Raw genomic sequence first — 72,089 nt, forward strand, 5'->3', positions numbered from 1 at the left:
TGCCTGATGAGGAAGTCTTGAGCATTGAAGCTGATGCCATTGAAGATATAGAAGACCAAAGTCTTCATTGCTCCTACAAGCTTCGCTGCAGATGAATGTCCTTTGACGGGCCATAGAGTTTTTCTGATGATATGATAAATGGTGCGAGGCAGATACTCTAGGTCTTCAACAAAGAATTCAGATGGGTAGTCAGCGTCATGAGGCAAAGGCTTCATCATGCTCAACATTTGGCTCATGTTGGGTTCTGGCTTCTGAAAGATGCTCTCCAAAGCATTCTGGTGTTGTTGACAACCTGGTTCATAGTATTCACCAGGAGTGGGCAGGCCTGTGAGCTCAATGATACCAAGAGCTTTGGCTTCATGATGGACATTGCCTGTCATCCACTCAAGGACCCAAGTCTTTGGATCCCTGTTGTAGCCTTGAATGTGAAGAGTTGCATAGAACTATAGCAGAAGCTCTTCATTCCAGTGTTCCTTATCTGTGACAAACTGCAGCAGTCTAGCGTCTCTGAAGTAATCCAACGCTTCTTCAAGGCAGGGCAGGCCAGCTATAGCTTCAGTGTCGATACGCATATGTGGAAATATGCGCCCTTGATTGTATAAGATGCAGGAATAGTAGCTGCGTTGCTGATAGCTCCAGAACCGATCTGATGAAATGCGAGGTTTGGTGTAAGGCTTCTTGGCGTTGTTGAAGAAGGTGTTGTGTGCCACGAAGCCATTCACATTGAAGACCCCAGGTGAAGTTGCAGTGCCTGGGAATCGTGGAAGTCTTGGCTTGGGGTTCTGGATGAGAGGTCTGTGCTCGACATGATAGTCAAATTGTGGACCCGCAGCAGGTGGAGGAACCATAATGGGCCATCTGACCATAAGAGGCTGACCACAATCAAATGCCAGCTCAATTGTATGAGGTCTTGGAGGGGGTACAAGAGTATTGACATTGTCGTTGATCTGGGCTTCAGGGGCCACATTGGCTTCAGGTGCTTCAGTATTGGCTTCGGGCGCTGCAGTGGCTTCAGGTGCTTGTACTTCTGGCACCGCAGTAGCTTCAGGCGCCACATTAGCTTCAGCCATGATAATGTCATTGGCTTCAGTGTTGATGTTGGTGGCCACCTCAGGATTGTTAACCTCCACTTCAGAAGCTGGAGGGTCGGACACGTTCTCCTCGAGAACAACATCTTGGTGGGACGGGGGTGTAACAACTCTTTCTACTTCAACTCTTGGTTCTTCTCTTTCATCGGCTGATGCAGCCGGAATATCTTCAGCGGTTTTGGCTTTAGACTCTGACACGTGCACAGTGGGAGTGACTTGGGGCCTCGGTCCTTTGCGAAGCCTGTGTAATGCTTGCGACGGTTGCGGAGATGGAGTTTGCTAGGCCTCAAAGTCATCGTCATCTTGCATGGGTGAGGTGACTTGTGGTTGGGGAGAACTTGGGGTGTCTTGTCGTTGTGGGTGATCAGCCCATGATGCATCCTGAGCAGTTGGCGTCAGAGGACGACCAATGCTGATGAGTTTGCTGTGCGTGAGAACAGGCGATGATACCAACTGGTGCTTGATCTGAGGAAGGACTTCATCATCTTCAATATTGTTGTAAGGAGCAATGTCTTCAGCTGCGGTGGGGTCAACAGCTGGATTGTCTTCAGCTTCATGAGCCTCTGTGGAAGCAGGCTCATGAACTACCACTTGGCGTTCTTAATTTTCAGATGCAGGACGAGCCACTAAGATTGGCTCGATCTCAAGGGGCTCAGTGGGAGCAGCCCGATATCTCTTCTTGGTTTTGCGTTTCTTAGTTGGAGGAGCATCATCAGTGGTGGCCTTGGTTTTGCGCTTTCTGGCTTCAACTTCAGCTGCCCTTGTTGTCTTCAGTTCTGAAGCCACTGTGAGGACCTTAGGCTTCGAGTCTATCATACTGGCTGGGAAGACAATTGGATGTACTTCCTGCCTTGGTGCTTCGGGTTCTGCCACAGCTGGCTTCTTCTTCTTCTTGGCCGCCATTCTGGGCTCGATGCCTGGTCGCCCCAAAGCCTTGCGCTTTTCAGCTTCATTATATCCCTGAACACATTTAGCAGCAAGATCCTTCATGCACTCACGAGAACCGTTGGCTTCTTCGCGTTTTGTTTGGAATGCTTCCTTGAGCTCATGCATCATGACCTGGAAGTTCTGAATGTCTTCAACATTGAGCTTGGCCATATGCTTCTTGAACTGAGCCTTTTCATAATCTATCTTATGCTTCAGCTCAACAATTTTCTGAGCTAGAGCCAGCTCAGCATCAATGGCTCCATGGAAGGCGACACTGAGGCCAATGGGAAGCTGAAGATCATCAAAGCTAACATTTGGGCTGTCGAACCACTCATCATTGAACTTGTTGATGATTTCAACATCAAAGAGAGGAAGGTCATTGAAGATTTCTGCCTCTTGCTTGCTCTTGATCAACTGCTCAAGAGCGTCATCGCCAAGGTCGTCATCGCTGGATAGATCAATGGCGTCATTCTTGTTGCACAGAACAGCAGCAGGGGTCAGTGCTTGGCTGGTGGGTTGCATGGGCATCTTCACTTTGGAGTGCTTGGAGATGCGTGACAGATCTTCAGACTGCACACTGTGTTTAGGAGGTGCAGTGGCCAGAGGCTTTGCCCGTGAAACCTTTGGTGCAGGGGCAGGCTTCAAAGCCTTAGGTTTCTTCAGCTTCTTTGGCTTCGGTGGTGCAGGCGCTTTGTCAGATTCAACGTCGTCTGCAGGTTGATCCACGACTTCCCCTTGAACCTGTATGTGAGTAATGAAAACTTCTAAGTTATAGAAGGGCCCAACCAGATTGGGTTCAGCTTTGCGTGTGCCATCAGCAAGAGGAGCAGAGGGGCCTGGATTGAAGTCTAGTCCCCATGACTTCTTGTTTGCTTTGGCCAAGTTCTTGGCAAACTGGAAGTTGCGCTTGAACAGATTGTCGTCACGGCACCATAGCAGCGAAGATGGGTCGTCATCGGCAGGCTGTGGTCCATGGGCCATGCAAGGATAGAAGCCTTGTTCAATGGCTTCAACTTTGGGTCTGGGTTGAAGATTTCTGTACAAGATGTCTCCCCACTGTCGCTTGATGGCGTTTTTCTCAGCATACTCCTGGGTCACAAACCTGTACTTGAACCATTGTTCTGCCCAATATCTTCGAATCCATCGGATTCGGGTTTTCCGCTGATTGTAGTCCTCCTCTGGATCTGTCCTGTACAACTCATAGAGGTCAGGAGGCAAAACTCTTGAGGTGTTGCCACGACGCTGTCTGCCACCCTTCCTTGCAGATTTCTCTGTGGCCATGAAGTTTAGACTGAAAGGCTTCAAAACTGTCAAAGTCTTCCGTCTACTGGTCAGACAAGAACTGGCTTCAGGAGAATTTATATGATGCTGTAAGAACTCTACAAATGAATGCAGACTATGAGAACCAAGGGATTCTCCCACAGACATGTACCTGTGACAGCATTAAAGGTGCGAGGGAAGGGGAAGAGATCATATGCATTCTCAGAAGATTTTTGAAGATAAATCAGTTTAGAAGACATTGACCTCATAGTGCGAAGACATTCACTCATAGGTAGAGAGTTGGTTCCAGATTTGTACGAATCCACGAATAAGTACAAGTGAGGAATCTAACTATTTTGTGAAGCATAAGTGAATATACTAGGCATGTTATGAGATGCAGTATGAGATAGATCCAACTTGTGTGAACAGAATCTACTTGTGGTTGAAAAGGATGAATCTATCGGATCAAAAGGACTGTAAAAAGAGTTTTTATTTACCACTTGAGGAATTTCTAGACGGAGTGGGAGAGGAGCCGAGCAGTTCGATCTTCCGTGCCCTAACTTGGCGATGGAGGACACCTACAGCGACGGTGGAGGAGACGATGTCTGCGGGCGGCGTGATGATGGCGTCGGTGAGGTCGCGGCAGCTAAGCGCTTCGTCGCCGGCGTCGTCGAGGGCTAGCGGTGGCGCTAGGGTTTGTGCGAGAGAGAGAGAAGTGGAAGAAGAGATAATGACTGGGGTGAGGCATGTATTTATAGGGACAGGGACGGCACAACGTTATTACGCTGGTGCCCCTGGCGGTTCACATCTGAAGGACACGTGGCGATCATGCAACACATTGGAGGTTGTTCCACGTTCCCACGCATGCCCGGATTGTCGGGTGGTCGTTCCCGCTTCTCCGGGTTTCAGGCAAAAAGGATTGAGCATTTAAAACAGATTTAATGTTTGTCTTTGTATCTTCTGCTGACAAGGACGCAACGAAGACATTCGACAGTTTCAATAGAATGCATATGATTTGGATAGATAGACTTAAGACAGGAGCATAGAAAGGTCAGGGTCCGATCACATTCACTTAGTTCAAAAGATTCAACTAGAAGACATAGCTATAAGTGAATGTTGTAGAGGACAGAAACCAAATCAGTATATTGAAGATAAACATGAAGCCATGTTAATAATGAAGACAAACCAAATGCGAAGACTTTGCAAATGTAACGCCAACAGAAAGTATTCAAAACAAAAGTTTGGTGGTGGCGTTACCCACCGTATAGGAAGTATTAGACCCAGACACGGTGCACAATTATCGTGGCGCTCTGAAGTCAAATTCCGCGTTAATATATTCACACTTAGAGTGTAAGTCTTCATTAGTTGAAGATATACGTTACTTCATGTGTTTGCACATCTAAGTCATCAACATGCATAAGTGTTAGGATGTGTGCATGATCACATGACATTTGAGGATTCCAAGATATTTAGCTCACACCGCAACTTGCAAAACCTTTTCTCATCCAAGGGCTTTGAGAAGATATCTGCCAGCTGCTCTTCAGTGTTGACGTGAATGATATCAATATCTTCCTTCATGACATGATCTCTGAGAAAGTGATGACGGATCTGAATGTGCTTTGTCTTCGAGTGCTAAACTGGGTTTTTGGCAATTTTCATGGCGCTTACATTGTCGCAGTAGGAAGCTGAGCGCAGCAAGATCCAGCAGCAATGTATTCAGATTCAGCAGTGGAGAGAGAGACACAGTTCTGCTTCTTTGAAGACCAACACACAAGTGATCATCCCTGAAAGTGACATGTGCCTGATGTAGACTTGCGATCCACCTTGTCACCAGCATAATCAGCATCCGAGAATCCAACTAGATCAAACTCTGAGCCCCTTGGATACCATAATCCAAGTGTTGGGGTGTAAGCCAAATATCGAAGAATTCGCTTCACAGCTAAGTGATGTGATTCCTTTGGTGCCGCTTGGAATCGGGCACACATGCAATCACTAAGCATGATATCTGGCCTAGATTCACATAAGAAAAGCAAAGAACCAATCAAGGAGCGGTATACCTTTTGATCGAACTCTTTACCATTGGCGTCAGAATCTAGATGACTCTTGGTAGGCATTGGCGTCGTATAACCGTTGTAGTCTTGCATTCCAGACTTCTTCAGGCAATCTTTGAGGTATTTCTCTTGAGATATGAAGATGTGATTGCGTTGCTGTCGTATTTGAAGACCAAGAAAGAACTTCAGCTCACCCATCATGGACATCTGATATTGCTCTTGCATCATGTATCCAAACTCATCACTGTATTTCTGGTTGGTGTAGCCGAAGATAATGTCATCCACATATATTTGGCACACAAACAGTTCACCATCATATGTCTTCGTGAAGAGTGTGAGATCCAAGGAACCAGGTTTGAAGCCTTTGCTCTTCAGGAAGTCTTTGAGCGTGTCATACCAAGCACGAGGGGCTTGTTTGAGGCCATACAGAGCCTTGTTGAGCTTGTAAACCATGTCAGGATGTTTTGGATCTTCAAAGCCATGCGGTTGTGCAACATACACTTCTTCTTCAATCTTACCATTGAGAAATGAACTCTTCACATCCATTTGATACAGCGGGATGTTGTGATGGTTTTCATAGGCTATCAATATGCGAATGGCTTCAAGCCTAGCCACAGGAGCAAATGTTTCATCGAAGTCAATCCCTTCAATTTGAGTGTATTCTTGAGCAACGAGACGAGCTTTGTTTCTGACAACTTGACCATGCTCATCTTGTTTGTTGCGATATATCCATTTAGTGCCTATGATATTGTGTTTACAAGGATCAGGACGCTTGACCAGTTCCCATACATTATTCAGCTCAAACTGTTGAAGCTCTTCTAGCATAGCTTGAATCCATTCAGGTTCCATGAAGGCTTCAGCAACGTTCTTGAGTTCAGATATTGAGACGAAAGCAAAGTGCCCACAAAAATTTGCTAGCTGTGTTGCTCTTGAATGAGTGAGTGGACTAGGCGCATTGATGCTATCAATTATCTTCTCAATCTGTACTTCATTTGCAACACGTGGATGAACTGGATGAATATTTTTCTCTTGCTGATAATTTTCATCGTTTAAAGGATTGTCTTCAGGCTGAGCATTGTCTTCAGGTTGATTGGGTGCAGAGATGATAAGTTCCTCTTCTGGCTATACTTCAGACGGTATGATTTCTCCTGTTCCCATAAGCTTGATGGATTCACTGGGTGGATTTCATCTAGCACATTTGGAAGGTGCTCTCCTTGCGAGCCATTAGTCTCATCGAACTGCACATCCACAGTTTGAACCACTTTATAGTGAAAGAGGTTGAAGACTCTATAGGAGTGCGAATCCTTTCCGTAACCAAGCATAAAAACTTCATGTGCTTTCGGTGCAAATTTTGAAGTGTGATGTGGATCCTTGATCCAGCACCTGGCACCAAATACTCTGAAGTAACTGACGTTTGGCTTCTTACCAGTGAGGAGGTCATAGGATGTTTTGTTCAGAAGCTTGTGATGATAAACACGGTTGATGACATGGCATGCAGTATCAATTGCTTCAGGACAGAACTTCCTTGGAGTCTTATATTCATCGAGCATCGTCCGAGCCATCTCATGAGTGATGCCATTCTGCTGCAGCGTGTATGGAGCTGAGAACTCATGAGTGATGCCCAAAGTATCAAGATAAGTGTCGAGGCCGGTGTTCTTAAATTCAGTGCCATTGTCACTTCTGATGTGCTTCATCTTGACGCCATAGTTGTTCATGGCTCGATTGGCGAAGCGTTTGAAGACAATCCTGCACTTCAGTCTTGTAGAGGATTATATGCACCCATGTGTATGTTGAATAATCATCAATAATGACGAAGCCATAGAGACAAGCAGTAGTAGTAAGAGTTGAGTAGTGAGTAGGACCAAAGAGGTCCATGTGTAGCAGTTCGAAGGGTTGAGTCGTTGTCATGATTGTCTTCGAGGGATGCTTGGCCCTCGTCATCTTTCCAGCTCCGCAGTCACCGCATAAGTGATCCTTCTTGAACTTGGCACCCTCGATGCCTATGACGTGCTTCTTCTTTGCAAGATTATGCAAGTTCCTCATACCAGCATGCCCTAGCCTCCGATGCCAGAGCCAGCATTCTGAAGCTTTTGCAAGAAGACATACGGCGAGTTGTGGTCCTGCTGAGAAATCTACCATGTACAAATCATCTTTCCGATACCCTTCAAAGACTAGAGACTTGTCAGATTCCATTAGAACTAGGCAGCGATATTTTCCAAATATCACAATCATGTTCAAAATGCAAAGCATTGAGACAGACATTAAGTTGAAACCAAGGGATTCAACAAGCATCACTTTATCCATGTGTTGATCCTTTGAGATTGCAACTCTACCTAGACCCAATACCTTGCTTTTACCAGTATCAGCAAATGTGATGTGACGTTTGTCAGATGGACGTAGAGTTGAGTCCATGAGAAGACTTCGCTTGCCAGTCATGTGATTAGTACATCCATTATCAATAATCCATTTTGAAGCAGCTGGTGTCATACCCTATAGTGCAGTTAGGGGGATAGGCTTCACGAAGAGAATTGTGAAGCATAAACATTTGACGAGCAAGTGGATTATGAAAGCTTAGATCGAGGTTAGGACTGATAGGGCAAGTAGCAAGCGACTTAGGAAAAAAATACATAATAAGACCATTTGGGAATTTGATCTTGCGCCCTACAAGATGTTTAAGGTCCCTAGCAATAGCTTCAGACGCATTTGATTTTCGGCTGGAGACCTTTCCTTGCAAAAGAGAGTTAAGCTTTCTTAGCCACCCATATCTTCAAGGGTGGCTTCGAAGCAATGAGTCTAAGTGCAGCATCTGAGAACTTTGGCTTTGGAGCCCTAGCAAATAGTCTTGTAGATGGACAATAGTACTCATAAGAATAAGCAGAGTAGTTCTTGGTCTTATGAACATGGCGGTTTGATGAAACACACTCATATTCATAGGCCTGAGTATGGTTTCCCAGCAAAACATTTGCGTTAGTGCGACTAAGGTGTGTCCTCTGTCTGTATGAAGCCTTTGGACCATATGAAGCCTATGGTCTGGGGTTTGTCTTCTTCACTTGTGGTGTCATGATGACATTCACAAGAAGATTCTCTAGACACTTTCAGCACCCAGACTTTCTTCATAGGTGGCCCATTCCTGCAGTTAGTACCAATATACCTGGCAAGCACTTCGCCATTATGATTCTTAAACAGTTTATAGTTTGCATCAAAGGATTCATCAATGACAATAGGATTAGTGCAAGTGAAGCTAGATAGGGTGGATGGATCCACTGAAGGTTCCTTTGCAGCAATTGTAAGTGCATCTAGTGCCACCCCTAGTTGGTTTTGGAGTATTGACGACAAACCTGGTTGAGGGACTAATGTGTTTGTGAGAATTGCAGGATAACACAGGTAGAAGTCCCTCATTGATTCAGTTTTCCAACCAGATATGACCCCTAAAAATGTATGAAGACATTGAAGTCAAAGGTGGTATGTGAAGACATTCACATTGAAGACTATGACAAGAGAAGACATCGCGTGAAGACTATGGAGCGCGAAGACTTAGTTGTTTCGTCATTGTTTTTCTTCTTTGTTGAGTCATAGGAACCACCGTACTGTTAAGTGGGGTCCAAGAGAACCAGTCAAAATGACTGAAGTGATGCTTAACCAAAATCCTATGTCTTCGAGCGAAGACAATGAGAACAAATCTTATCCAGAGCTGGATAAGTTAGCTTTGCTTGTAGCCCAAGTAAAGTTGTCGTGTGTGTTTGAAATCTGACCGTTGGAACACGTGTTAGTTCCTTAGTGACCCAGGGTCATTTCGGACAAATCATGTTGGGTTTCCTAGTGGATATAAATAGCCCACCCCCTACAACCATAAACGGTTGGCTGCTCAGAGTTAGTGTACGGCTTTTGTCGTTTGAGAGCAACCCATCTCGATGCCTTTGAGAGAGAATTCCTTGCGAGGATAAAGCCCTAAACACCCAGAGCCAAAGAGTGTTAGGCATCACTTAAGTCTTCTTGTCTGTGTGACCTGAAGACTTATTACACTTGAGGACTGTGAATCCTCCAGCCGGTTAGGCGTCGCGTTCTGAGCATCCAAGAGTCATTATGGATTGCCGGTGAACAAAGTCTGTGAAGGTTTGGAAGTCTGCCTTGAAGACTTACCAGAGTGATTGGGTGAAGACTGGGTGTCCTTAGCTCAAGGGGAATAAGGTGAATACACGGTCTTCTGAGTTGAATCTCAGCCTCCCTAACCAGACATACAGTTGTCACAGCAACTGGAACTGGTCCAACAAATCATTGTCTTCAACGAGTCACTGGTTCTATCCTTCCCATCTCTTTATTTACAGTTGGTCCTTGTGAAGTTATTGTCTGTTTGCATTATCTTTTGTCTTCACTGAGTGACTACTTGTTTTGAGTGGCTTCTTACTGTCTTCCTACATGATCTATACTACCTAGCTGCTATTAGTCGTTGTGCTTTCACTTCATTGAATACTTGACTATGGCTTGCTTAGTGTAGTCTACCTTCCGCTGCATGGTAATAGGTTTATTTCTATCGTTTGTCTTCGAAACTCCCATGTTTCGAAGACTTCCTTAAAAATCGCCTATTCACCACCCCTCTAGTCGATCACTAACACTTTCAATTGGTAACAGAGCAAGGTACTCCCTTGTTAGGTGTGATTCGGTTTAACCACCTGGAGTTTTAGCTATGTCGACTGCAGGGATAATCAAAGTCTCCGCTGCGTGCCCAGTCTTCAATGGAACTGAATATCCCTACTGGAAGAAGAAGATGCGCATGCATCTTGAAGCCATTGATGTTCACCTCTGGTATGTCGTCAAGAATGGCGTCCCCAAGGCTGGTGAAGGTGTCACCGCTGCTGATGTCAAGAAGTTCGTTCAACTGGACTCCACGGCCAATAACATCATTTGTGGTCATCTGACCAAAGGACAGTATGGCCGTGTGAGTGCTCTGGAAACATCTAAGATAGTCGGGGACTGGCTCTCCAAGGTCAACGAAGGCGTCTCAACCCAGAGAGATCAAAGAATAAGTGTCCTTCGCAACCTCTTCAACCGCTTCAAGAGAAACGACAATGAGAATGTTCAGCTCACGTTTGATCGACTCACTGACATCACAAATGAGCTTCAAGCCCTTCACGCTACTGAGATCACCAAGCATGAAGTCGTCAAGACACTCTTGAGATCACTTGACAGCTCGTTTGACACCCTAGCCTTGATGATTCAAGAATGTCCTGACTTCAGGACACTCGATCCGTCTGACATACTTGAAAGGCTCAACACACATGAGTTTCAGCTTTCTGAGAAAAGAGACATCTACGGTCCCAACTATGGGCGAACTCGTGCCCTGAAGGCAAAAGCTGTCTCCTCATCTGAAGAAGAATCTAACAGTAGTTCGGATGATCCTGAAGACATTGGAAAGGAGCTTGCTATGCTTGTGAAGAAGTTCCAAAAATTCACCAAGAATAAAGGCTTCAGAAAGTCTTCACGATCAAGCTCAAGGAATGATGAAGCTTCTGCTCATGACTACAAGAAGAGAACATGCCACAAGTGCAAGAAACCTGGCCACTACATCTCTGAGTGTCCGCAGTGGGACAATGAGAACAACAATAAGAAGAAGAGCAAGGAGTATGATTCTGACGACGAGAAGAAGAAGAAATACTCAAAGTCTTCTTCCAAGTCTTCCTCAAAGTCTTCATCACACAAGAAGAGCTCATCTGGCAAGGCTCGTGCGTTTGTTGGCAAGGAAATGGATTCAGAGGAGGAGTCCGCTCCTGAGGAGGCGGAGGTGGAGTCTGAGGAGGAGTCCGATTCTGGCGTTGCAAGTCTGGCTACAGCATACGTTGCCAAGTCCATCTTCAACACTAAAGACAATGACTTCATCACCGACGCCGATGCAAATGACAAGCACTACTCCGCTCCCACCTACTGCTTCATGGCACGCGGTGCCAAGGTAAACACACGCACGACTCACTATCAAACATCCAGTGAAGATGACTCTGATTGTGGTTCCAAACCCAGCTACAAAACACTTGCTAAAATTGCAACTGAACAACAGAAAGCTATGGAACATATTCAAAAATGGTTAGACAAAAGCGATGACCTGTTAGACGCTGAAATGACTCGATCTCAGTCCTTAATTGAAGACATAAAAAATCTTCATGTTAAGTATGAGGAACTTGAAAGTCGTCATGAAACTCTCTCAACAACTCATGAAAAGCTTTCCTATGATTATCTTCAAAGGAAGCAAGATCTTGAGAAATTGAGAGTGGCTCATGAAGATCTTCAAAAGGAAAACGAGTCACTTCGCGCCAAACAGATCAGTTCTGCTCAGGAAGGATTTGAACCACCATGTCTTAAATGCATTGAGCGTGACAACGCTACTTCTGTTGCTGGATGTTCTACTGCTGCTACTATTGCAATATCTTCAACTGTTGATGTGGTAACTAACCCCTCTGCTGAGGATACCACTGCTATTGCTGGTGAAAATGCTAGGTTGAAGACATTGCTTGAAACAGGGATGTACAAAAGTCTCAAAGGGCATCAGACACTATGTGATTTCTGTAACATCCCAAATTTTCAATTTGGAATGTTATACACTAGATCATCATTGCATATCATATTTTTTTGCATTTCGGTTGATCCTAGAAATTTCACACAACTCAAGGACCCTCGGAGAGAGTTGGGGATTTCGTTATTTTCATATTTGAGTTGTCTCAAATTTTAAAAATAGGATCATTTGATTTTATTTATTTTATCTTCAATTATTTCTATTACAAAAATTATGAGAGAGGGAATAAAATGACTTTCCCAAAATAAAGAAATATTGAGGATTTAATAAAAAAATCAAATAAGATTTTTTTTTTGGGTTTTATTTGCTATTTTATTAGAATTTAGGAAAAATGTGCGTTTTTCAAAATTGCATTTAGGCACCAAATAAATGTTCATCCTGTGCGGCTTGATTTTAGAAGCCGGGGAAAATTTGTTTCGGGATTTTTGGAGTCCGTTTAGTAAACCTTTTGTTTTTTTTCTGAGCGTAACTATTTAAAAAAACGCGCAACTGACCTACGGGCCCTGTCCGACCCGGACACTAAGGCCCATCCGTCTTTCAAAGACGGGGAGGCCCAGCCTGAAGCCCCAAAACCTAGCCCCGCGCCGCCGCCTTGCCGCGCCACCGCTACTGCTGCCGCCGCCAACCGCAAGAGCCGCCGCCGCCGCTGCCACCGCCGCCGCCGTCGCCGGAGCCGCCGGACCCGCCGCCCAAGGTTTACCTCAATCCCACCGCCAAAACAAAACCGTTCGGTTTTCCGACGGTTTTGTCATTTTTTTAGTTTCAGTTTTTTTAAATAGATCGGTTTTCCGGTTTATTTAAATAGTGAGCGTTCGTCCATTCGTTCGTTTTAACGAATGTTTGTCGTTTTTCTTTTTCTCGGATTAAATCCGCGATTTTTCTGATCGCGATTTCTGATCCGATTTTCGTTTTAGTATATGTTTTCGCTCGTTTATCCGAATCAGGCGATTCAAGTGCCTGGAGTTTCATCTCGAAACCCTCTTTCCGTTTAACCAACTTAAACAAGTTTTTGCCACTGTAAAAATTGCCTTATATCCAGAATAGTAAACAAAGCCTGTTTCTTTTGCCGTTTGCTTTTCGTTGCTTCGTTCGATTTGATTCTTTTTGCCAACTGGAGTTCTTAAGTTGAACTTTCTGGTTAGATCTATTATTTGAGTTTTACCTGTGCATTAGTCGAGTACTTAATTTATGCTTGTTTGTTTGTGATAGAGTACCCGGAGTGCGCCGCTTGTTACTTCGAATCGCTAGGTTTCCCGGATCATCAGCAAGGCAAGTAACACTTTGATCGTACCTCCTACTACCCAGTTTTATTGCATTAGATCAATCCTCACACCTTGCATGTTTTAGGATCTAATTAAATTGTGGGTTTGGGGAGTAGTTGAGGTAGAACCTATTACCTGTTCATTATCAAACCTTTGGGAGTTACTCTACGTTTGCTTATTATTTCTATGCTATGCTAGTAGACGTGGATTGGGTGAGTGTATCCATGACAAATATGAGATTGTTAATTAATGGTTTATTTAAGGTGGCAACTTAAACACACATCTGGGTGGATTGAGGCACCTGGGTATTCCAGGATTTTCCTGTTTTCTTTTGGACCGCCACCCAGGCTAAAAAGGGATCATGAGATTATTCATGCTAGAAACTTCCGTGTGCAGCCACAAGCTATTATGGGCTCTAGCATAGTTGAGTAAGTCGTGCGAACTCTTACAGTGGTAGACTAGCAGATGTAGGGGATGTAGGTGGTATGGTCTACCATTCATAAGGTGCTAGCGCTTCTGAAAGACTATGTCTCGGTCATCCGTTTCTCAAACACCGTGTAGTGCAAGAAACCAAACGGAGGCGATCGAGTCTTGTGGGGAAAAGTGCGCAAACCTCTGCAGAGTGTATAAACTAATCATGGTTAGCCGTGTCCCCGGTTATGGACATCTTGAGTATCTAGTACCTGGATTATCATGTGAATCTCAACATGTTACTCAAAAATTAATTTTGCTGGGTTTGTTTAATGATGATGTTTAATTGGGATTGAGAATGCTGTCAACCATTCTCAATGTTTAACAACCACCATGATAGTTAAATAAATTTATTCCTTTGCAGTAGGGAAAAATTGGCTTTCCGCAAAACTGTAACCATAGAGCTTTCCACCAGCCAAATATGCATATAGAATAGCTGTTTCATTCCATTACTCTCTATGTGTTACATTGCCAACATATTCCATGTGCTAACCCGTTTTCGGGCTGCAGCGTTAATGTTGCAGACTTTTCAAACGATGATTAAGGAGTTTTAGGTCGTGGTTCTATACTCAGTGATGCCGTTGGAGTTGATGGACTCACTTAGCTTCCAAGCCTTCCGCTGTTATCATTATTAGATGGCCTTAAGCCATATTTATTGTAATAAGTTCTCTTTTGAGACACTCGATGTAATAAGTGTGTGATTGCTACTCTGCTATAAATCCTTCAAGTACTATGTGGTGTCAGCATTACTGATCCAGGGATGGCACCGGAGCACAGAGATTGGACCGTTTGAGGTCTGGTCGCTACAAAGATGGTATCAGAGCACATGCTGACTGTAGGACACGACCACTAAGCTAAAGACCTAGATCACTACTCACTCTCTTCTCTTCTGACCTCTCATCTTTTCTACTCTTTTAGGATGGCGGATGCAAGGAACAAGTTCACTCAACCAGATGAAGATACACCATTTGGACGTCACTTGAAGGAAGTCACTAGATACCTGAACATAGGAGTACCAAGCTTCACCGGAACCTACAACGCCACTCTACCTGAAGAAGAGCGCTGGATTATTCAAGTTCAAGTTCCAGGAAGGACGTCCATGCCAGTCACTGAGCCCATAGAGTTTTCTTTCGATGCACCAAGTTGGAATCTAGGAAAGAGCATGGCAGCTCACATCGCCATGGGACGCATTAGAGAAGTCTACCACAATGATCTCAAGGATACTATCTACCAGATTTGTGGGCGCCGAGATGAGCACTGGGAGATGATCAGCACCAGAAAGGATAGATCCATTGCAGCTTTTATCCAGGAATTAAACCAGCACATTCGATGTTAGGAGAACCAGATGTGCGCCGACATGATAGACCTGAAGAAGGCAAAGACAAGAATCAAGGAACTGGAGGAAGAACTCAAGGCTACACGTGAAGGTTTTGAAGAAGAAATTGAAGTATTAGTGGAAAAGAATGACGATCTAATCAAGAAGATTGGAATATTTATGGGAGGCCCTACACCAGTAGAAGAAGATGAAGAACCCAAGGAGATTTGCCCGGAAGACTACATCATCATCGACGACACCGACTCGGATCCAGACGATAGCGATGATGACTATGTCGATGAAGCTGGAGCAGATATCATGGAGTCTGCAACCGAAGAATATTTCTAGTAGACCACCCCAACAGTAGTAGTAGTACACCATGTAAATATAGTAGTCCGAGCACTTTTGCGATAGTTAGATCGATTGTATGCCCTTGTTTGATTGATTGAATGAAGTGAATTGTTTGCTTTTGCCTCATGTGCATATGGGTAGTGTTTTCTCTTTAGACCCCCCCCCCCCGCTATTCTTAAATCTCATCTTTTCTAAACCCTCAGATCCCTCCGAGAGGAGACCCCGGATTTACCTTTCCACCGGAGCTCACTCAGCTGATCCGGCAGCAGAACACATTGATGCAGTTACTAGTCCAGAATCAGAACCATGGGAACAACAACAACAACCCACCACCACCACCACCACCCGTTGATCACTTAGCCCGTTTTCTTAGGTTGAATCCGTCGGTGTTTTCCAGTAGCACCGAGCCGATAGTAGCAGATGATTGGCTCCGCAAGATAGCTAGAGAGTTGACCACAGCAGGATGCACGGATGCGGAGAAGGTGAAGTTTGCCGCACATCAGCTTAAAGGACCCGCAGCCTCATGGTGGGAAAATTTCACAGCCACTTTCCCTGTCAATACTATCACATGGGACCAGTTTCAGCAGGCTTTTCGTACTGCCCATGTCTCAGCAGGAGCTATGGCCATGAAGAAGCGAGAGTTTCGTAACTTGCGCCAAGGAGGACGGACAGTTGGCTAGTATGCGGAGGACTTTAGTAAATTAGCATGTTATTCCCCAGATGACGTTGCTATGGATGCAGCAAAGCAGGAGAAGTTTCTAGGAGGACTGAATGATGAGTTGAGCATGCAGTTGATGGTAGCAACCTTCAACAACTACCAGGAGTTGGTAGATCATGCTCTTATGATTGAAGGGAAACATCAGCAAATTGAGAATCGCAAGAGGAAGTATGCACAAGGAAAGTACAACACAGGAGCTCAGCAGAAGCCATGATTTACCCCTAGGCCGGGAGGACATTTTCAGCATACCCATGGAGGAGGAAGCTCGCACAATCACAATGGCCCTAGGAATGGTAATGGGTATGGAGGAAGCAACGGCCAGAACCGCACCAACCCATCAACCCCAGCCAAGAAAGACCTGAGCCAAGTCACTTGTTTTAAGTGCCAGAAGACCGGACATTATGCCAATGAATGTCCTGAATCCCATAATGGAAATGGCAATGGAAGCTCTGGGAAGAAGCCGAACCCTTTCAACAGGGGACAGGTGAACCACGTTAACGTGGAGGAGGTTGAAGAGCAGCCGGATGCAGTAATCGGTAAGTTTTTGGTTTAGTCATTTACTGCGCTCGTTCTTTTCGATACTGGTGCATCGCATTCATACATATCAAGGGGATTTGTGGATAAGTATAAACTGCCAACCCAAGCCCTTAGGTCACCCATGTTGGTAACTTCGCCCGGAGCAGAATATATGGCTAGTCTATGGTGTGATCAGTTACCATTAAGAATTGGTAACTACGTTTTTCCCTCAGACCTAATAGTGTTGGAATCCCAAGGATTGGATGTGATATTAGGCATGGATTGGTTGTCAACGTATGAAGGGAATATTGAATGTGCCAGTAAGTCAATTTTACTTACCACCCCAAAAGGGAGAAGGATCAAGTATGTATCCCGACATGTGCCAAAGAGGACTCAAGTAAATTGTTTAACCGGAGTTGTGCAGGAGGAAGTACCAGTAGTGAAGGATTTCCCTGAAATATTTCCAGAAGAGTTGCCAGGCATGCCATCGGATAGAGATATTGAGTTTTTGATTGAGCTTTCGCCAGGCACAGGGCCAATATCAAAGAGACCATATAGGATGCCTACAAAGGATTTGGTGGAAATTAAGAAGCAGATTAAGGAGTTACTAGATAAAGGATATATTCACCCAAGTTCATCGCCTTGGGGATCGCCAGTACTTCTAGTAGAGAAGAAGGATGGATCGTTAAGGATGGTTGTCGATTATCGAGGATTAAATGAAGTAACCATCAAGAACAAGTACCCACTGTCGATGATCAATGATCTGTTTGACCGATTGCAAGGAGCTAAGGTATTTTCCAAGATCGATCTGCGATCAGGATACCACCAGTTGAAGATTCGGGAACAGGATATACCCAAGACGGCTTTTACCACTAGGTATGGGCTGTACGAGTATATCGTTATGTCATTTGGTCTGACTAACTCACCTGCATATTTTATGAACATGATGAACAAGGTGTTTATGGAGTTCTTGGATAAGTTCGTCGTAGTGTTCATTGATGATATCCTGGTTTACTCGAAGAATGAAGAGGAGCATAAGGAACATTTGTGTTTGGTTCTTGGAAAGCTCAGAGAACATCAATTATATGCCAAGTTTAGCAAATGTGAGTTTTGGTTGAAAGAAGTTGGATTTCTCGGACACGTTATATCCGGAGAAGGTATAGCAGTAGATCCCACTAAAGTTGATACCGTTACCAAGTGGGAAGAACCAACCACAGATGGAGAGATCCGGAGTTTTCTTGGACTCGCAGGATACTACCGGAGGTTTATTGAGAACTTCTCAAAGATTGCGAAGCCTATGATGGAGTTGCTGAAGAAGGATACCAAGTTCATATGGACGGAGGAATGTGAGGCTAGTTTTCAGGAGTTGAAGAAATGTTTGGTTACCTCACCCGTGTTGATTTTACCGGATCAGACCAAGGATTATGAGGTGTATTGTGACGCTTCACGTCGAGGACTTGGAGCAGTGCTTATGCAGGAAGGCAGAGTTGTTTCATATGCCTCACGACAGCTTAAGCCTCATGAGTTGAATTATGCTACGCATGATTTGGAGTTAGCAGCCATAGTGCATGCACTGAAGACTTGGAGACATTTTCTGATTGGAAACCATTGCGAGGTGTACACAGATCACAAGAGTTTGAAGTATATTTTCACACAGAAGGAGTTGAACCTCAGACAAAGGAGATGGTTGGAGCTCATCAAGGATTATGATATGAAATTGCATTATCACGCCGGAAAGGCTAACATAGTAGCTGACGCATTAAGCCGTAAGATCCATGTCAACACCCTAATGATGGGAGATTTACCAGGGGAGTTAGCCGAAAATCTACGAGAGCTACGTTTGGAAATAGTTCCAAGAGGCTATGTAGCAACATTGGAGATTCAGTCTACTTTGATGGATAAGATCAGAAAAGCTCAAAGGACTGACAAGGAAATTGCTTCTATTAAGGAGAAAATGAGCAAAGGAAAAGCTAAGGGATTTCGTGAGGATGAGCACGATACCTTATGGTTTGAAGACCGTGTCTATGTACCAAATGATCCGGAGATTAGGAAGCTAATTCTGCAAGAGGCCCATGACTCACCATACTCGATTCACCCAGGAAATACCAAGATGTATTTGGATATGAGGGATATTTTCTGGTGGACCGGAATGAAGAAGGATATTGCGGAATATGTAGCAATTTGTGATGTATGTCAGAGAGTGAAGGCAGAGCATCAGAAGCCAGCAGGATTGCTACAACCATTGCCAATACCTGAATGGAAGTTGGATAAGCTAGGCATGGATTTTATTACAGGATTGCCCAGAACACGTTCAGGCTATGACTCGATATGGGTTATAGTCGATCGTTTGACAAAGGTAGCTCATTTAATTCCAGTGAAGACTACCTATACTAGTGCAAAGTTGGCAAAGATATACATGACCAGGATCGTATGTCTGCATGGAGTTCCAAGGAGCATTGTATCAGATAGAGGAACCCAGTTTGCCTCAAAGTTCTGGAATCAGTTGCATGAGACTTTGGGAACCAGACTGGAGTTTAGCACAGCTTTCCACCCGCAGACAGATGGACAGACCGAGAGAGTCAATCAGATTTTGGAGGATATGCTAAGAGCTTGTGCGCTAGATTATGGATCTAGTTGGGATGAGAATTTTCCATATGCAGAGTTCTCTTACAACAAGAGCTACCAAACCAGTTTGAAGATGGCCCCTTCGAAGCCTTGTACGGAAGGAGGTGCAGGACCCCATTGTCTTGGGATGAAGTTGGAGATCGCCAGTTGTTTGGACCGGATTTGATAAAGAAGTCTGAATAGAAAGTGAAATTGATTCGCGATAGGCTGAAGGTAGCTCAGTCCAGGCAGAAGAGTTATGCAGATTCTAAACGCAAGGAGATAGTTTACAAAGTAGGAGACCGAGTTTATCTTCGAGTATCCCCAGTTCGAGGAGTTAAGCGCTTTGGAGTTAAGGGAAAACTAGCGCCACGTTTTGTAGGACCATACAAAGTTTTGGAGCTTATGGGAGAAGTAGCCTACAAGTTGGAATTACCCGAAGGACTGTCAGGATTTCACGACGTGTTTCATGTATCCCAGTTGAAGAAGTGCCACGCAGAAATGGCTGACATACCGCTGAGGGATACGGTACCACTGGAAGCAATTCAGTTGGACAGTGATTTGACCTATGAGGAGAAACCAGTTAAGATTCTAGAATATGCCAGTCGAGTCACCCGCGGCAAGGTTATCAAGTTTTGCAAGGTTCAGTGGAGCCACCACACGGAGGATGAAGCCACCTGGGAACGAGAGGAAGATTTGCTGAAAGACCACCCTCACCTATTTTCTAGCCAACCCGAATCTCGAGGGCAAGATTCATCTTAAGGGGGGTAGGTTTGTAACATCCCAAATTTTCAATTTGGAATGTTATACACTAGATCATCATTGCATATCATAATTTTTGCATTTCGGTTGATCCTAGAAATTTCACACAACTCAAGGACCCTCGGAGAGAGTTGGGGATTTCGTTATTTTCATATTTGAGTTGTCTCAAATTTTGAAAATAGGGTCATTTGATTTTATTTATTTTATCTTCAATTATTTCTATTACAAAAATTATGAGAGAGGGACTAAAATGACTTTCCCAAAATAAAGAAATATTGAAGATTTAATAAAAAATCAAATAAGATTTTTTTGGGGTTTTATTTTCTATTTTATTTGAATTTAGGATAAATGTGCGTTTTTCAAAATTGCATTTAGGCCCCAAATAAATGTTCATCCTGTGCGGCTTGATTTTAGAAGTCAGGGAAAATTTATTTCGGGATTTTTGGAGTCCGTTTAGTAGTCATTTTGTTTTTTTCTAAGCGTAACTATTTAAAAAAACGCGCAACCAACCTACAGGCCGTGTCCGACCCGGACACTCAGGCCCGTCCGGCTTTAAAAGCCGGGGAGGCCCAGCCTGAAGCCCCGCGCTGCCCTAGCCCCGCGCCGCCCCGCGCCGCCGCCGCCTTGCCACGCTGCCCGCCGACCCACGCCGTCGCCGCTGCTGCCGCCTCTGACCGCCGTTGCCACCAGAGTGGCCGCCGCTGCCACCGCCGCCGCCGTCGCCGAACGCGCCGCCCGAGGTTTACCTCGATGTCGCCGCTGTTTTTTTTTAAAACAGTTCGGTTTTCCGACGGTTTTGTCATTTTTTTAGTTTCGGTTTTTTTAATAGATCAGTTTTCCGGTTTATTTAAATAGTGAGCGTTCGTCCGTTCGTTCGTTTTAACGAATGTTTGTCGTTTTTCTTTTTCTCGGATTAAATCCGCGATTTTTCTGATCGCGATTTGTGATCCGATTTTCATTTTAGTATATCTTTTCGCTCGTTTACCGGAATCAGGCGATTCAAGCGCCTGGAGTTTCGTCTCGAAACCCTCTTTCCGTCTAACCAACTTAAACAAGTTTTTGCCACAGTAAAAATTTCCTGAGATCCAGAATAGTAAATGAAGCCTGTTTCTTTTGCCGTTTGCTTTTAGTTGCTTCGTTCGATTTGATTCTTTTTGCCAACCGGAGTTCTTAAGTTGAACTTTCTGGTTAGATCTCTTATTTGAGTTTTACCTGTGCATTAGTCGAGTACTTATTGCATGCTTGTTTGTTTGCGATAGAGTACCCGGAGTGCGCCGCTTGTTACTTTGAATCGCTAGGTTTCCCGGATCATCAGCAAGGCAAGTAACACTTTGATCATACCTCCTACTACCCAGTTTTATTGCATTAGATCAATCCTCACACCTTGCATGTTTTAGGATCTAATTAAATTGTGGGTTTGGGGAGTAGTTGAGGTAGAACCTATTACCTGTTCATTATCAAACCTTTGGGAGTTACTCTACGTTTGCTTATTATTGCTATGCTATGCTAGTAGACGTGGATTGGGTGAGTGTATCCATGACATATGTGAGATTGTTAATTAATGGTTTATTTAAGGTGGCAACTTAAACACACATCTGGGTGGATTGAGGCACCTGGGTATTCCAGGATTTGCCTGTTTTCTTTTGGACCGCCACCCAGGCTCAAAGGGATCATGAGATTATTCATGCTAGAAACTTCCGTGTGCAGCCACAAGCTATTATGGGCTCTAGCATAGTTGAGTAAGTCGTGCGAACTCTTACAGTGGTAGACTAGCAGATGTAGGGGATGTAGGTGGTACGGTCTACCCGTCGTAAGGTGCTAGCGCTTCTGAAAGACTATGTCTCGGTCATCCGTTTCTCAAACACCGTGTAGTGCGAGAAACCAAACGGAGGCGATCGAGTCTTGTGGGGAAAAGTGCACAAACCTCTGCAGAGTGTATAAACTAATCATGGTTAGCCGTGTCCCCGATTATGGACATCTTGAGTATCTAGTACCTGGATTATCATGTGAATCTCAACATGTTACTCAAAAATTAATTTTGCTGGGTTTGTTTAATGATGATGTTTAATTGGGATTGAGAATGCTGTCAACCATTCTCAATGTTTAACAACCACCATGATAGTTAAATAAATTTATTCCTTTGCAGTAGGGAAAAATTGGCTTTCCGCAAAACTGTAACCATAGAGCTTTCCACCAGCCAAATATGCATATAGAATAGCTGTTTCATTCCATTACTCTCTATGTGTTACATTGCCAGCATATTCCATGTGCTGACCCGTTTTCGGGCTGCAACGTTAATGTTGCAGACTTTTCAGACGATGATTAAGGAGTTTTAGGTCGTGGTTCTATACTCAGTGATGCCGTTGGAGTTGATGGACTCACTTAGCTTCCAAGCCTTCCGCTGTTATCGTTATTAGATGGCCTTAAGCCATATTTATTGTAATAAGTTCTCTCTTTGAGACACTTGATGTAATAAGTGTGTGATTGCTACTCTGCTATAAGTCTTTCAAGTACTGTGTGGTGTCAGCATTACTGATCCAGTGATGAAACCGGAGCACAGAGATTGGACCGTTTGAGGTCTGGTCGCTACAATGTCCTCAAAAGGCAGATCCTGAACCGAAACCGTAGGAAAGAGGGTCTTGGGTTCTAAAGGAAAATTAATGTCGATGGCTCTTACTGGAAACCTGAGCAGTACCCCAAAACCACATGGGTTGCTGCAAAGGAACCTTCAGTGGATCCATCCACCCTGTTTGGCTTCACTTGTGCTAATCCATTTTTTATTGACGAATCCTTTGATGCAAACTATAAATTGTTTAAGAATCAGAATGGTGAAGTGTTTGCCAGGTATATTTTGCCAGGTATATTGGTACTAACTGCAGGAATGGGCCACCTATGAAGAAGTCTGGGTGCCGAAAAAGTGTTTGGAGAATCTTCCTGTGAATGTCGTCATGACACCACAAGTGAAGAAGACAAACCCCAGACCACAGGCTTCATATGGTCCAAAGGCTTCATACAGACAGAGGACTCACCTGAGTCGCACTAACGCAAATGTTTTGCAGGGAAACCATACTCAGGCCTATGAATATGAGCGGTTTCATCAAACCGCCATGTTCATAAGACCAAGAACTACTCTTCTTATTCTTATGAGTACTATTGTCCACCTGCAAGACTTTTTGCTAGGGCTCCAAAGCCAAAGTTCTCAGATGCTGCACTTAGACTCATTGCTTCGAAGCCACCCTTGAAGATGTGGGTGGCTAAGAAAGCTTAACTCTCTTTTGCAGGGAAGGGTCTCCAGCCGAAAATCAAATTCGTCTGAAGCTATTGCTGGGGACCTTAAACATCTTGTAGGGCGCAAGATCAAATGCCCAAATGGTCTTATTATGTATTTTGTTCGAGTCGCTTGCTACTTGCCCTATCAGTCCTAACCTCGATCTAAGCTTTCATAATCCACTTGCTCGTCAAATGTTTATGCTTCACAATTCTCTTCGTGAAGCCTATCCCCCTAACTGCACTGTAGGGTATGACACCAGCTGCTTCAGAATGGATTATTGATAGTGGGTGTACTAATCACATGACTGGCAAGCGAAGTCTTCTCATGGACTCAACTTTACGTCCATCTGAAAAGTCACATCACATTTGCTGATACTGGTAAAAGCAAGGTATTGGGTCTAGGTAGAGTTGCAATCTCAAAGGATCAACACATGGATAAAGTGATGCTTGTTGAATCCCTTGGTTTCAACTTAATGTCTGTCTCAATGCTTTGCGATTTTAAACATGATTGTGATATTTGGAAAATATCGTTGCCTTGTTCTAATGGAATCTGACAAGTCTCTAGTCTTTGAAGGGTATCGGAAAGATGATTTGTACGTGGTAGATTTCTCAGCAGGACCACACTTGCGTATGTCTTCTAGCAAAAGCTTCAGAATGCTGGCTCTGGCATCGGAGGCTAGGGCATGCTGGCATGAGGAATTGCACACTCTTGCAAAGAAGAAGCATATCATAGGCATCGAGGGCGTCAAGTTCAAGAAGGATCACTTATGCGGTGCCTGCGAAGCAGGAAAGATGACGAGGGCCAAGCATCCCTCGAAGACAATCATGACAACGACTCAACCCTTCGAACTGCTACACATGGACCTCTTCGGTCCCACTCACTACTCAACTCTTACTACTACTGCTTGTCTCTATGGCTTCGTCATTGTTGATGATTATTCAAGATATACATGGGTGCATATAATCCTCTACAAGACTGAAGTGCAGGATGTCTTCAGACGCTTCGCCAATCGAGCCATGAACAACTATGGCGTCAAGATCAAGCACATCAGAAGTGACAATGGCACTGAATTCAAGAACACTGGCTCGACACTTATCTTGATACTTTGGGCATCACTCATGAATTCTCAGCTCCGTACACGCCGCAGCAGAATGGCGTCATGGAACGCAAGAACAGAACACTTATTGAGATGGCCGGACGATGCTCGATGAATACAAGACTCCAAGAAAGTTCTGGCCTGAAGCCATTGATACTGCATGCCATATATCAACCGTGTTTATCTTCACAAGCTTCTGAAAACATCCTATGAGCCTCACTGGTAAGAAGCCAAATGTCAGCTACTTCAGAGTATTTGGTAGGTGCTGGATCAAGGATCCACATCACACTCAAAATTTGCACCGAAAGCACATGAAGGTTTTATGCTTGGATACGGAAAGGATTCACACTCCTACAGAGTCTTCAACCTCTTTCACTATAAAGTGGTTGAAACTGTGGATGTGCGGTTCGATGAGACTAACGGCTGCAAAGAGAGCACCTGCCAAATGTGCTAGATGAAGTTCCATCCAGTGAATCAATCAAACTTATGGGAACTGGAGAAATCATACCATCTGAAGCTCAGCCTGAAGAGGAACTTATCATCTCTGCACCTGATCAACCTGAAGACAATGCTCAGCCTGAAGACAATCCTTCTAACGATGACAATGATCAGCAAGAGCAAAATCTTCGTCCTGTTCATCCTCGTGTTGCAAATGAAGTACAGATTGAGAGAATAATTGATAGCATCAATGCACCAGGTCCACTCACTCGTTCAAGGGCAACACAGCTAGCAAATTTCTGTGGGCACTTCGCATTCGTCTCAATATCTGAACCCAAGAAAGTTGATGAAGCCTTCATGGAACCTGAATGGATTCAAGCTATGCAAGAAGAGCTTCAACAGTTTGAGTTGAATAATGTATGGGAACTGGTTAAGCGTCCTGATCCTCGTAAGCACAATATCATAGGCACTAAATGGATATATCGCAACAAGCAAGATGAGCATGGTCAAGTTGTCAGAAACAAAGCTCGTCTCGTTGCTCAAGGATACACTCAAGTTGAAGGAATTGACTTCGATGAAACATTTGCTCCTGTGGCTAGGCTTGAAGCTATACGCATACTGCTGGCCTATGCAAATCATCATAACATTCTTCTGTATCAAATGGATGTGAAGAGCGCTTTCTCAATGGCAAGATTGAAGAAGAAGTGTATGTTGCACAACCGCCTGGCTTTGAAGATCCAAAACATCCTGACATGGTCTACAAGCTCAACAAGGCACTATATGGCCTTAAACAAGCCCCTCGAGCTTGGTATGACACACTCAAAGACTTCCTGAAGAGCAAAGGCTTCAAACCTGGTTCCCTGGATCCACTCTCTTCACGAAGACATATGATGGTGAACTGTTTGTGTGCCAAATATATGTGGATGACATTATCTTCGGCTGCACTAATCAGAAATACAGTGATGAGTTTGGATACATGATGCAAGAGCAATATCAGATGTCCATGATGGGTGAGTGAAGTTCTTCCTTGGTCTTCAAATACGACAGCAACGCAATGGCATCTTCATATCTCAAGAGAAATACCTCAAAGATTGCCTGAAGAAGTTTGGAATGCAAGACTGCAAAGGTTACACGACGCCAATGCCAGATAAACACATCTGGGTCCCGACGACAATGGTAAAGAGTTCGATCAAAAGGTATACCGCTCCATGATTGGTTCTTTGCTTTATTTATGTGCATCTAGGCCAGATATCATGCTTAGTGTTTGCATGTGTGCTCGATTCCAAGCGGCACCAAAGGAATCGCATCACTTAGCTGTGAAGCGAATTCTTCGATATTTGGCTCACACCCCAACACTAGGATTATGGTATCCAAAGGGCTCAGAGTTTGATCTACGTTGGATTCTCGGATGCTGATTATGCTGGTGACAAAGTGGATCGCAAGTCTACATCAGGCACATGTCACTTTCTGGGACGATCACTTGTATGTTGGTCTTCAAAGAAGCAGAACTGTGTATCTCTCTCCACTGCTGAATCTGAAATACATTGCTGCTGGATCTTGCTGCGCTCAGCTTCTATGGATGAAGCAAACACTCAAGGACTATGGCATTCATCTGAAGCAAGTGCCACTCTACTGCGACAATGAAAGCGCCATCAAGATTGCCAACAACCCAGTTCAGCACTCGAAGACAAAGCACATTGAAATTCGTCATCACTTCTCAGAGATCATGTCATGAAGGAAGATATTGATATCATACACGTCAACACTGAAGAGCAACTGGCAGATATCTTCACAAAGCCCTTGGATGAGAAAAGGTTTTGCAAGTTACGGTGTGAGCTAAATATCTTGGAATCCTCAAATGTCCTGTGATCAGGCACACATCCTAACACTTTGCATGTTGATGACTTAGATGTGCAACACAGAAGTAAAGTATATCTTCAATTCAATGAAGACTTACATTCTGAGTGTGAATACATTAACGTGGAATTTGACTTCGGAGCGCCACGATAATTGTGCGCCGTGTCTGGGTCTAATACTTCCTATACGGTGGGTAACGCCACCACCAAATTCTTCCCTTAGAAGTGTTTTTTTCACATGGCGTTACATTTGCAAAGTCTTCGCTTTCTGTTTGTCTTCAATGTTAACATGGCTTCATGTTTATCTTCAATATACTGATTTGGTTTCTGTCCTCTACAGCATTCACTTATAGCTATGGCTTCTTGTTGAATCTTTTGAACTAAGTGAATGTGATCGGACCCTAACCCCTCTATGCTTCTATTCTAGTCTATCTATCCAAATCATATGCATTCTATTGAACTGTCAAAATGTCTTCTCTGCATCCTTGTCAGCAGAAGACACAGAGACAAACATTAATCTGTTTTCAATGCTAATCCTTCACCTGAAACCCGGAGAAGTGGGAACGACCACCCGACAATCCAGGCGTGCGTGGGAACGTGGAACAACCTCATGTGTTGCATGATCGCCACGTGTCCTTCAGATGTGAATCGCCAGGGGCACCTGTGTAATAACACTGTGCCGTCCCTGTCCCTATAAATACATGCCTCACCCAGTCATTATCTCTTTTTCCACTCTCGCACAAACCCTAGCGCCACCGCTAGCCCTCGACGACGCCGGCGACGAAGCGCTTAGCTGCCGCGACCTCACCGACGCCGTCCTCACGCCGGCCGCGGACATCGTCTTCTCCGTCGCGTAGGTGTCCTCCGTCCAAGTTAGGGCACGGAAGATCGAACTGCTCGGCCTCCTCTCCCACTCCGTCTAGCAGTTCCTCGTGTGGTAAATAAAACCTCCTTTTTACAGTCTTTTGATCCGATAGATTCATCCTTTTCAACCACAAGTAGTTTCTGTTCACACAAGTTGGATCTATCTCATACTGCATCTCATAACATGCCTAGTATGTTCACTTATGCTTCACAAAGTAGTTAGATTCCTCACTTGTACTTATTCGTGGATTCGTACAAATCTGGAACCAACTCTCTACCTATGAGTGAATGTCTTCGCACTATGAGGTCAATGTCTTCTAAACTGATTTATCTTCAAAATCTTCTGAGAATGCATATGACCTCTTCCCCTTCCCTCGCACCTTAATGCTGTCACAGGTACATGTCCGTGGGAGAATCCCTTGGTTCTCATAGTCTGCATTCATTTGAAGTTCTTACAGCATCATATAAATTCTCCTGAAGCCAGTTCTTGTCTGACCAGTAGACGGAAGACTTTGACAGTTTTGAAGCCTTTCAGTAAACTTCATGACCAGAGAAATCTGCAAGGAAGGGTGGACAGCGTCGTGGCACCTCAAGAGATTTGCCTCCTGACCTCTATGAGCTTGTACAAGACAGATCCAGAGGAGGACTACAATCAGCGGAAATACGAATCCAATGGATTCGAAGATATTGGGCAGAACAATGGTTCAAGTACAGGTTCGTGACCCAGGAGTATGCTGAGAAGAATGCCATCAAGCGACCGTGGGGAGACATCTTGTACAGAAATCTTCAACCCAGTCCAGAGCTGAAGCCATTGAACAAGGCTTCTATCCTTGCATGGTCCGTGGACCACAGCCTGCCGATGCAGACCCATCTTCTTGCTATGTGCCGTGACGACAATCTGTTCAAGCGCAACTTCCAGTTTGCCAAGAACTCGGCCAAAGCAAACAAGAAGTCATGGGGACTAGACTTCAATCCAGGCCCCTCTGCTCCTCGTGCTGATGGCACACGCGAAGCAACCAATCTGGTTGGGCCCTTCTTAATTAGAAGTTCTCATTACTCATAGCAGGTTCAAGGGGAAGTCTGGATTCAACTGCATACGACGTGATTGACGAAGCGCTGCATCCACCGAAGCAAGGAAAGCTGAAGAAACCTAAAGCTTCGAAGCCTGCCCCTGCACCAAAGGTTTCACGGGCGAAGCCTCTGGCCACTGCACCTCCTGAACACAGTGTGCAGTCTGAAGATCTGTCACGCATCTCCAAGCCCTCCAAAGTGAAGATGCCCATGCAACCCACCAGCCAAGCACTGACCCCTGCTGCTGTTCTGTGCAACGAGAATGACGCCATTGATCTGTCCAGCGATACGACCTTGGCGATGACGCTCTTGAGCAGTTGATCAAGAGCAAGCAAGAGGCAGGAAATCTTCAATGACCTTCCTCTCTTTGATGTTGAAATCATAAACAAGTTCATTGATGAGTGGTTTGACAGCCCAAATGTTAGCTTTGATGACCTTCAGCTTCCCATTGGCCTCAGCGTCGCCTTCCACGGAGCCATTGCTGCTGAGCTGGCTCTAGCTCAGAAAATTGTTGAGCTGAAGCATAAGATAGATTATGAAAAGGCTCAGTTCAAGAAGCATATGGCCAAGCTCAATGTTGAAGACATTCAGAACTTCCAGGTCCATGATGCATGAGCTCAAGGAAGCATTCAACAAACGCGAAGAAGCCAAAGGTTCTCGTGAGCGCATGAAGGATCTTGCTGCTAAATGTGTTCAAGGATACAATGAAGCTGAAAAGCGCAAGCTGGGCGACCAGGCATCGACCCCAGAATGGCGGCCAAGAAGAAGAAGAAGCAGCTGTGGCAGAACCCGAAGCACCAAGGCAGGAAGTACATCCAATTGTCTTCCCAGCCAGTATGACAGGCTCGAAGCCTAAGGTCCCCACAGTGGCTTCAGAACTGAAGAAAACAAGGGCAGCTGAAGCTGAAGCCAGAAAGCGCAAAACCAGGCACCACTGATGATGCTCCTCCAACTAAGAAACGCAAAACCAAGAAGAGAGATCGGGCTGCTCCCACAGAGCCCCTTGAGGTCGAGCCAATCTCAGTGGCTCGTCCTGCTCTGAAAATCAAGAACGCCAAGTGGTAGTTCATGAGCCTGCTTCCACAGAGGCTCCATGAAGCTGAAGACAATCCAGCTGTTGACCCCACCGCAGCTGAAGACATTGGTCCTCACGACAATGTTGAAGATGATGAAGTCCTTGTCCTTCCTCAGATCGAGCTCAATTTGGTTTCTTCGCCTATTCTCATGAACATCGAACTCATCAGCATTGGTCGTCCATTGACGCCAATTGCTCAGGATGACTCATGGCCTAATCACCCTCAAGAATCCCCTCGTGATGAAGAAACACCAGTCACTCCCCCACCACAGGTCACCACTCCAGTGATTGACAATGAAGACTTTGAGGCCCAACCAACTCCATCTCCATAGGCGTCGCCAGCATTTCACAGGCTTCGCAGAGGACCAAGGCCACAAGTCACATTGTCAAGTGTTCCAGAAGGAGAAGAGCGCCAATCCATTTCACGCGAAGTCTTTCCTGAAGCCTCCCCTACTGCGAACATCCCTGAATCTGAAGCCAAAATGGCCGAAGATATTCCGGTTGCATCAGCCGATGATCAATAAGAAGAACCAAGAGATGAGAAAAGAGTTGCTACACCTCCGTCCAACCCTGAAGTTGTTCTCGAGGAGAACGTGTCTGACCCTCCAGCTCCTGAAGTGGACGTTACCAATACTGAGGCAGCCACCAACATCAACACTGAATCCAATGATGTTGTCATGGCTGAAGGTAATGTGGTGCCAGATGTCACTACAGCTAAAGCTCATGCTGCACCTGATGCAAATCTGCAGCTTGAAGCCAATGCCTCTGCTCCTGTACCACCTCCCAGGCCACACACCATCAAGCAAGCATATGATCGTGGTCAGCTTGTTACAGTCCGCTGGCCTATTCTGGTTCCTCCGCCTGCTCCTGGCCCTCAATTTGCCTATCATGTGGAGCACAGGCCTCAGGTCCAGAAGCCAAAGCCAAGGCTACCACGGTTCCCAGGTACTGCAATGTCCCCAGGATCGTTTAATCTGAATGGATTCAAGGCACACAACACATTCTTTGATAGTGACAAGAATCCCTACACAATGCTAAGAATCTCCTCAGATCGATTCTGGAGTTATCAGCAGTGAAGCTACTTTCTTGCATCTTGTACAATCAGGGGCGCATCTTCCCACATATGCGTCTTGATTGTGAAGCCATTGCTGGACTGCCATGCCTTGAAGAAGCCCTTGACTGCTTTCGTGATGCGGGTCTGCTAAACTTTGTGACTGCAAAGGAACACTGGAATGAAGAACTTCTGCTTCAATTCTATGCTACCCTCCACATTCGTGGATACAACAGGGATCCGAAGACTTGGATCCTTGAGTGGATGACAGGAGATGTTCATCATGAAGCTAAAGCCCAAGATATCATTGAGCTTACAGCCCTGCCCACTCCTAGCGAATATTATGAACCAGGTTGTCAACAACACCAGAATGCTTTGGAGAGCATTTTCCAGAAGCCTAAGCCTAACATGAGCCAAATGCTGAGCATGATGAAGCCTTTGCCACGCGACGCTGAATACCCAACCACATTCTTTGTTGAAGATCTAGAGTATCTACCCCACACCATTTACCATATCATCAGAAAGACTCTGTGGCCTGTCAATGGACATTCATCTGCAGTGAAGCTTGAAGGAGCAATGAAGACTTTGGTTTTCTATATCTTCAATGGCATAAGCTTCAATGCTCAAGACTTCATCAGGCAGTTGGCTGCATCTGGCTCCGACATCTTTGGTCTGAAGTTCTATGCTCCATGGGTAATGCGCTTTATCAAGCTTCACTCTACCTTCAACTATCAGCCGTCTGCGTGCAATCATCTTATATTCTTGCCAGAGGTTGATCTTTCTGTTCAAGCTATTTACCTAGAGCCTGCAAATGATCCAATCTATCTTCACAATGTTGATCGTCAAAGATTCACCTAGCCCATTGAAGGAGTTCAGGCAGTCTCTCGTGTTTATCCCTTGGCTGGCAACACACGTGCCCCTCGCGCCCAAACTGAAGCCACTGGAAGCACCATTGCCCAAAGGCCTCGGAAGCGATCTCGTGTTCTCAACGATCAAGAGCTTCTCGTCACTCTACATCAGAAACAGGATAAGCATCAAGACTGGCTTAAGCGTCAGATGCAAAGCCTCTTGGTGGACGTCAATCGCATTCGCAATCTTGCCACCAAGAATGCCTTTGTTACACATGAAACCTGTCGGAGGTCCTAGAAGAGTTTGACATTGCTTAGTGCTGAAGCAGATCTGCAAGACGATGGCTTCACAGAAAGATTCAAGTTTGACTCAACTCCTCCAAGGAATGCTCACTTGTGTCGGACTCCCTCCCTTGAAGACTCTAACTATTCTTCCTCAGCTACGATGGTGAATGCCAGAGTCATCGATGATCAAGATGATGCCACTTCACCACCTCCAACTTCAGCGTGTGTCGACACTCCACCGAGTTCTTCTGCACCACCGGACCTCAACGGCGACCCTGCTGCTTTGCCTACTCCTCATGGGAACGAGTAGAGAACTCTGTGTCCTCAAACCTTTTTGGTCATTACTGACAAAAGGGGGAGAAGCATATGAGTTGATAGTCTTCAAGAGGGTCCATATGGGTGGTTGCTTTACTTTTTGCTTCATTTGCCAAGTGGTTACAACTCTCGCTTCTAAAACATTTGGTTCATTTTGAGTTGTAACACTTAAACTTGTTGCTCGTCTGCTACCTTTTCGATACTATGTGATGCGATGATAAATTCCGCATGTGCGACGATAAATTCCGCACGAAGTCATCTTGCAGACGTCCATTTTTTTCATTATGCATGTCATTATCTTCGATATATCCTTTCATGCATGATGAATTATCTTCATAAGTAGAAGAGGAGCTCCGCAAGTACAACCTGCCATGTGCATTTGCATTCAAAGGAAAAATGATTATATGCACATCTTCAGGGGGAGCCTTCCTGCTACTTACGAAGACAATACTTAAATCCTTTACAATTTCACATACTTTTATCCCCGTTGAAAACTTCAACCAGTTTGTCATCAATCACCAAAAAGGGGGAGATTGTAAGTGCATCTAGTGCCACCCCTAGTTGGTTTTCGAGTATTGACGACAAACCAGGTTGAGGGACTAATGTGTTTGTGAGAATTGCAGGATAACACAGGTAGTAGACCCTCATTGATTCGGTTTACCTACCGGAGATGACCCCTAAAAATGTATGAAGACAAAGGTGGTATGTGAAGGTATTCACATTGAAGACTATGACAAGAGAAGACATCACGTGAAGACTATGGATCATGAAGACTTAGTTGTTTCGTTGTTTCCTTTTCTTCTTTGTTGAGTCATAGGAACCACCGTACTGTTAAGTGGGGTCCAAGTGAACCAGTCAGAATGACTGAAGTGATGCTTAACCAAAATCCTATCTCTTCGAGCGAAGACAATGAGAGCAAATCTTATCCAGATATGGATGAGTCAGCTTTGCTTGTAGCTCAAGTAAAGTTGCCGTGTGTGTTTGAAATCTGACCGTTGGAACATGTGTCAGTTCCTTAGTGACCCAGGGTCATTTCGAACAAATCAGGTCGGGTTGCCTAGTGGCTATAAATAGCCCACCCCATACACCATAAATTGGTTGGCTGCTCAGAGTTAGTGCACGGCTTTTGTCGTTTGAGAGCAACCCACCTCGAAGCCTTTGAGAGAGAAATCCTTGCGAGGACAAAGCCCTAAACACTCAGAGCCAAAGAGTGTTAGGAATCACTGAAGTCTTCCTGTCTATGTGATCTGAAGACTTATTACACTTGAGGACTGTGAATCCTCCAGCCGGTTAGGCGTCGCATTCTAAGCATCCAAGAGTCATTGTGGATCGTTGGTGAACGAAGTCTGTGAAGGTTTGGAAGTCTACCTTGAAGACTTACCAGAGTGATTGGGCGAGGACTGGGTGTCCTTAGCTCAAGGGGAATAAGGTGAAGACGCAGTCTTCTGAGTTGAATCTCAGCCTCCCTAACTAGACGTATAGTGTTCACAGCAACTGGAATTGGTCCAACAAATCATTGTCTTCAACGAGCCACTTGTTCTATCCTTTCCCATATCTTTATTTGTAGTTGGTCCTCGTGAAGTCATTGACTGTTTGCATTATCCTTTTGTCTTCACTTTGTAACTGCTTGTTCTGATTGGCTTCATACTATCTTGCGCCCTGATCTATACTGGCCTAGCTGCTATTAGTCATTGTGCTTTCACTTCATTGGATACTTGACTATGGCTTGCCTAGTGTAGTGTACCTTCCGCTGCATGGTAATAGGTTTGCTTCTATCGTTTGTCTTCGAAACTTCCATGTTTTGAAGACTTACATAAAAATCGCCTATTCACCCCCCTCTAGTCGATCACTAGCACTTTCAGATACATATTGAAAGTGGGAGCAATTAGCTAGAGTAGATCCGTGCAAAGCATTGTAGACATAAATAATTTGCAAAATACATACGGTGCTGAATGTGGCAGACCCGTTGACTAAATTTCTCTCACAAGCAAAACATGATCACTCTTTGGGTGTTAATCACATAGCGATGTGAACTAGATTACTGACTCTAGTAAACCCTTTGGGTGTTAGTCACATGGAGATGTGAACTATTGGTGTTAAATCACATGATGATGTGAACTAGAATATTGACTCTAGTGCAGGTGGGAGACTGAAGGAAATATGCCCTAGAGGCAATAATAAAGTTGTTGTTTATATTTCCTTGTATCATGATAAATGTTTATTATTCATGCTAGAATTGTATTAACCGCAAACTTAGTACATGTGTGAATACATAGACAAACAGAGTGTCCCTAGTATGCCTCTACTTGACTAGCTCGTTAATCAAAGATGGTTAAGTTTCCTAGCCATGGACATGTGTTGTCATTTGATGAACAAGATCACATCATTGGAGAATGATGTGATGGACAAGACCCATCCGTTAGCGTAGCATAATGATTGTTCAGTTTGATTGCTACTGCTTTCTTCATGACTTATACATGTTCCTCTGACTATGAGATTATGCAACTCCTGAATACTGGAGGAACACCTTCTGTGCTATCAAATGTCACAACATAACTGGGTGATTATAAAGATGCTGTACAGGTGTCTCCAGTGGTGTTTGTTGAGTTGGCATAGATCGAGATTAGGACTTGTCTCTCCATCTATTGGAGAGGTACCTCTGGGCCCTCTCGGTAATGCACATCACTATAAGCCTTGCAAGCAATGTGACTAATGAGTTAGTTGCGCGATGATACATTACGAAAGGAGTAAAGAGACTTACCGGTAACGAGATTGAACTAGGTATTGAGATACCGACGATCGAATCTCAGGCAAGTAACATACCGATGACAAAGGGAACAACGTATATCGTTATGCGGTTTGACCGATAAAGATCTTCATAGAATTTGTAGGAACCAATATGAGCATCTAGCTTCCGCTATTGTCTATCGGCCGGATGTGAGTCTCGGTCATGTCTATATAGTTCTCGAACCCGTAGGGTCCTCACGCTTAATGTTCGGTGACGATTGGTATTATGAGTTTATGTGTTTTGATGAACCGAAGGTTTGTTCAGAGTCCCGGATGTGATCACGGGCAGGACAAGGAGTCTCGAAATGGCCGAGACATAAAGATCAATATATTGGAAGCCTATGTTTGGACATCAGAATGGTTTTGAGTGGTTCGGGCATTTTTCCGGAGTACCGGGAGGTTTCCGGAACCCCCCGGGAGAAGTTATGGGCCTTATGGGCCATAAGAAGGAGGCACACCAGCCCACAAGGGGCTGGTGCGCCCCCCTTGGGCAGGAGGCCGAATTGGAATAGGTTTGGGGGGCGCCCCCCCTTTCCTTCTCTCCTACTCCTCCTTCCCTTCCTCTCCTACTCCAACTAGGGAAGGGGGAATCCTACTCCCGGTGGGAGTAGGACTCCCCTAGGGCGCGCCATAAAGAGGGTCGGCCCCTCCCATCCTCCACTCCTTTATATACAGGGGAGGGGGCATCCCATGGACACACAAGTTGATCATTGATCTCTTAGCCGTGTGCGGTGCCCCCCTCCACCATAATCCACCTCGGTCATATCGTAGCGGTGCTTAGGCGAAGCCCTGTTCCGGTAGAATCATCATCGTCGTCATCACGCCGTCATGCTAACGAAGCTCTCCCTGGACACTCTACTAGATCGTGAGTTTGTGGGACGTCACCGAGCCGAACGTCTGCAGATCGCGGAGGTGCCGTACTTTTTTTGACACTTGAGACAGTAGGAGAGGCTCCTACTGTATGCATTAACTATAGTATCAAAAAGGTCTTGTAAATTCATAACCTTACATCCATTGCCATGGAGAATATGGGGGGCTAAATGGGAAAAAATATAGATAAGAAAGCAGAGCTAAATGCTAGAAACAAAAGAGGACAAAGAGAGCTTGTGTTTTCCTCCCACTCTATAACAAAGAAGGGAAAGGTCTTCTCTTAACCGAGTTAGCCAGGATGCTTTCGACGGTATGATCCATCTGAAGTGTTTGTTGTTCCTCTATTTCCATATGATCCATGCTGCCTGCAGGAAAACTTCCATGAACATTAGCCTACTCCATGTAGATTTTGCCTTTTCTATCCATTTAAGTCTTGTGCCTTGTGTTATCCAGCCGATGTGAAGGTGTGACCAGCATTCTTGGCTAAATGGGCAGGTGAAGAAGAGATGTTCCAAAGTTTCCTCTGCAGATGAGTCATAGAGAAGGCATGTGTAGTTATCACCAATGTTGTGATGCCTCCTCTTGAGCATGTTTCGAGTGTTGAGCCTATCTGATAGTAGTAGCCAGCCAAACACTTTAATTTTCATGGTTACTTTGGACTTCCAAAGCCACTTGTAAGATTGATGGGCAATGATCTCTCTGAAGTAATATGAGTAGTATTTCTTGGCTGTGTAGTCTCCTTTGGCCCAAATGCATGTTCACTTGTCATCCCCCTGGGTCAAGTTGATTGGTGCCAATATTTGTTGTAGGTCAAGCAATTCTGCATGTGATTGTTCTGATAAGGGAAGATGGAACGTTTCTCCGAGCGTTTCAGCCATTAGGCGGGCTTGGACTGAGATATCTTCGTTTTTGATGAAAGAGAAGGCACTAGGGTAGCTGCTAGATAGAATATCATCCATCTAGAGATCTTTCCATAACAAAGTTGTGACCATCCTGAACGGTGACCTTGGTGATGCCTCCGTGGATGGGCATAAGCTTTGTGATGTCTCTCCACCAGAAGGAACCACATGCATCAGTAGCATGTGGGATTTTCGTGGTATAATATGTTTCTAGAGGTGCCGTACTTTCGGTACTAGGATTGGTTGGTCGTGAAGACGTACGACTACATCAACCGCGTTGTCATAACGCTTCCGCTTACGGTCTACGAGGGTACATGCACTATACTCTCCCCTCTTGTTGCTATGCATCACCATGATCGTGCGTATGCGCAGGAAATTTTTGAAATTACTACGTTCCCCAACAGAGTTCTCCAAGACGCACTCGATGCCTCCTTCGCCGCGTTGTGCATGTCCGATGCGCCTGCGGCCGACGAGTACCCCAGCAAGGTACTAGACTTTTCCGACTCCCCCCTTTCCCTTAGATGCAACGCTCCCACCGGGGCAATAGACCTCTGGGTGGAGGTCTTCGTCACCGACATCGGCGCCTCTTCCTCGTCCAGCACGGCGAGGAAGGCGGCCGAAGCCAAGGCGGCATCGGAGCAGACCGGCTCGCCCAACCCGCTGCGCGCCACGATGCAGAGCCTTCGCGTCCCCATCGGCACCGACAGCGACGCCTCCAACGTCGCCGAGGCCCGGACTCGGCTCAAGGAGGACCGCCAGCGCCTGCTGGAGCTCACCGAGACGCTCGCCGGCATGCATCATTGCCTGGACTCCTCTCAGCTGGAGCACAACACCGCCTATGACTTCACGCCGGACGTGCCCGAGCCAAGCCGGGTCATCGATGTGCGGGCCTGGGGAGGTGCGATCGGACGCGCCTTCGGCGCCCTCCCGCCCGTCTACGAGACTCCCGTGAAGAACATTCGCGCCGCCCAGGCGGCTGCGGTGGGCCTGGATCAGATCGTGGGCGAGGAGCTAAAGGATTGCCTCAAGCGGGTGAACGGCCTCCTCGACGCGGCCAACGCATAGCAGGACCGCCTCAACCAACTTGCCAAGTCAGCGGGATCCGGCTCCCTCCGTGACAACGGACCCGGCGATCATCAGAAATGGCGTCTTCACCGCCTGGCGAGGCGTACTCCGGTCGCATGCGGACCCGGCGCAACCCCACCCCAACGACTGTCGGCTCCTTGTGCAACAAGCCGGCCTTGGAAGACCGACGCCGGCTTGATCCCCCTCTCCATCCCGGCCGACGTCCGACTACAGTCAACCCAGACGCCCGCGGAGTGGTCGCTAGCCTGCTGGGCCCCCGCGCCATTGACGACACCAACGCCCGCCACCACCTCGACCGACTCGCCCTCTCCCAGGAGATGGAGGAGAGCGGCCCTGTCGGCCCGGCGTGCTTCGGTCCACGCATCCGGGATGAGACCTTTACCAAAGGGTTCATGCTCCTGCGCGACACCCCCAAGTACAACGGCACCATGAAGCCGGAAGACTGGCTCACCGACTACACCACCGCCATGGGCATCGCTGGTGACAACCACCACCTCGCCATGCGCTACGCGCCGCTCATGCTCCAGGGATTGGCCTGCACGTGGTTGAACAGCCTGCCGGTGGGCAGCATCAACACGTGGGTCGACTTCGAGCAAGCTTTTGTGCGCAACGTCACCGTCACCTACAAAAGACCCTGCCATCCCAGCCATCTCGCCATGTGCGTGTAGGGACCGACGGAAACCGGCCGCGAGTACCTCGCACGCTGGACCGAGCTCTGAAATAGCCGCGAGGGCGTCCACGAAATCCAATCAACACAGTACTTTGTCAACGGGTGTCATGATGGCACCCTCCTCAAGAACAAGCTCTTACGCTCTGAGTCGGCCACCATGGCCACGCTCATGGCGACGACGAACAAGTACGCCAACGTCGACTCCGCCATGAAGATCCAGGTGGCACTGGATGAAGCCGGCAAAGCGAAGCCGGTTCCCCCTCCGAAGCCAGCCGACGAAGGAAGCCAGCAGCAGCACAACCAGCATAACAACAAGCGCAAGGCCGATCAGCCGGCCCAGCGCTACGACAACCGGCTTGTCGTGGCCGCTGAACAGGCACCCACGACCGATCCGGCCTCCAAGCGCCGACAGACTTGCAAGACGACATGGCAGCTCACCATGAGCTTCGAGGAGATGTGCAACACCCCTTGCAAGCACCACAACAGTGCAAGGCCATCCAAGCACACGCTTCGGAAGTGCGCCATCACCAAGCGCATCATGAGGGGCGATGTCCCGCCTCCTCCGGCCCCGGCTCAGGGAGCGGGGCAGCCGCCTCCACCTCCGCAGCCGCTCCCGGCCGGTGGTGTGATGGGCGACGACACCTACCCGACCCAGAACGCGACCTACGTCGTCTTCATCAACCTCGGCAACAACAAACGCAGCGAGCACCTCCTTCGGCAGGAGGTGAACACCATTGATGACCCACAAGTATAGGGGATCTATTGTAGTCCTTTCGATAAGTAAGAGTGTCAAACCCAACGAGCAGCAGAAGGAAATGATAAGCAGTTTTCAGTAAGGTATTCTCTGCAAGCCCTGAAATTATCAGCAACATATAGTTTTGTGATAAGGTAATTTGTAATGGGTAACAAGTAATAAAATTAAATAAGGTGCAGCAAGATGGCCCAATCCTTTTTGTAGCAAAGGACAAGCCTGGACAAACTCTTATATAAAGGAAAATGCTCCCGAAGACACATGGGAATTATCGTCAAGCTAGTTTTCATCACGCTCATATGATTCGACTTTGGTACTTTGATAATTTCATATGTGGGTGGACCAGTGCTTGGGTACTGCCCTTCCTTGGACAAGCATCACACTTATGATTAACCCCTCTTGCAAGCATCCGCAACTACAAAAGAAGTATTAAGGTAAACCTAACCATAGCATGAAACATATGGATCCAAATCAGCCCCCTACGAAGCAACGTATAAACTAGGGTTTAAGCTTCTGTCACTCTAGCAACTCATCATCTACTTATTACTTCCCAATGCCTTCCTCGAGGCCCAAACAATGGTGAAGTGTCATGTAGTCGATGTTCACATGACACCACTAGAGGAGTGACAACATACATCTCATCAAAATATCGGACGAATACCAAATTCACCTGACTACTTATAGCAAGACTTCTCCCATGTCCTCAGGAAAAAACGTAACTAATCACAAATCATATTCATGTTCATGATCAAAGGGGTATTAATATGCATAAAGGATCTGAACATATGTTATTCCACCAAGTAAACAAACTAGCATCAACTACAAGGAGTAATCAACACTACTAGTAACCCACAAGTACCAATCTGAGGTTTTGAGACAAAGATTGGATACAAGAGATGGACTAGGGTTTGAGATGAGATGTTGCTGGTGAAGATGTTGATGGAGATTGACCCCCTCCCGATTAGAGGATCAATGGTGATGATGATGGTGATGATTTCCCCCTCCGGGATGGATGTTTCCCCAGCACAACAGCTCCGCCGGTGCCCTAGATTGGTTCCGACAAGGTTCTGCCTCATGGCGGCGGAGTTTCATCCCGTGAGCTTTCTTATGATTTTTTCCTGGGCGAAAGACTTCATATAGCCAAAGATGGTCACCGGAGGCCTGCCAGGGGGCCCACGAGGCAAGGGCGTGCCCCCCACCCTTGTGGATGGTGGGTGGCCCCCCTCTGGTGCTTCCTTCGCCCAATATTTTTTATATATTCTAAAACTGACTTCCGAGAAGTTTCAGGAATTTTGGAGTTGTGCAGAATAGGTCTTTAATATTTGCTCCTTTTCCAGCCCAGATTCTAGCTCCCGGCATTCTCCCTCTTCGTGTAGACCTTGGGAAATAAGAGAGAATAGGCATAAGTATTGTGACATAATGTGTAATAACAGCCCATAATGCAATGAATATCGATATAAAAGCATGATGCAAAATAGACGTATCAACTCCCCCAAGCTTAGACCTCACTTGTCCTCAAGTGGAAGCTGATATCGAAAAATGTGTCCACATGTTTAGAGATAGAGGTGTCGATAAAATAAAATACGGACATGAGGGCATCATGATCATTCTTAGAACAACAACAACATATATATATATTGTCATATGATTTCTTATGCTAAAGTAACAATTCATTCACAATTTCAAGTATGAATCAGAAACTTCATTGAAAACTAACAAACTAAAATCTCAGTCATTGAAGCAATTGCAATTTATCATAACATCAGAAAGAGTCAATATAAGAGCTTTTCAGCAAGTCCACATACTCAACTATCATTTAGTCTTTCACAATTGCTAACACTCACGCAATATTTATGGGTATGAAGTTTTAATCGGACATAGAGAGAGATAGGGGCTTATAGTTTTGCCTCCCAACCTTTTAACTCAAGGGTAATATCAACAATAATAGTTCATGAAAACTCACATCCAATTAGCTATATATATCAAGATCTTTCCAACACATGTGCTTGCCAAAGGATAAAATGTAAAAAGGAAAGGTGAAGATCACCATGACTCTTGTATGAAGTATAAGACAAGAATAAAAGATAGGCCCTTCGTAGAGGGAAGCAGAGGTTGTCATGTGTTTTTATGGTTGGATTCACGAAATCTTAATGCAAAAGAACGTCACTTTATATTGCCACTTGTGATATGGACCTTTATTATGCAGTCCGTCGATTTTATTTCTTCCACATCACAAGATCGTATAAAGCTTATTTTCTCCACACTAATAAATCATACATATTTAGAGAGCAATTTTTATTGCTTGCAAAAATCACAACTTACTTGAAGGATCTTACTCAATTCATAGGTAGATATGGTGGACTCTCATGGCAAAACTGGGTTTAAGGATATTTGGAAGCACAAGTAGTATCTCTACTTGGTGCAAAGAATTTGGCTAGCATGAGGGGGAAAGGCAAGCTCAACATGTTGGATGATCCCTGACAATATAATTTATTTCGGATGTAAGAAAACATAACCCATTACGTTGTCTTCCTTGTCCAACGTCAACTTTGTAGCATGTCATATTTTAATGAGTTCTCACAATCATAAAAGATGTCCAAGATAGTATATTTATATGTGAAAACCTCTCTTTCTTTATTACTTCCTATTAATTGCAACGATGACCAAAACTATGTTTGTCAACTCTCAACAACTTTTATTCATCATACTCTTTATATGTGAAGTCATTACTCTCCATAATCTCTTTATTTATTTTTATTATTACTTTTATTCCCTCAAGATCTAGCAAGATAGCACATCCCTTGACTTAACACTAATTTTTGTTATATATAGCTCACGGACTCGATTACATAGAAGGATCATAAAGCAAAACTCAAAACTAGATCATACTAAAACTTTATTCTACTAGATCAAGATATTACCAAAAGGATCGAACTAAGATAAAACAATAAATATAAAAGTGTGATGGTGATACGATACTGGGGCACTCCCCCAAGCTTGGCAGTTGCCAAGGGAAGTGCCCATAACCATGAGTTTATGACTCTTTCTTTGGAGGTGGTGATGATGGAGTTGTTGATGATGTAGTGTCGCACATCGAGCGTAGGAGATCCTTCAATTTGCGAATAATGCCCTTGAGTGCGGTGATATGCTCCTTCAACAAAATATTTTCACGTGTGAGATACTTGTTTTGTATGCGAGCTAACTCAATCATCTTGAAAGCTTCAATCTCAGTTGGGGTAAGAATATTATAATGAGGTTGAAGGATGTCTTCTTCTTCTGCTGCCGGAGCTTGATCCTCTGTGGCCTTCTTGATCCTATCATCCTTGTTGATTTCCCCAGGTTCTTCTCTGTTCAGCTCTATCTTCATTAGCCAAGCATCGTCGCCCTCATTGTTGGAGGAGGGGGACGACATGATGCCTGGCCTTGACAATTCTAGCACAAAACAGCTCGAAACAAAAACAAAGGATAATTGCATGGTACGGTGGTCAAAACCTTTGGGAGATTATATAATGAATTTTTGCCGACCAAAAGAAGTATCGTGCAAGAAAACGGAGTCTGGAGGGCACACGAGGTGCCCACGAGGCAGGGGCGCGCCCAGGGGGTAGGGCACGCACTCCAGCCTCGTGGATGCCTCGTGTCCTTTCCAGACTGCTTCTTATTTTCTTAAATATTCCAAAACAGAGAAAAATTGCTATTAGATCTGTTTTGGAGTCGGTTTACCTACCGTACCACATACCTATTCCTTTCTGGAGGCTGAAATGTTCTGGAAGGTATCCCTTATATACTCCTCCGGGGTTACGGTTTCAATAACATTAGTTTCAACATTTATAGGATTACCTGAGATATAATGTTTGATTCGTTGACCGTTCACCACCCTGGGATCTATGTCTTCAAAGTTGTTGATTTTTATAGGACTGGAACGATAGACCTCCTCGATAACATAAGGACCTTCCCATTTAGAGAGGAGTTTTCCTGCAAAAAATCTTAAACGACAGTTGTATAACTGAACATAATCACCTACATTAAACACAGGTTTTTGTATCCTTTTGTCGTGCCATTTTTTAACTTTTTCTTTAAACAGTTTGGCATACTCATAGGCCTGGGTTCTCCACTCATCAAGTGAGCTAATGTCAAATGGTCTCTTCTCACCGGCAAGTTTGAAGTCACAATTGAGCTCTTTAATAGCCCAATATGCCTTATGTTCTAGTTCAAGAGGTAAGTGACATGCTTTACCATAAACCATCTTACACGGAGACATATCCATAGGATTTTATATGCAGTTCTATAGTCCCATAATGCATCATCAAGTTTCCTGGACCAATTCTTTCTAGATCTATTAACAGTCTTTTGCAAAATTAATTTAAGCTCTCTATTACTCAGTTCTACTTGACCACTAGACTGTGGATGATATGGAGATGCAATTCTATGATTAACATCATACTTAGCAAGCATTTTACGAAAAGCACCATGAATAAAATGTGAACCACCATCAGTCATTAAATATCTAGGGACTCAAAACCTTGGGAAAATAACTTCTTTAAGCATCTTAATAGATGTGTTATGATCAGCACTACTAGTTGGAATAGCTTCTACCCACTTAGTAATGTAATCAATAGCAACTAAAATATGTGTATACCCATTAGAGGAAGGAAACAGTCCCATGTAATCAAAGCCCCAAACATCAAATGGTTCAATAACAAGTGAATAATTCATAGGCATTTCTTGACGTCTGATAATATTACCAATTCTTTGACATTCACCACAAGACAAGACAAACTTACGGGCATCCTTAAAGAGAGTAGGCCAATAAAAACCGTATTGCAATACCTTAGGTGCAGTTCTATATCCATCATGGTGTCGTCCATAAGCCTCGGAGTGACACTTGCGTAGGATCTGTTCCTGTTCATGCTCAGGTACACAACGTCTAATAACACCATCTACTCCTTTATAAAGGTGTGGGTCATCCCAGAAGTAATGTCCTAAATCATAGAAAAACCTTTTCTTTTGCTGGTATGTGAAACTAGGTGGTATAAATTTAGCAACAATGTAATTGGCATAATCAGCCTACCATGGAGCAGTACGAGAAGCATTTATGACAGCTAATTGTTCATCAGGAAAGCTATCATCAATAGATAGTGGGTCATCAAGAACATTCTCTAACCTAGACAAGTTGTCTGCAACGGGGTTCTCTGCTCCCTTTCTATCAATAATATGCAAATAAAATTCTTGTAATAAGAGAACCCATCTAACAAGTCTAGGTTTAGCATCTTTCTTTTCCATAAGATATTTAATAGCAGCATGATCAGTGTGAACAGTTACTTTTGAATCAACAATATAAGGTTTGAACTTATCACAAGCAAATACAACTACTAAAAATTCTTTTTTAGTACTAGCATAATTTCTTTGGGCACTGTCTAGAGTTTTACTAGCGTATTGGATAACATTTAATTTAATATCAACTCTTTGTCCTAGAACAACACCTATAGCATAATCACTAGCATCACACATAATTTCAAAGGGTAAATTCCAATCAGGTGGCTGAACAATAGGTGCGGAAATCAAAGCTTTCTTAAGTATTTCCAATGCTTCTACGCAATCATCATCAAAGACGAAAGGAACATCTTTTTGTCAGAGATTAGTCAGAGGCGTGGAAATTTTTGTGAAGTCTTTAATGAACCTCCTATGAAAACCGGCATGACCAAGGAAACTTCTTATACCTTTAATATCCTTAGGATACGACATCTTCTCAATAGCATCAACTTTAGCTTTATCAACTGCAATACCTCTTTCAGAAATTTTATGCCCCAAGACAATACCTTCATTAACCATAAAGTGGCACTTCTCCCAATTCAAGACAAAATTAGTTTCTTCACATCTCTGCAAAACTTGGTCAAGGTTGCTTAAGCAATCATCAAAATAACTTCCATAAACGGAGAAATCATCCATGAAAACCTCAACAATCTTTTCACAAAAGTCAGAGAATATAGCAGTCATACATCTTTGAAAGGTAGCAGGTGCATTACATAAACCAAAAGGCATATGTCTATAAGCAAAGGTACTGAAATGACAAGTAAAAGTGGTCTTTTCTTGGTCCTCTTTTAACACAGGTATTTGAGAGAAACCGGAATAACCATCTAGAAAGCAAAAGTGTGTATGTTTGGAAAATCTTTCTAGCATTTGATCAATAAAAGTTAAAGGGTAATGATCCTTTTTAGTAGCTTTATTTAGTTTGCGGAAATCAATTACCATTCTATAACCAGTAACAATTCTTTGTGGGATCAATTCATCTTTATCATTTGGAACAACAGTAATACCTCACTTCTTAGGGACACAATGGACATGACTTACCCACTGACTATCAGCAACGGGATAAATTATATCTGCCTCCAGAAGCTTTAGTATTTCTTTTCTTACCACTTCTTTCATTTTAGGATATAATCATAGTTTGTGATCAACAACCGGTTTAGCGTCTTTCTCCAATTTTATTTTGTGCTGGCATAGAGTGGACTAATGCCCTTAAGATCATCAAGAGTATATCCAATAGCAGCATGGTGCTTCTTCAGAGTATTCAATAATTTCTCTTCTTCCTGCTTTGAAAGGTTAGCACTAATAATAACATGATATATCTTCTTTTCATCAAGATAAGCATATTTAACTGTATCAGGCAATGGTTTAAGCTCGAACACGGGATCACCCTTGGGTGGAGGAGGATCCCCTAGAATTTCGACAGGCAAGTTGTGTTTCAAAATAGGTCCGTGTTTAAAGAATACTTCATCTATTTCCCTTCTTTCATTCATAAACAGATCATTTTCATGGTCTAGCAAATATTGTTCTAAAGGATCATTAGGAGGCACGACAATAGAAGCAAGACCAATAATTTCATCTTTACTAGGAAATTCTTCATCATGGGGTTGTCTACGAAATTTAGCAAAATTAAAATCATGAGACATATCCCCTAAACCAACAGAAACAATATCCTTTTTACAGTCTATCTTAGCATTAACAGTATTCAAGAAGGGTCTACCAAATATAATGGGACAAAAGTCATCTTGTGGGGAACCAAGAACAAGAAAATCAACAGGATATTTAACTTCCCCACACAAGACTCCAACATCTCTAAGAATCCCAACTGGTGAAATAGTATCTCTATTGGCAAGCTTAATTGTAACATCAATACCTTCTAACTCAGCAGGTGCAATATCATGCATAATTTCCTCATATAAAGAATGAGGTATTGCACTAGCACTAGCACCCATATCACATAAGCCATGATAGCAATGATCTCCTACTTTAATAGAAATAATAGGCACGCCTACAACAGGTCTATGTTTATTTTTAGTATCGGGTCTAGCAATTCTAGCAGCTTCATCACAGAAGTAAATAACATGCCCATCAATATTATCGGCCAAGAGATCTTTAACCATAGCAATACTAGGTTCCACTTTAATTTGCTCAGAGGTGTAGGTGTTTTATCATTACTCTTACAAACCACAGTTGAAGCTTTAGCACGATCCTTTATTCTAACAGGCAAAGGTGGTTTCTCAATATAAGCGGTAGGAACAATAGGATCAACATTATAAGTGATAGTCTTTTCTTCAACTTTAATAGGTTCAGCTACTTTTACTTCAATGGGAGGATTATATTTAAACCACTTCTCCTTAGGGAGATCAATATGATTAGCAAAGGATTCATAGAAAGAAGCTAATATCTTAGAGTCAAGTCCATATTTAGTGCTAAATTCACGAAAAACATCGGTATATATAAAAGATTTAACACAATCAAACTTAGGGGTTATACCTGACTCCTTACCTTCGTCGAGATCCCAATCTTCAGAGTTGCGTCTAATTCTCTCCAATATATCCCATTTTAATTCAATAGTCTTCATCATAAAAGAACTAGTACAAGAAGTATCGAGCATGGAGCGATTATTGAGAGAAAGTCGAGCATAAAAATTTTGAATAATAATTTCCCTTGAGAGATCATGATTAGGGCATGAATATAACATTGATTTAAGCTTCCCCGAAGCTTAAGCAATGATTTCTCCTTCGTGAGGCCAAAAATTATATATATAATTACGATCACGATGAACAAGATGCATAGGATAAAACTTCTGATGAAATTCCAGTTTCAATCAGTTGTAGTTCCATGATCCCATATCATCACATAGCATAAACCATGTCAATGCCTTTCCCTTCAAAGATAAAGGTAAGACCTTATTTTTGATAACATCCTCGGGCATACCTACAAGATTAAATAATCCACAAACTTCATCCACATATATTAGGTGCAAATTGGGATGCAATGTTCCATCTCCTGTAAAAGGATTAGCTAGTAGTTTCTCTATCATACCCGAAGGAATTTCCAAGTAAACATTTTCAGTAGGTTCGGTAGGTTGAGGAGCAACTCTTTGCTCTACTGGTCGGGGTGAAGATACCCCGAACAAGCCCCTCAAAGGATTACTTTCCGTAGTAACAAGTGATAGTAAATTTCAGCACACTATATAAATTTTTCCTTACCAAATTCCACCTACCAAAGGCGCTTCAATCCTCGGCAACGGCACCAGAAAAGAGTCTTGATGATCCACAAGTATAGGGGATCTATCGTAGTCCTTTCGATAAGAGTGTCGAACCCAACGAGGAGCATAAGGAAATGATAAGCATTTTTCAGTAAGGTATTCTCTGCAAGAACTAAAATTATTGGTAACAGATAGTTTTGTGATAAGGTAATTTGTAACGGGTAACAAGTAATAAAAGTAAATAAGGTGCAGCAAGATGGCCCAATCCTTTTTGTAGCAAAGGAAAAGCCTGGACAAACTCTTATATAAAGGAAAACGCTCCCGAGGACACATGGGAATTATCATCAAGCTAGTTTTCATCGCGCTCATATGATTCGCATTCGGTACTTTGATAATTTGATATGTGGGGGGACCGGTGCTTGGGTACTGCCCTTCCTTGGACAAGCATCCCACTTATGATTAACCCCTCTTGCAAGCATCCGCAACTACAAAAGAAGTATTAAGGTAAACCTAACCATAGCATGAAACATATGGATCCAAATCAGCCCCTTACGAAGCAACGTCTATACTAGGGTTTAAGCTTCTGTCAATCTAGCAACCCATGTTCTACTTATTACTTACCAATGCCTTCCTCTATGCCCAAACGATGGTGAAGTGTCATGTAGTCGACGTTCACATGACACGACTAGAGGAGAGACAACATAAATCTCATCAAAATATCAAACGAATACCAAATTCACATGACTACTTATAGCAAGACTTCTCCCATGTCCTCAGGATCTGAACATATGATCTTCCACCAAGTAAACCAACTAGCATCAACTACAAGGAGTAGTCAACACTACTAGCAACCCCCATGAACAAATCTGAGGTTTTGAGACAAACATTGGGAACAAGAGATGAACTAGGGTTCGAGAGGAGATGGTGCTGGTGAAGATGTTGATGGAGATTGACCCCCTCCCGATTAGAGGATCGATGGTGATGATGATGGTGATGATTTCCCCTCCCGGAGGGATGTTTCCTCGGCAGAACAGCTCCGCCGGAGCCCTAGATTGGTTCCGCCAAGGTTCCGCCTCGTAGCGGCGGAGTTTCGTCCCGTGAGCTTGCATATGATTTTTTTCCAGGGCAAAATACTTCATATAGCCAAAGATGGGTACCGGAGGCCTGCCTGGGGCCCATGAGGCAAGGGGCGCGCCCAGGGGGTAGGGCGCACCCCCACCCTCATGGATGGTCGGTGGCCCCCTCTGGTGCTTCCTCCGCCCAATAATTTTTATATATTCTGAAACAGACTTCTGTGAAGTTTCAGGACTTTTGGAGTTGTGCAGAATAGGTCTCTAATATTCGCTCCTTTTCCCGGCCCGAATTCTAGCTACTGGCCTTCTCCCTCTTCGTGTAAACCTTGTAAAATAAGAGAGAATAGGCATAAGTATTGTGACATAATGTGTAATAACAGCCCATAATGCAATAAATATCGATATAAAAGCATAATGCAAAATGGACGTATCAACCGTCATCCTGGCCAAGCTAGAATACATGCATTGGTCGGAACGCCCGGTCACATGGACCCAGGAAGACCACCCGGCTGTCATGCCGAGTCCGGGTGGCTACGCCCTCGTCCTCAACCCCACCATCGTCGCGCCTCGGCGCACCTGCAAGTTCTCCCGAGTCCTTATCGACGGCAGCAACATCAATATCCTCTACCGCGACACCATGACCAAGCTCAGCCTCGAGGCCAAAGACCTGGAGGCGACCCGGACGATCTTCCACGACATCGTTCCCGGCCTCTCCTGCTCTCCAATCGGTCAGATCCGGCTCGACGTCCTGTTCGGCGACAATGACCATTTTCGACGCAAGCCGCTCTGGTTCGAGGTGGTGGACCTGACGAGCGCATACCATGCGCTCCTGGGCCGGCCCGCGCTCGCCAAATTCATGGCGGTCCCCCACTACACTTACCTCAAGATGAAGTTGCCGTGTCTGAAAGGCCTCATCACCATCACTGGCGACTACCGCAAGTCCATAGAGTGCGCCCGAGAAGGAGCCAAGCTGGCCGAGTTGCTAGTCATAGCCGAGGAGCGGCGCCAACTCAACCGGATCGTCGCCTTGATAGAAAATAGGAAGGTGAGCTCATCGACTTCCTCCATGAGAATCGGGATGTTTTTGCATGGACCCCAAAGGACATGCCGGGTATCCCGAGGGAGTACACCGAGCACAAACTCCACGTTCGCAAGGACGCCAAGCCTGTCCGTCAACCCCTGCGACGTTTTTCCGAAGACAAGAGAAGAACCATTGGTGAACAGGTCGCCAAGCTTTTGGCGGCCGGCTTCATCATGGAAGTGTTTCACCCCGAGTGGCTGGCCAACCCAGTCCTCATCTTGAAGAAGAACAAGACCTAGCGCATGTGTATCGATTACACCAGCCTGAACAAGGCCTGCGCCAAGGACCCGTTCGCCCTCCCACGGATCGACCAAGTCATCAACTCCACTGCCGGGTGTGAGCTCCTATCCTTCCTGGATGCTTACTCCAGCTATCATCAGATCAAGCTGGACCCGGCCGATGCCCTGAAGATGTCCTTCATCGCGCCCTTTGGGGCGTATTGCTACATCACCATGTCGTTCGACCTAAAGAATGTCGGCGCCACCTTCCAGCGCTGCATGCAGAAATGCCTGCTGCCACAACTCGGCCGCAATATCCGCGTCTACGTGGACGACATCGTGGTGAAGACCAAGAAGCACCTCACGCTCCTCGACGATCTGAAGGAAACCTTCGCCAACTTGCGCGAATACAAGGTCAAGCTCAACCCAGAGAAATGCGTTTTCGGCGTCCCAGACAGAAAGCTACTCGTCTTCCTCGTCTCAGAGCGCGGCATTGAGGCAAACCCGGAGAAAATCAAGGCCATGAAGCGCATGTGCAAGCCAGCTCGGCTGCGCGATGTCCAGAAGTTCATCGGCTGCTTGGCCTCGGTCGGCCGGTTTTTCAGCTGGCTGGCGAGAGGTCCTTGCCCCTGTATTAGCTGATGAAGAAGACGACGCGCGTTCGAATGGAATGACCAGGTGGACGAGACTTTCCGAGACCTCAAGCGCATGCTCGCCACCGCACCCGTCCCGGCCGCACCGGCCGAGAAGGAGCCGATATTGCTCTACATCGCCGCAACCTCGCGGTAGGTAAGCACGGTGATGGTGGTCGAGCGACCAGAGAAGGGCAAGATCCAAGTCTTGTAGCGTCCCGTCTACTACCTGAGCGAGGTGCTCTCTACCTCCAAGCAGAACTACCCGCACTACCAGAAGATGTATTACGGCGTGTACTTCACCGCCAAGAAATTGAAGCGGTACTTCTAAGAGCATGTTATCACCGTGGTCAGCACGGCCCCTCTCGGCGAGATCATCGGGTGCCGGGATGCCTCTGGCCGGGTCACCAAGTGGGCGCCCGAGCTAGCCGGCCACACCATCCTCTACGAGCCCTACACTAAGATCAAGTCCCAAGCTCTGGCCGACTTCCTCGTCGACTGGACCGAGACCCAGTACCTGCCGCCGTCGGACTCAACGCACTTGCGCATGCATTTCGACGGCTCGAAGATGCGTCTCGGCCTAGGAGTCAGCATTGTGCTGTCCTCCTCGAAGGGCGACCGGCTCAAATACACGCTCCAGATCCACTTCACCGCATCCAACAACGTTGTCGAGTACGAAGCACTTGTGCATGGCCTCCGGCTTGCCAAGGAAATCGACATCCGGCACATCCTATGTTATGGCGACTCGGATCTGGTGGTGCAGCAATGCTTCAGTGAATGGGACGCCCACGATCCCAACATAGCGAGCTACCGCTTCCTTGTTTAGAAGCTGTCCAGATTCTTCGTCGGCTGCGAGTTCCTCCACGTCATGCGCATGGAAAATGAGGCGGCCGACATGCTCTCCAAGATCGCCTCGTCCCGGCAATCCATCCCGTCAGCGTCTCCCTCAAGCACCTGCACAAGCCGTCCGTCAAGCCGTCTCCAGACTCCGAGTCCATCTACGTCCCGGACGCCCTGGCCGCGCCTCAACCTGGCCCGGGGACTGCTCAACCCAACCCGAGGGCTGCGGCCGTTGACCCGGCCGCCGTTGTTCCCAACCCGGGGGCTGCTGAACCCGGCTCGGGGGCTGCTGAACCAGGCTCGGGGGCTGCCGTCCCAGAATCCGCCATGGTGTCCGTCTTCACCATGGTGACGGCACCATCATGGGCCCTACCCATCTCGGAGTTTCTGGAGAATGGGGTCCTCCCCATGGACAAGACCGAAGCCCGGCAAGTGCAGCGTTGGGCGTCGGCGTACAGCATCATCAACAACGAGCTCGTCAAACGCAGCTCCACCAGCGTGTTCCAGCGCTGCGTCAAGCAAGACAAGGGCATTGAGATCCTCCTCGACATACATCAGGGTGAGTGCGGGCACCACGCCGCCTCGCGGTCCCTGGTGGCCAAGGCTTTCCGCCATGGTTTCGACTGGCCACGACCCTTGAAGACGCGGAGTCGCTCGTCCTCAAGTGCGAGGGATGCCAGCGCTTCAGCAAGCGTAGCCACCAGCCAGCGTCGGCACTCCGGACCATCCCGATCGCCTGGCCCTTCGCGGTCTGGGGACTCGACATGGTGGGGCCCTTCAAGACCGCTCGAGGCGGCATGACGCATTTGCTGGTGGTGGTGGACAAGTTCACCAAATGGATCGAAGCAAGGCCAATCAAGAAACTAGATGGGCCAACGGCCGTCCGATTCATCAAGGACATCACGGTGCACTACAGCATGCCAAATAGCATCATCATGGACAATGGCACCAACTTTGCCAAGGGCGCGCTCGCGCAGTACTGCTCCGTCTCCGGCATCCGCCTCGACCTGGCTTCCGTTGCACACCCGCAGTCCAACAGCCAGGTCGAGCGGGCCAACGGCCTTATCCTATCCGGCATCAAGCCACGCCTCATCGAGCCGCTCATCCGTTCACCCGGCAACTGGCTCGACGAGCTGCCAGCCGTCCTCTGGAGTCTTCGAACAACGCCAAACTGTTCAACCGGGTTCACCCCGTTCTTCCTCGTCTACGGAGCGGAAGCCGTCATCCCGACCGATGTCGAGTTCGACTCGCCGTGCATCATGATGTACACCGAAGCCGAAGCCAAAGAAGTTTGTGAAGATGGTGTCGACATGCTCGAAGAAGCACATCTCCTAGCGCTCAGCCGCTCAGCCATTTATCAGCAAGGCCTGAGGCACTACCACAACAAGAAGATCAAACCCCTCCCATTCCGAGAGGGAGACCTCGTCCTCCGGCTCGTCCAACAGCAAGCCAGCCAGGACAAGCTATCCTCCCCGTGGGAGGGCCCCTTCATCATCAGCAAGGCCTTGTGCGATCACAACGCCTACTACCTCCTCAATGCCCGCAAGTCAAACAAGTGCAAGAGAGGCACTGCCGGCGAACAAACAACCCAGCCATGGAACGCGGAACTCCTCCGCCCGTTTTTCAGTTAGCCATGTGCACGTATGTATCGTTGCCTGTTGTAATCATCTGAAAACTATGGGGTCCCCGAACGACGCTCGTTGGCTGCCCTTTCCATCCAAGCTACTGTGTCTCCCGCATTTATGCATTATTTACCTCTTCATCAAACACGGCCACCGGTCCGACTCACTCGACCCGGGAGCTCGGGGGGTGGCCGGCTTGGTCACTTCCCGCCGCCTTACTTGGCGGTTCCTGGCACGTTGGGATCGCTGCGGCCACCCGCTTTTCCCTAAGCCACAGAACCGGCTTTGGCTGTCGGCCGGCAAGTGCGCAAGGCCAGAGCACCAGCACGCCATGAACACTAAGTCAAGGACCGCTGGGTTACCCAACCCGGCTATGCCACTTTAAGTTACCGCATGACCGGCTGCTCGCCAACCGGCTTCGCCGGGTTGCCGCCAGCTGGCCCAATGGGTGTTTCGCTCGCACTCAAACGTTTCGAACACCTAGGTACTGCGCGCTCCTCTCAAAGGCCGAACCCCCTGTCACGGACCGGAGACTCGGCCGTCAGACTCACGGGGGGAAAGCCCAAGAGGGGAAAGTCGCAAGAAAATGGCTCAACAGACTATGAGCAAAAGCACGAGCATCCACAAAATCCATACATACCGCCAGGTTGATCAACCCGGCCCCGCCACTTTAAAATTACGGCACGACTGGCTGCTCGCCGATCGGCTTCACCGGATCGCCGCCAGCCGGCCCAGTGGGTGTTTCGCTCAAGCTCAATGTTTCGACAGCCTAAGTACTGCACGCTCCCCTCGAAGGCCAAACTCCTGGTCATGGACCGTAGCCTCGGCCGTCAGACTCGCGGGGGGAGCCCGAGAGGGGAAAATTGCAAGAAAACGGCTCAAAGACAAAAGGCAAAAGCGCAAACAACCACGAAATTTATACATCATGAGTTCAAATTTAAGCAGGCCCCAAGGCCAGAATTCATTACACCCGGATACCCCAAGTGGGTGGGTGGACCTGCTACCTAACAGAAATTTACTCAGTTAAAAACATGCGGCCTCAGGCATCTCCCTCGGTGGCCTCCGGGTTCGCCGAGGTGCCGGTGTCTCCCTCCTCCATGTCTGCATCGCGGTAGACGTCCGTCTCCTCGGAGCTACCCTCCGGGTCGTCCAGAAGTAGGCCATAGTCGTCAACAGGCACGACTCCGCCATCTTCCGCCCGCTCCGGCCGGAACTCGTCATGGAAGGCGAACCCAGTGATGTAGCTGGCCCGTGCAACAATCCGACCGGCCTCCGCCTGCAGCTGGCTCTCAGAGCCGGCTCACGGGCCCATCAATGCGTCCAGCGAGAGGTCCACATGCCAAGACATCGCGTACCTGAGCGCCATCTCGGTGCTAGCACGAGCGGTGGAAATGCGCCAGTCATGGAGCCAATCTGGCCCCGCCTCCAACCACCGTGCCAGCCGCGTAAAGCTGTTCGACGCGACAGAACCCGGCCAGAGAGCCACCGTCATTGCCTCGCCGGCCTGAGAAAGCCGCCCCATTTGATCACCCAAGACATGCAAATGAGCCTCGGCGGCGGTCACGATCTCCGGGAAGGTCCAGGCCACCTGCTCAGTCCCGGAGCCGACGACCCCCTGCGTGTCATGCTGAAAGCGGACCGCCTCCTCCGCTAGCTGGTGCGTCTCTGGGAAGGCCCCTGTCAAAAAGAAAAGCAAGTCATAAGAAAGCCACCAAGGACAAGAAGCCGGGATCCCAGCCCGGCAGAATCCAAGAAAAGCACTTACTAGAGAAGGACTCTTCCGGGTGCTGTGCTTCGAGTAACGTACCGCGCTGCTCCAGGGCAAGGGTGCGGTCGCGCTCCTGCAATGACTTCTCCAGCTCGGTGACCTTGGCAAGGGCCGCCTTCAGCTTGGCGTCCTTGGCCTCGGATGTCTTCTCGATAACCTCGGGGCGATGGGTTTCCCCCTGACGGGTCTCCTCTACCGCGGCCACCAGTGCCTTCAGGCGCCCCACCTCGGCCTGGAGCTGACCCTTGTCGTCGGCCAGCTTTCCGAGTTGCTAGTCTGCCTCGGCAAGGGCCCGCTACGCCTCCACAACCTTGGCGGCTTCCGCCTTGAGGTCTCCCACCTCGGCCTCAAGACGACCCTTGTCGCCCTCCAGCTGCTCCCGCAGCCAGCTGGCTTCTTCGAGCGCCCGCCGGGCTCCCATCACCTCCGCCCTCGCCCTCGCCACCTTGGCCCCAAGCCGGCCGGTGTTGGCAATGAGCCGGTCGTAATGAAGGCCGCCTCGAATCAGCCGGGTCCTCCAAGACAGCACCTCGGCTGCAGAAGGAAGATTCAGAAACAAAGTACTATTTTAAGATTCGACCCAACTGCTACACTGTTGGCCCGAATCTCAGGGGCTACACCCAGTGGGTGCGTAGCGTGCTCCCACGAAGAAGAAGCAATAGAGAAAGAAAGGCAGAAAGCAAGAAAAAACTTACGGACACGGCGCGCTCTAGCTCCCGCGCCTGCTCCACCTCAGCCTGGGCGAAGGCCTGGATCTGGTCCATTCGCCCTCATAGGTGCCGGGTCACGGCGGCCTTCGCTGCCTCCTCCTGGGTCAGAGGACAGAAGAAGACCTTGCTAGTCCCGCTCCGCGTCGGCTCCGACCCGACGGCCCAGTGACCCCATGGCCTGAGCATCAGGGCGCGCTCTCCACTGGACGCCTCCCCTGTGGCCGGCGCCTTCTCCGGCACCCTTTCCGGCGCCATCGCCGGTTCGATGGCCGGGGTGGCCTACGGCTCCACCACCAGCGGTGCCTCACCCTGTCGGTTCCTGAGGCGCCCCCTCCAAGACGGTGCCGCCGCCGCCTCTGCTGGCCCCCGCCCGCTCGACCATGTCGGTCTGCGGCGGGGTGTCGTCCTCAACCGCCACGACCTCCTGGTGGAGGTCCATCATGCCCGCCTGGCCGTCTCAGCCCGATCTCCCCCTGATGCCGGGACAAAGACCGTCGCTGCCGTCACTGTCCCCGCCGGCATCTCTGGCCACCCCAGCTCTTCGCCGATGCGCGCCCACATCGATGCGGCATTGACCCAGGCCTGGGTCGACGCCGCCTCCAGCTCCGCCACGGCCCTGTTTTTGTCCCACCAGGCCTGGCCTTCGGGATCGGCCAGGTCCAGGCCAAGGTCCGGATCCGCCGCCTCCGCCTCCTCCTCCTCGTCTCGGTTGACGGTGCCGGACCGGCTCCTCCAGAACGCGACGCCCTCATTGGACGCAGCATCCGGCGCCGCCAGCGCCAACGAGATCGGTGACCTGAAACACAAGATAGAGTAAATACGCAAGACCTAAGCAGAGCCACTCGGCCACTCAGTTCAAGCAAGAAAGGAACTCACCCCGGCACCACCGAAACGGTGGGCCTTGCCGCCCTCTCCTGCAGAGCGCAGCGCCTCCTCTTGGCGGGCAGCTTCGCGTCCTAGCATGGTTTGCCACGCGCTTCACGGACGGGGCCCATGGCGCGACATTGTCCTTCCCGTGTGGCCGGGTCGCCGCCGGTACCCCCGGGATGATCTGGCTCCGGCCGCACCGCACCTCCTCTTCCCGGCACCACTGCATCAACGGCTCGCGTCAGCATCGCTAGAACCATTGCGCGCCCAGCAACTCAAGAAATGAAGACAAACTTACCTGATTGGTGCCCTGCGCCCGCGTCGGCGGTCGCCCCCTCGCCTTCGCCGTGGGCCTCAGGCTCCTCCAAGGCAGCGCGCGCCACCTCCGTCCAAGCCCGGTCGTAAGGATGCCAGATGGCGTTCAGAAGCACCTCCCGTGTCGCGTCAGGGGGAATAAGAAGATGGGCGGCAGCAAAGTACGAAGACCAACGACTCACCATCGGTGCCGGGTTTGCGTGGCCGTATAGGGGCTTCCCGAACTCCCAGTCCTCCCGCAGGTTGGCGTAGGAGATGTCGTTGACCCGGTGCGCAACCTGGTCCGCCCCCAGCCGCAAGTTCGCCATGCGGTTGGGGTCCTGAAGCCCGATCATCTCGCCGATGAGGTGGCTGCACTGCTACAGCGGCAGCATTCAGCGAACGATGAAAGTGGTGATGAGGTTAGTGCCGGTGAGCCCTTCCCGGTCCTTCATCACCGACAAGTTGAGCACCTCCTACGACGGATGCTTGGGGTAGTACCCCCAGTTCTGCTTCTCCCTCGGCAGCGAGTTGACGAAGGGCGGCAAGTTGATGCGGTCCGCGCCGAGGTTGCGGACGTAGAAGAAGGAATTCTGCCACTTCTAGGCAGAATCCTCCAGCGGCATCTTCAAGCAGTTAGCGCCCGACCGCTTGGAGATGACGGCAGCCCCGCACTCGGACATCTCCCCGGCCCTCGGCCCCTGTTGCTTCAAGGAGAAGAAGCACACCCAAAGGTCGATTGAAGGCTCGACCCCCAGGTACCCCTCGCAGAGGGGGACGAAGCCCTAAAGCTGCACTATGGCGCCGGCGCCAAGATGATAGGGTTGGAGCCCGAAGAACTCCAGAAAGTCGCGGAAGAAGGTGATCGCGGGAAGCCTGAACCCGCGCTTGAAGTGCGGGAAGAAGACCACACACTCCATGCCCTCGGGCCGCGGCTCCCGCTTGCCCTGCGGCAGGCACGCGGTGACCTTCGTCTCCCCTGGCAGGCGCCTAGTGGTGCGAAGATAGGCGATGTCATCAAGGGTGATGGTCGAGCCCATCCACGAGCCCGACGGTAGCGCCAGCGACAAAGGTGCAGAAGAAAGAAGGAAGATGATGACGACGAAGCTCTGCTCGAAGCAACGGGCGTCGCAGTGCGCGGCGGTCGCAAGAAGCAGAGGAAGGAAGAAGAAAGCAGGGGAGCACGATCGAGAATGACTTCTGCCGCTCGCCTCTCCCAATTTATAACACATGATTTGAAACGTGGGGAAGTGGGATCGTTTGCGCTCACCCCTCCCACTTCCCCGCAATAACTGCGCACGTACGCGAGCAATAACTGCATCGAGAATGGCAACCAGCCCGCGGACGTCGCAATAAATTCATGCGTGTAGGCCGAGGGCTCGTGGCCATGGGCGCCAGTGCGTCGCCCTGTCCTGTCGCGCACGTGGCCTGTCAGGCCCCTCCGGCTTCCGGGCGCCATGTGGCACCCGCGCGAAGTCCAAAAGATTGCCCCAAGATTCGGCAGACTCTTCGGTTTCCTGCCCCTATCGGGGTGCTGCGATCCGGCTTCCGGAATCTGGCACGCAGTGGGTGTTGCCGGACCTGGCGACCGCAAAATTCACCTCCTCGAGGAGGGGGGAAACTGCGAAGGCCCTCCCATCCGAAGATTGTGGACATTCACAGCTTTGGGGACTACAGTCGGGGGGATGAACCCTAGGTAGGCAACGGAACCCGGATCCTTTTCAAAAAAATAACGGGGCCAACAACGCCCCTCAAGCCCCTCGACCTGATCAAACTCCTCAACCCGGCCGGACTCCTCAACTCGGCCCCAACAACCAGCTCAAGACAAGCTGAACCCGGCACATTAAGACTTCTCCAACAAGCCAGCTCCACCCTTGGCGCGTTCCTCAACCCGGCCACAGGTCAGCTCCAGTCCCATCCCAGCCGTACGATGGGACGAGTCTCCATCTTCCAATGACCAAGGCAATAGTGCCCCGCCCATGCCTTTGGTCAGCCGGGGCATGGCAACAGTGCCCCACCTACTCGCTGACAAGGGCCGGCGTGGCAACAGTGCAACCATCGTCACCAATGACGCCAGCAAGCAGCGACCTGACGGAGCGCCACTGTAGCCGACTCAACCCGGCCACTCCCTGACGATCGACAAGACGGCCAACAGTGCCCCCATACCCGGTGGGCCCCGCGCCCGAAGAACCCGGCGAGCCCTGACCCCCGGCGGGTCCCAGCACCGGTTTCCCAAACAATGACAACCCAACCCCACGGCCTTGTAACATTACCATTGTACCTCTGGGGGTTGACCTATAAAACCCCTCAGGAGCCCTCATGCATGGAGGGACACACGCGATCACTCACTCACTCAAACACACATAGCTTGCCACGGCGAAGGAGAGGGAGAAGCCTAAGCCTTGGCCTTCCTTCCTACCTTCTTCCTCCATACAGCTCTAGGAGCAACTCTGTACTGATACACATCAGTTACACTCGGCAGGACTAGTGGTGTTATCTCCCCGGAGAGCCCCGAACCTGGGTATGTCTTGCATCCCACGCTCGCTCATGCCAACCTCGCCTCTAGAGCCCACCAGTGCCCTTGAGCCTCCTCCTATCTTTAGCCATCCCTTGGCATCTGCCGTGCGCCCACCACAACAAGATATGATCAACATAGTGATGTTCACCATTGAAAACTACTCCATCTCACGTGATGATCGGACATGGTTTAGTTGATATGGATCACGTGATCACTTAGATGATTAGAGGGATGCCTATCTAAGTGGGAGTTCTTAAGTAATATGATTAATTGAACTTTAATTTATCATGAACTTAGTACCCGATAGTATTTTGCATGTCTATGTTGTTGTAGATAAATGGCACGTGCTGTTGTTCCATTGAATTTTAATACATTCCTAGAGATGATGGTAGCAATTACACGGATTGGGTCCATAACTTGAGGATTATCCTCACTGCAGCACAGAAGAAATTACATCCTGGAAGCACCACTAGGTGCCAAACCCACTACAGGAGCAACTCCAGATGTTATGATCACCTGGTAGAGCAAAGCTGATGACTACTCGATAGTTCAGGCTGCCATGCTTTACGGCTTAGAACCGGGACTTCAACGACGTTTGGAACGTCATGGAGCATATGAGATGTTCCAGGAGTTGAAGTTAATATTTCAAGCATATGCCCGGATTGAGAGATATGAAGTCTCCAATAAGTTCTATAGCTGAAAAATGGAGGAGAATAGTTCTGTCAGGGAACATATACTCAGAATGTCTGGGTACCATAATCACTTGACTCAGCTGGGAGTTAACCTTCCGGTTGATAGTGTCATTGACATAGTTCTTCAATCACTGCCACCAAGCTACAAGAGATTCGTGATGAACTATAATATGCAAGGGATGGATAAGCCTATTCTCGAGCACTTCACAATGCTAAAGGCCGCGGAGGTAGAAATCAAGAAGGAGCATCAAGTGTTGATGGTCAACAAGACCACCAGTTTCAAGAAAAAGGGTAAAGGGAACAAGGGAAACTTCAAGAAGAACGACAAGCAATTTGCTGCACAAGTGAAGAAGCCCAAGTCTGGACCTAAGCCTGAGACTGAGTGCTTCTACTGCATAGGGACTGGTCACTGGAAGCGGAACTGCCCCAAGTATTTGGCGGAGAAGAAGGATGGCAAAGTGAAAGGTATATCTGATATACATGTTATTGATGTGTACCTTACTAATGCTCGAAGTAGCACCTGAGTATTTGATACTGGTTCTGTTGCTAATATGTGCAACTCGAGATAGGGGCTATGCATTATACAAAGATTGGCTAAGGACGAGGTGACGATGCGCGTTGGAAATGGTTCCAAAGTCGGTGTGATCGCCGTCGGCACGCTACCTCTACATCTACCTTGGGGATTAGTTTTAGACCTGAATAATTGTTATTTGGTGCCAGCGTTAAGCATGAACATTATATCTGGATCTTGTTTGATGCGAGACGGTTATTCATTTAAATCAGAGAATAATGGTTGTTCTATTTATATGAATAATATCTTGTATGGTCATGCACCCTTGATGAGTGGTCTATTTTTAGTAAATCTTGATAGTGGTGATACACATGTTCATCGTATTGAAGCCAAAATATATAAGTTTAATAATGATAGTGCAACTTATTTGTGGCACTACCGTATAGGTCATGTTGGTGTAAAGCGCGTGAAGAAACTCCATGTTGATGGGCTTTTGGAATCACTTGATGCTTGCGAACCATGCCTCATGGGCAAGATGACTAAGACTCTGTTCTCCGAAACAATGGAGCGAGCAACGGACTTATTGGAAATAATACATACTGATGTATGCAGTCCGATGAGTGTTGATGCTCGCGGCGGGTATCATTATTTTCCGACCTTCACAGATGATTTGAGCAGATATGGGTACTTGATGAAACATAAGTCTGAAACATTTCAAGAGTTAAACGAATTTCAGAGTGAAGTGGAAAATCATCGTAACAAGAAAATTAAGTTTCTACGATCTGATCGTGGAGGAGAATATTTGAGTTACGAGTTTGGCCTTCATAAAAAACAATTCAGAATAGTTTCGCAACTCACGCCACCTGGAACACCACAGCATAATGGTGTGTGCGAATGTCGTAACTGCACTTTATTAGATATGGTGCGATCTATGATGTCTCTTACTGATTTACCACTATCGTTTTGGGGTTATGCTTTAGAGACGGCTGCATTCACGTTAAATAGGGCACCATCGAAATACGTTGAGACAACACCTTATGAACTGTGGTGTCGGAGTTATTGGCCATGGGTATCTCATCCGCCCCCATGACATTTGAAGACATCGGGGCTGACTGCGCCCCTCCAGCCTCAGAGATTGATCGCCGCCTTCTTGTGGCCGGCTGGTCCAAGCGACCAGCTGCGAGAGGGGCTGGCTCCTCGCAGGCAGCCCCCAGAGGGGCTGGCTTCTAGCAGGCGGCCCCAAACACCCTCAAAGTCTGAGCCACCATGAATGCGATGAGACGATGCATGGCTATAGAGAAGCCTTCCACCCTCGAATCCAGGGCGGGTCATGGCTACAGTGCGTCGTACCGGTTGGTGATCTCCCGCATGGCGCGGCACTGTAGCCCCTTCGCCCATGACATCACCCAAGACAGAAGGGGCCCAGCTCTCACGACGGACTTTCGATACGGCCCGCAGGTGGCGGGGCCCTACCGTCTTTGGAAAGCCAAAAGGCGGCAAGCTTGGTCGGCTAGCTCGGGGGGAGGCCGGCTCCCACCAGGCGGCCCTCCCCTTCTTATGAGTTTGTGCACCATCAGCCGGGAGGAATAGGGAATGGCTACAATAAATGACCACCAGGCGGCAGGACTGTAGCCATGCCTCCCCCGACAAAGCAAGGATCATTAGAAGCACGGCTATAGTGATGAGCCACCAGCCAGGCCCGCAAGCGGTGGGCGTGGCCTGTCGGCCAAGTACAAGACAGCCGACGGGGCCCACCAGTCGGCGGGCCCCAGCTGCCAGTGGAGAAGCCGGCCACAAGAGACAGTGACGGACTGGGCCTACACCCGGCCGGATTACCATTGTACCCCTGGGGGTAGGCCTATATAAACCCCTCAGGGCACCCAGGCAAAGGGTTCAGATTCTTAGAGAAACACACACATAGAGAGAAGGAGCTAGGGCTGGCCATGTTCTTCTTCCTCCTCTAGAGAAACAACTCAAGGAGCATCTTCTAGCCTCTCTTGTTGAGTTAGTGATCATGCGGAGACCCCGCAGAGCAGTACTAGGGCTGTTATCTCCCAGGAGAGCCCCGAACCTGGGTAAGATTCACCGGCGTGCATGTCTTCGCCTCATCCCCTTTCCTGGCACCGGTGACGTCTTATTAGCCCCCTCCATGATAAGCCATCCTTTGGCATATGTCGCACGACACTCCCGACATTTGGCGCCCACCGTGGGGCTAGGTGCACCATCATCCAGAGATCTGTTCTAGATGGGAACCCTCTTCCTCCCTAGCAAGCGTAGCTAGCCCAGCATGCCGGACAGAGTTTGCACCGACGCGCTGCACGGCGCGGAGGTCGCATGAGCAGGGAGACACCTCGCCGACCTTGTTGGTGAGGTTCGCCTTTCCGACGAGCCGGTGTCCGACGCAGGCACCGACGGCCTCGAGAGCCGCCTCGTCAACCTCCTCGGTCAGCTCCACATCGCCAATGAGCTGGCCTTTGACTTGGAGTCGATCGGCTCCACCATCCCCGATGCTTGTCGACTTCGACACGGCCTCCCTCGACGCTTTCCCCACCAACGTGGTGTTAATCGACGATCTGCTCCCACGTGCGGAGAACGGCGGCAGCACTGTCACAGAGGTACTTATCATCAGCCACAATGGGGGCTCCGGAGGAGCTGGCCAGGACCCATTGCAGGAGGCAATGTAGGATCTGTCCACGCCCATTACTGCGGATGCGGACACCGAGACGCTGGAAGCCTGCTGCGTATCGCTTGTGGAGAACGCCAATAAGTTGGCTACCATGCGTCGCCTCTCCGAAGTCTTCTAGCACAAGGTCGGTCGCGCTGTCGGCGGCACACCGACTGCTGCTGGGCCCAGCCGAGCCGGCACGGTCAGGCAGCGAGGCGGAGCCATCGCCAGCATGTTTGGAGTGGACTGCCCGGTCTACGCCACGCCCATGGAGAACATACGCGCCGCCCAAGCGGCGACAGATGAGATGTACCACCTGGAGGGTGACGAGCGTCGCTATATGACGGAGTGAGTTCAACAACTTATTGATGCGGCTACTGCCCAGCAAGAAGCCGGCTATCGCGCTGAAGAGCTTCACCAACGGGTTGAGAACCCACCCCCTTGCCAAGAGCATGGAGCGACCTCTGGGACACCGACTGGCGGCACCCGTGACAGACGAGACAACGAGTCGGCTGCCAGTCACAGCCGGACTCGCATTACCATCGAGCGCGACCAAGACGGCCGCCCTCGAGCAGTCGAACCACGGGACGATGATCCATTGCCGCCGCCTCCTCAAAGGGAGAGGCGCGCCTCCCTGCCGCCTGTTAACCATCCGACTTTTGGCGACCGGCTAGGCCGTCGAGAAGGAGTTGGCGAGAACGACGCCCGCCACCGGATTGACCGGTTGGCTCGATCCCTGGCGCCAGAAGAAGAAGACACGATGGGTGTCGGTGTCAAAACCGGCGGATCTCGGGTAGGGGGTCCCGAACTGTGCGTCTAGGCCGGATGGTAACAGGAGACAAGGGACACAATGTTTTACCCAGGTTCGGGCCCTCTTGATGGAGGTAAAACCCTATGTCCTGCTTGATTAATATTGATGATATGGGTAGTACAAGAGTAGATCTACCACGAGATCAAGGAGGCTAAACGCTAGAAGCTAGCCTATGGTATGATTGTTGTATGATGAAGTTGTCCTACGGACTAAAACCCTCCGGTTTATATAGACACCGGAGAGGGTTAGGGTTAGACAAAGTCGGTTACAATGGTAGGAGATCTTGAATATCCGCATCGCCAAGCTTGCCTTCCACACCAAGGAAAGTCCCATCCGGACACGGGACAGAGTCTTCAATCTTGTATCTTCATAGTCCTAGAGTTTGGCTGAAGGTATAGTCCGGCTACCCAAACACCCCCTAATCCAGGACTCCCTCAGTAGCCCCTGAACCAGGCTTCGATGAAGACGAGTCCGGCGCGCAGATTGTCTTCGGCATTGCAAGGCGGGTTCCTCCTCCAAATTCTTCATAAAAGTTTTTTAAACACCAAGAGTAGTGTCCGGCTCTGCAAAATAAACTTCCACGTATTGCCATAGAGAGAATAATATTAACACCAATCTAATTTGCTGCCGTATTCCGCAGCGTGACATCACACTACGGTCAAGCCTTTATTCGAATCGTTTTCACTTCTCCACCTCAACGTGTTTTGCGAGGCGGTTTCCTTGGCACGTCTTGTCAAAGCAGAGATCGTGTCCCCTTTGTTTACGGGATTCTCGTTAATACGTACGTGGGTAACCCAACTGCGCCACTTATCACGGCGCTTGGGAGGCAAGCGAGTTTTACTAGGCTGGTGGGGACGCATAGTCGCATCCGCCCATATAAGGGGATAAGGATCCACCTTTTTACCTACGCCTTGTTCCTCCTTTGCCTATCCATCTTCTGCGCACCGGAGCTCCAGCGCCCAAGCCCGCACTTCCTACCTCAACCCTCTGCAACAATGTCCGGAGCGGGAGGCAAGTGGATGGTCTCCTCCGTCACGGAGGGCCATGTCAAAAGGTTAAGGAAGGCCGGATACTTGTCCAAAGACATCGCGCACCGGCTTCCTGAGGAGGGGCAGCTTCTCCCCACCCCAAGGCCCCATGAGAGGGTAGTATTTCTTCCCCACTTCCTCCGCGGACTGGGTTTTCCTCTCCATCCATTTGTCCGCGGGCTCATGTTCTACTATGGCCTAGATTTCCACGATCTGACCCCGAACTTCATCCTCAATATCTCGGCGTAGACCATCCACTTGCCTGAGCAGCACCGCACTCTGAGCAGGCTCTTCGACATGACATACGAAGATGTCTGGAGGGGGCTAACCAAAGGCGCCGAGGCTCCCACATCCGCCTCCAAAGACCGCGGATTCAGCTCACAGCGTCCTGCTGGCGAGGTAAGATATTTCCATCCTTTACAGGATGTTAAGTTTTTTCATAGTTTGACTCTATGCGGGATCTAAACTCCCTCACCTTTGACAGGATTGGTGGGAGAAGTCCAGACAGATTAATTGTCCGGCTCCCTTGCCCGAAGACCCAGCCCCTGCTCTCCTAGAGAAGCTGCTGGTTCTGGCACCTTATGTGGTGCCGGAGAAGAAGGCCAAGAAGAAGAAGGCCACGGGGACTCGAAAGAGTTCCCGGCATATGGTGGTGTCGGACTCGTCGTCCGACGAGTCCGAGATGCACTCCTCCCGTGAAAACGAGGAGGAGGAAGAAGAAACCTCTCCCCCTCCAGCGGGGGGAGGAGAGAAGAGGAAGGCTGCCCCAGTAGGGGAAGCCGAGGGGTCCAAGAAGAGGAAAACCCCTCCGTCGGACTACGTCCCCGACGCCGACGAGGACGAAGAGGAGTGGCTAGACAGGGCCAAGCGTCCGGCGAGATCGTAAGTGTTCAGATACCAGAGTAACTCGTGATATTCCCTTTGTTGCACAGCTTTCCCTAACGTCAGATATAATCATGTAGTCCGCCCAAGGACGGGCTCGACGAGTCATCGAGCGGCTCCCTGGATTCATCGGACGTGAATTCAATTCCGCCAGCTGCTTCCCCCTGTGCTGCGGATGACGCTGAAGTGGCGTCGCGACAAGCTCCAGGGCGAGAGGAGGTGGTCCAGGAGGAGCCGCGAGGCGACCTCCCGGACTCCAGGAGTGAAGGGGACAAGACCCCCCTGGCCTCCAAGTCCGGCTTTAAGCCGGACACTGCGCGGGAATCATCAACGGTTCCGGACCACGGTAGGCGAACTCCTGCCAAGAGGAGCAAGCCTACTGAGCCGGCGTCCTCGATCCAACCGGAAGCGCCGGACAATTTGCTGGAGGAGCTTAAGGGCGCCTCCATCGACGAGGAGCACCGTGCCATCATGAGTACGGTGGTCGAGAAGGTTCGGTCCGCCAAAAGCGGACTGAATGAAGCTTGTGCTAGCTTTCTAACAGGCTTCGAGGTAAGTAAAAATATGTAAAAATATTACCGTATAGACAGTAGCCCCTGATGCTCTGTTTGGCGTTCGGAAAGAAAAGCCGAATAGAGGATCTATTAAATATCATAGGAGTCTAACTAAAAAGGAGTCAATATACGTATGCAGGCTTCGCTGCTGGCCACCGTCGCACTGACTGCGGAGGTGGGTGCCCTGAAGCAGGGCCTCGAGCGGACCGAGCAAGAGCTCGGCCTTGCCAAACGGCAGCTCGAGGAGAAAGAAGGTAAGAGATACCTTATAGAAAAAATGCCTATAGGAAGGCGCAATTGCAAAAAATGACAGGAGTATACTGCTTATTGTAGGGGCCACAATTGAGGTGGCGACCCTCAAGCAGGCGCTGTCCGAGGCCGAGAAGAAAGCAGCCACGGAGCGCGCCGAGCGGGAGAAATTTGAGGCGCAGGTCGGCAAGGTGCGGCAAGAGCTTCAGGTTCTCATGCAAAAACATGAGAGTTTGGAGCTCGACTCGATGACGCGAGCGTCCGAGCTTGCTGCGGCCCTTAAAACTGCCAAATCTGCCAAGGCCGAAGCCCAGAAGGCCCTCTAGGAATTGGGTGCGGTGAAAAAGATAGCGGCGGGTAAGGCATTCTATATGCAAAGCAGACATATAAAAGTAAACTACTTGTTATTTACCCGAATCCGGAGCTCTCCAGGGGCATTCGAAGATCTTCCCCGCCGCATTCTACCGATTCGAAGATCTACCCGAATCCGATGCCGCCGCATTCTACCGAGCCGAGGAAGGCAGCTCGACGGAGAAGGTGTTCTGGTCTCAGTAAGCTGAGGCCGGACACCCTGTGCCCTTGAGCGACCAGCTGAAGCAGCTGGTCGAGCTCCACAAGGTGGCCGAACAGGCCTTGAAGGGCTTCATAGTTCGACTGTGGCCTGGAGAGGCCCTGCCTGGGAGCTACTTCGGACTGGTGCGGCGGCTGGTGGAGGCTTGTCCAAGGCTCGAGGTCATCAAGCGCTCTGTCTGCATCGAAGGTGCCCGTAGGGCCCGTGCCCGTGCAAAGGTGCACTGGGGTAAGCTGGACAGTGAGAAGCATGTGAAGGACGGGTCGCCGCCGGGGAAGGAGCATCGCAATCCCGAGAACTATTACAAGGATGTTCTTGCTAGTGCCCGCATTGTGGCGGATGAAAGTACCAAGGATGTAATTTTTGAATGAACTCGCTCGTGTTATCCTGTGCACTGAAAACTTGTTCATATGCGCTAAGAAATGCTTGAATTTAAAATATTACTTTCTATGCGGCCGTTTATCAAAACATTGAGAGATGGCCAGTCGTCGGCTTCTGCCCCCATGCCACTAGTGCTGGGGTGTTCGGGATAAACCTGAGCGCTCTTTTTCCCATGATTGGGTCTGTCGAGGGAGGCGGTCAGCACAACGAACAAGGCAATCAGACTATAATGCTTAAAGACTCTCACTTAGCCAAAGAACTCTATAATTTTAAATTTCGGCAAAGCCCCTAGTATTCGGAAGACCGAGTTCGGGGCGCTATCCATGCCTTGGCCAGACAAAGCCAGTTCTTCGCTCGAAGCGGCATAAGCCTTTAAGGACTCGAAAAACCTCTCAAACAGCGACTGGTCTCTCGCCTCATCACGATAGTCAGTTTTAGCTTTCTCCACTGAGGTGCTCGGCCCAGCTCAACTGGGGCACAATCGCAGTGGTTCTCCTAGTGCTACCATAGCCGATATAGTGGAACGTAAGGCACCAAAACATAGGAGCCGGGCAAACCCAACTATTGACCCAAATCATTATTCGGAGCCGATGCATATAGTGCTATAAGTTCGGGGTGCCGCACTTGTGAAAGTGGATGGACTTCTCATGCCATATTGATGGGTACTGAAGCCCCTGGTGTATTTTGCCGTACCACAATGTACGGATGCAGCATGTTATTAATAAACATATATATAAAAAGAGGGTAATGCAAAAAATAGACAAAAAGCTATGCATTCTTTATAGAAAGGCTGCTATGAAAGCGGAACGATACAAATAGTGCGATAAGCAAAATAAATTGGACTATTTAACATGTCCTGGCCAGGGGTAGGCCGCGGAATTGTATTAAAAACAGGTATACTGCTCGCAATAGAGACCACCTGGGAGTTCCATGATGCGACGTGGCTTGTCTGCTTCCCTGGATCTTGCATCGTTTGTGCGGCAGTTGAATTGCCGAACGGGTCGTCCGAAGTATGGAGTCCTGAGAGTAAGAAAAAAAAGAAGGAATCCGGCAACCCCTGGTGCGGTTTAAGCTGTATTTCGGGCGTTTCTTGATAGTGCCCCTTCCCCTCTGCCCATGGTATTTCAAGAGCGTAGTTATGTACGCGAAGCGCTGGTTTCACTATATTGCGAGGGCTAGGGTTGGGGCCGCATTGCTACGCTAGCTCGGAACATTCCAGGCAGTCTTGTTGTAGGGTACTCCGGGCGCGCTTGACAGTGTCCGGCTTTTTGAAGGCCGAACTGGAGAACTGCCTAGAGAGGCTGCTTTGTACTTCTGCTACGAGCGCTGCCGTGTGCTCCTCCGTTCGGAGGGAGCGTTCAGTGTTCCCATTGACCGTGATTACTCCTCTAGGGCCTGGCATCTTGAGCTTGAGGTATGCATAGTGCGGTACCACGTTGAATTTTGCGAATGCGGTTCGCCCGAGCAGTGCGTGATAGCCACTACGGAACGGGACTATGTCGAAGATTAACTCCTCGCTTCGGAAGTTATCCGGAGATCCGAAGACCACTTCCAGTGTAACTGAGCCTGTACAGTTGGCTTCTACACCTGGTATGACGCCTTTAAAGGTTGTTTTGGTGGGCTTGATCCTCGAGGGATCTATGCCCATCTTTCGCACTGTATCCTGGTAAAGCAGGTTCAGGCTGCTGCCGCCGTCCATGAGGACTCTTGTGAGATGAAATCCGTCAATGATTGGGTCTAGAACCAATGCGACGAAGCCACCGTGACGGATGCTAGTGGGGTGGTCCCTTCGATCAAAGGTGATCGGGCAGGAGGACCTTGGGTTGAACTTTGGGGCGACCGGCTCCATCGCATATACGTCCCGTAACGCACGCCTCCGCTCCCTCTTGGGGATGTGGGTTGCGTATATCATGTTCACCGTCTGCACTTGCGAGGGAAATCCCTTCTGTCCACTATTGTTCGGCGGCCTGGGCTCCTCCTCGTCGTCGCTATGCAGCCCCTTGTCTTTGTTTTTGGCTCTTAACTTACCTGCCTGCTTGAACACCCAACAATCCCTGTTGGTGTGATTGGCTGGCTTTTCGGGGGTGCCATATATCTGGCACAAGCGGTCGAGTATTCGGTCCAAACTGGACGGGCCCTAAGTTTTTGTTTTGAATGGCTGTTTCCGTTGACCGGATTTGTAGCCTCGGAATCCGGCATTAACAGCCGTATCCTCGTTGCTGTCGCTGTTAACGCGGCGCTTTTGCTTGTTCCGACGTGACCTGTCACTTTTGTCCTTGGTATTCGAATTACCAGTGTTCTTGGTTAAGTTGTTACTATGAGCTAGCCAACTGTCTTCTCCCGCGCAAAAGCGGGTCATGAGTGTCGTGAGGGCTGCCATAGATTTCGGCTTTTCCTGTCCCAGGTGCCGGGCCAGCCACTCGTCACGGATATTATGCTTGAAGGCCGCTAAGGCCTCTGCGTCCGGACAGTCGACTATCTGGTTTTTCTTTGTTAGGAACCGTGTCCAGAATTGCCTGGCCGATTCTTCTGGCTGCTGAATTATGTGCCTTAGGTCAGCGACATCCGGTGGTCGCACATAAGTGCCCTAGAAGTTGTCAAGAAATGCGGCTTCCAGGTCCTCCCAAGAACCGATTGAGTTTGCTGGCAAGATGTTAAGCCAATGCCGGGCCGGTCCCTTAAGTTTGAGTGGGAGGTATTTGATGGCTTGTAGATCATTGCCGCGGGCCATGTGGATATGAAGGAGATAATCCTCGATCCATACCGCAGGATCTGTTGTGCCATCGTACGATTCGATGTTTACGGGTTTGAATGTTGGGGAACGTAGCAATAATTCAAAAAATTTCTACGTGTCACCAAGATCAATCTATGGAGTCATCTAGCAACGAGGGAGGAGTGGATCTACGTACCCTTGTAGATCGCGCGTGGAAGCGTTGAAGAGAACGGGGTTGATGGAGTCGTACTCGTCGTGATCCAAATCACCGATGATCCTAGCGCCGAACGGACGACACCTCCGCGTTCAACACACGTACGGAGCAGCGACATCTCCTCCTTCTTGATCCAGCAAGGGGGAAGGAGAGGTTGATGGAGATCCAGCAGCACGACGACGTGGTGGTGGAAGTAGCGGGATTCCAACAGGGCTTCGCCAAGCGCTGCGGGAGGAGGGAGATGTGTCATGGGAGGGAGAGGGAGGCGCCAGGGCTTAGATGTGGTTGCCCTCCCTTCCCCCCACTATATATATAGGGCCAAGGGAGAGGGGAAGGGCGCAGCCTTGCCCCTTCCTCCAAGGAAGGGTGCGGCCAAGGGTGGGAGGAGTCCATCCTCCCCAAGGCACCTCAGAGGTGCCTTCCCCTTTTAGGACTCTCCCCTTTTCCTCTTCTCTTGGCGCATGGGCCTCTTGGGGCTGGTGCCCTTGGCCCATATAGGCCAAGGTGCACCCCCTACAGCCCATGTGGCCCCCCGGGGCAGGTGGCCCCACCCGGTGGACCCCTGGGACCCTTTCGATGGTCCCGGTACAATACCGGTGACCCCGAAACTTGTCCCGATGGCCAAAATAGCACTTCCTATATATAATTCTTTACCTCCGGACCATTCTGGAACTCCTCGTGACGTCCGGGATCTCATCCGGGACTCCGAACAACTTTCGGGTTACCGCATACTAATATCTCTATAACCCTAGCGTCACCGAATCTTAAGTGTGTAGACCCTACGTGTTCGGGAGACATGTAGACATGACCGAGATGACTCTCCGGTCAATAACCAACAGCGGGATCTGGATACCCATGTTGGCTCCCACATGTTCCACGATGATCTCATCGGATGAACCACGATGTCAAGGACTTAATCAATCCCGTATACAATTCCCTTTGTCTATCGGTACGACACTTGCCCGAGATTCGATCGTCGGTATCCCGATACCTTGTTCAATCTCATTACCGGCAAGTCTCTTTACTCTTTCCGTGAAACATCATCCCGTGATCAACTCCTTGATCACATTGTGCACATTATGATGATGTCCTACTGAGTGGGCCCAGAGATACCTCTCCGTTTACACGGAGTGACAAATCCCAGTCTCGATTCGTGCCAACCCAACAGACACTGTCGGAGATACCTGTAGTGTACCTTTATAGCCACCCAGTTATGTTGTGACGTTTGGCACACCCAAAGCACTCCTACGGTATCCGGGAGTTGCACAATCTCATGGTCTAAGGAAATGATACTTGACATTAGAAAAGCTTTAGCATACGAACTACACGATCTTTGAGCTAACCTTAGGATTGGGTCTTGTCCATCACATCATTCTCCTAATGATGTGATCCCGTTATCAATGACATCCAATGTCCATGGTCAGGAAACCGTAACCATCTATTGATCAGTGATCTAGTCAACTAGAGGCTTACTAGGGACATGGTGTTGTCTATGTATCCACACATGTATCTGAGTTTCCTATCAATACAATTCTATCATGGATAATAAACGATTATCAT

The sequence above is a fragment of the Triticum urartu genome, chromosome 6, assembly GCF_003073215.2.
Source record: "Triticum urartu cultivar G1812 chromosome 6, Tu2.1, whole genome shotgun sequence".
Lineage (NCBI taxonomy): Eukaryota > Viridiplantae > Streptophyta > Magnoliopsida > Poales > Poaceae > Triticum > Triticum urartu.